We start from the raw sequence: 72,089 nt of genomic DNA on the forward strand, positions 1-72,089 counted from the left end.
TGAAAACCATATAAAATGTGTCAATCTAATCAAATTTCACAATAATTTTGGCAAAATTGCCCACTACAATATTGGCACCATCAATAATTTTTTGGATAAAAAAGGTGGTCTTCTGGTACCTCATTTGGAATATATTTTTATTCACTATTTAATGATAAATTTCTTAAAATCAATAGTAGAGACAGAATTATGAAGGATTCGTTTAATATAAGATAAGCTTCATAAACTTATGCATTACATCAATATTTATTTACACATTAGAAGATAATTTTATTATCTCCTTTACTTCTGAAATGTTGGTTATGCTCTTATTACGACCTCAGTCTATATATATTTTCCAAAAAATATATCCATTTGTTCTTGAATACTAATTAATTAATGCATTAATTCAATGCGAAATTAATTTGTTGGTAATTGTATACCTCCATTCAATTACCATTATTTATTACAAAAATATAATTAACAGTTTAATAACAATTTTATTAAAAGTTTATGGTATATTAATTATTATTGACTATGAGACAAAGGGTGTAAATAACGAAATAATGAAAAATCAATTTATGTTATTACAATAGTTTAAATAAGATACTATAAAATAAAATATCTAGTATAAAAATATCAATTTTCATAACTTACATGATATGAACTGCAAAAATATGTAAACATAAATAATGATGTTATATGTATTTTATAAAATATATTTTAAATGTAATCAGGCAATTGTATGATATAACTTTTATGTTGATCAACATATTATTAAAACCGTTCAAATAAATTCTTGTAATGATGATAAAGTATCAATTATTAAGCAATTATATTAATTACACTAAATGATTAATGAAGCTAATTGACTACCTAAGAAATTATAAACAGTTATTACTAATTATTTCAATTGAGCGTTTTTGTTTACAATAAAGAACAAGTTCAGTTAACAAAGTCGCAATAACAAAGTATTATGAACACAAGAGAATGACAATACAATAGAATAGTTCCGCCTATGGATCGAAACAAACCTCAGTTAGCCGAATAAATCCACTGACACATTCCAATATCGGACCGCACCGCACTAAAAAAATGTCAATCGCCACCAGTTAATCAAATCACAAAACTGCACACTAATTAACCGAGTTACGGGTACATCGCGTTACCGAAGAAACGACTTCTAGCGCCTCGCGCCGCAGATCCTCGTATTTCTGAAGAAAGAGGAATCACGTCGGAGTGACTGTGTGTGTGTTTCTGCATAACGGATAAGATGTGCCTGGCAAACCGGAGAAGGGATCAGGTTGCGTTTTCGGATTTACTTTCATCTCTTGGTGTCTTGTGGACGCTTTATTTTACGATGAAGTCACGCATCGGACACTTGTACTTGCGTCCTACTTATGGCACTTCGTATTATTTTCGTTCCTGCTATTAGATTGGCGGGTTGGGCCGCTAATTGGATCTGCTTGTCGATTAGAAATTAAGCTTGCAGCTAAGAAAACGGGCGAACCGATTTACGTTTTTGTGTTGGTCAGATGCTGATGTTTGGCTTATTGCACTGAAATGAATTCGAATTTACTTTTGGTACCGAATTAAAAGCTGAATACGCTCATTTCTTAATTGTATCGATAGTACCAAAAGAAAAAACACTAAACTTAAAAGAGTATACACAACAAAATTCCAAAAATACAATTTTCAAACTTAAAATTTCTACAATGTTTTCTTAGACATATAATTAAACTAAAACAAACAAACCTTAATACAATTTTGCTTTATATTTTTGCATTATTTCTTCTTACAATTCTTCTCATTAAAATTATTAACACCTTACAGCTTTTATAACTACTAAAATTCATTTTAATTATTCTTTTCTATAATTAAATAAACGAATGAAACGATATATACTGTATTAACCATAATTGTAGCAATTTATTAAAAAAATATATTAAAAATATGAGTAGTCTATCTTATTTTTCTCTTTAAAAAATTGCGTATTTTTTATTTTTCAATGAGCAAAATTATATCAACCTTTTACTTTATTATCTGGCATTGCTGTCTGTGAATTTAAATCTCAACGAATTTTATATACTGGCGGTTTTTTGCTGTAATTATACAAAGTATGAGTGAAATAAGAAGGGGTGACTAAGAGTTTACGACTAAATATGTCAATCGTTTCACATTATTAAGTTAATTAGAGAAAGTGACCGAAACAAATGGTCTGATTTGGAAAAACTTGGACTGTGTGAAGATCGTTAGTGGATAGGGTTCGTCTGACTCCAGATATACATGAAAAACCCTGGTTTCTATTAAAAATGCGAAAGCCGAATTTTGAATTGCTTAGGATTACATTCATTAGACCACAAAACAAAATTTTATATATTAATAATGATAGTTCTGCTTATGTTAAACATTCTACAGGGATAAAATTTCACATAAAGATTGTTACACAGTGAAAGATGGTGGCGGCTCAACAGTGCTATGGGAATTCTTAAATTCTTCTGGCATAAGCCCCTTGCTTCCATATATTAAAGAAATGATGCTCTTTCTTCAATATATGATACTAAATGTATATCAACATGATCAACATGAATCGCAAACACAAATAAAAAATTGTGACGGATTGGTCACAGGTTCAAAGCATCGATCTTTGTTCTTTCAAAATTAATGTTGTTATATTTATGTCCAGTTCAATTCAGAAAAATATAAGTAAATTATTTTTGTAATTTATTTCACAAATAATTAAACCTATTTATAACATTAATTAACAGACAGATAATTAAAAAACGGTAAATTAATAATTAAAAGAGATAAACGAACGAAAATTGTTATGTAACGTATTTCTCAAATAATTAAATCATTTTACTGTACCAAGTAAAAATAAATAATTAAACAAATTTATTGGATAAATTAATTTATTTTCACGACGATTACAGCAAAAATAAAATTTATGGTGACCATTGGTTTTTCATGTAATTATAAAATGATTTAAACATTCAATAATAATACAATTATACCCACACAAATAATACCATAATAAATGTGTAATGAACGCGACTCAAATGAATGAGAACAATAATGAATAAATAGCGTTTTGCGGTTATACTAAGGAGATGAAACCGATTTCAATAAATTAATTCAAGACTAACCATCCCGTATAAAACTAGATAATATATCAATGACATGACAGGTTCTTAGAAGGAGATACACGGGATCACTTTCTAATCTCTCTTGATTTGCTGTGAAAAAAATCCGATTTAATGCTGCGGCACTAATGGAAACTGTTTAGTTAATTTGCGCTGTGACAAATATGGGTTAAAAATTCTATAGACTTGAGAAATTGTCTATCCGTGATTGAAATATCAGATGTTTGATGATTGATAAATTATTCATGTTAATTTTTAAGTATTTAGGCAATATTTGACACTAAAGTAAATTTAATTTTAATTCAACAAATGTATAAATAAGTTTTCAATCAATTATAATTTATAGTATAATCGTTTATCGGTAAATAGAACGTTAAATTTATATAATAAAAAATTGTCCCTCCATGTGATAGTAACTTTCCAAAAACAGTTTTATTATTATGTTATAATAATGTTTAACGTACTTAAATCAAAAAACGGTATGTACATTTTATAACAATTTGTGAATGATTTAAAATACGAGCAATCAAATCTTACATAACATTCCAATTTAAATCCAAACATTTAGAAGAATGATGGTAAAGCGAGGTAGTTGCAGAGTTAACAAATGCCATTGACATTGAGTTCGTAAAGTGGGTCGAGTGGTAAGTGGGCCGCGCAGAAATCTTTCAAGATATTAATGCTCATTAAAAAATTAACTTTGGTTAATGAGCTTACGACCACTTAATTTTATATATTATGAACAACTGGATCATTATTCAAAACAACGTCCGTTCGATGCGTTTGTGTAAGGAAATAACAAGGAATATGAATGTCTGTATTCGTAGCGGTTAATACTGATAAAAACTTAATTAGTCTCTTATGTTATGATTGTCGTCGGGCAAAAATTTGGTTGACTTCTTTCCCCATGTTGTTCTAGGGCCTGGTTTTGATTTCAATTGCTTGTTTAAGCCAATATACCACTTAGGATAAGTTGCTGATTCGTAGCAGGTGTATGAACCAGCAAAACTTTCTATAAATTTAGTTCCTGGATTATTGACATCTTCCTATAAAAATTGAAGATGTATTATTTCTAATCAAAATAAAGAGTGCGTCTAGATTAAAAGCATTACCTCTCCATATAATTGTCCTTCTTCACCAAAGCAAATGTATTTACCTTTTAGTCTCACCTCGCTTTCATTATCAGCGAAAGAACATATTAAATCAGCTAAAATAAATGAATGAATTAACTAGTTGTACTTTTACCAATCAAATGTATAAACTTACTGTCGGAGTCATTTAACTCATCAGTTCCTTCTATTATTCCATTCTCTCTTACGGCTAAATGAAAACCTCTTTCACAATACAATTTAAATTCGTTCCCAAACGGACCCATCGTCAACTAAAACTGAATCGTGTACAATAGATATATGGGAACTATATATATTTAAGATAATAACATGAGTGTTTATAATCTTAAAATAGATAGGTAGGAATTTTGAATATATTTATACCGAAATAATTTTTAGATTAACATGTAATGTAATGTTAGTGATGAACAACCACCACCGCAAATTCACTGTAACTAAATTAAAAAATCTAATTTCACTATTATAATAAATAGCTATGACCAGTTATTTGTATTTTAATTAATTTATAAAAGTTGTCGTAGTGATTCATTGACAAAATATTTAAATGTTGATAACGGATAATATTTGAATTTCGATAGATCATGGAAACTATAATCTATAATTTAAAAACATAAGTATATGTAAAAAAGTCAAATTTTTATTTAACTAGGTGTGGGGTTAGTGATGAACAACCGCCACCGAAAGCTCACTGGCCTCCAGCTTCATCGAGTCGATCTCATTATGTACATATACCATCTAGACCAGGATGGACCCAATGGAAAATGCAGCTTTATTCCAAGACCGAGTATCATCTAGCTGTTTATCCGGACGGAAGAGTTTTTGGAACGAAAGATGATACGGATTTGCACAGTAAGAATTATAACTGTTTATCAATTAAATGTACATGCATTTATTTTCTTTTTAGCTTTTTTGGAATTGATGCCCGGAGGTGGCACGTCTTTGGTCAAAATAAAAGGCTTGTTATCAAATATGTACGTGGGGATGAATCATAAAGGAAAATTATATGCCGAGGTAAACTAGTCAATAATATATAATGATTAACCATTTTATAAAAAGTTAACTTTAACATTTTAACAATTCGTTCGTTTTTAGCCAGATCCTTTAAGTGATAATATAATATTCATAGAGGATTTTCAAGGGCTCTATACAACGTATAAATCAAAGAAGTTTGAAAAAAGAGGTTGGTATATTGGAATCAAGAAAAATGGAAAGTTTAAAAGGGGGAGAAAAACTAAGGCGGGCCAAAAAGCTATCAAGTTCATACCCAGGAGGAAACGATTTGAATAAAAATTTATACAAATGCCACGTTGTGAAAATATATCTAAAATATACCGATCCTTTAGCAATATATTTTTTTATTATTTAATTCAAGTAACTTCTAGTCAATTATAGTACAAATATAATTATAGTGGTTTTATGTTTGTTAATTTCAAAAGTGTGTACCTTAACAATAATAGTATTAAACGACAATAAAAATGAATATTGGATTCATTCCTTTTACCACTACTTGCAGTATTCACTTATTTTATGTTATGTACAAACTAATGCAGCTAATTTATGTTAATTTTGAATAAAATGTTGTTTTATATGAACTAATATTTTTTGTACCGTTTTGTATATAATAAAATATTTTAGAAATAGTAACTGTGGTTTTATTGATCGTTTATTGATTAAAGTTCCGAATTATGTTAATCTAATAATAATTTCGGTATAAATATATTCAAAATTCCTACCAATCTATTTTAAGATTATAAACACTCATGTTATTATCTTAAATATATATAGTTCCCATATATCTATTGTACACGATTCAGTTTTAGTTGACGATGGGTCCGTTTGGGAACGAATTTAAATTGTACTGTGAAAGAGGTTTTCATTTAGCCGTAAGAGAGAATGGAATAATAGAAGGAACTGATGAGTTAAATGACTCCGACAGTAAGTTTATACATTTGATTGGTAAAAGTACAACTAGTTAATTCATTCATTTATTTTAGCTGATTTAATATGTTCTTTCGCTGATAATGAAAGCGAGGTGAGACTAAAAGGTAAATACATTTGCTTTGGTGAAGAAGGACAATTATATGGAGAGGTAATGCTTTTAATCTAGACGCACTCTTTATTTTGATTAGAAATAATACATCTTCAATTTTTATAGGAAGATGTCAATAATCCAGGAACTAAATTTATAGAAAGTTTTGCTGGTTCATACACCTGCTACGAATCAGCAACTTATCCTAAGTGGTATATTGGCTTAAACAAGCAATTGAAATCAAAACCAGGCCCTAGAACAACATGGGGAAAGAAGTCAACCAAATTTTTGCCCGACGACAATCATAACATAAGAGACTAATTAAGTTTTTATCAGTATTAACCGCTACGAATACAGACATTCATATTCCTTGTTATTTTCTTACACAAACGCAACGCATTAATATATAAAATTAAGTGGTCGTAAGCTCATTAACCAAAGTTAATTTTTTAATGAGCATTAATATCTTGAAAGATTTCTGCGCGGCCCACTTACCACTCGACCCACTTTACGAACTCAATGTCAATGGCATTTGTTAACTCTGCAACTACCTCGCTTTACCATCATTCTTCTAAATGTTTGGATTTAAATTGGAATGTTATGTAAGATTTGATTGCTCGTATTTTAAATCATTCACAAATTGTTATAAAATGTACATACCGTTTTTTGATTTAAGTACGTTAAACATTATTATAACATAATAATAAAACTGTTTTTGGAAAGTTACTATCACATGGAGGGACAATTTTTTATTATATAAATTTAACGTTCTATTTACCGATAAACGATTATACTATAAATTATAATTGATTGAAAACTTATTTATACATTTGTTGAATTAAAATTAAATTTACTTTAGTGTCAAATATTGCCTAAATACTTAAAAATTAACATGAATAATTTATCAATCATCAAACATCTGATATTTCAATCACGGATAGACAATTTCTCAAGTCTATAGAATTTTTAACCCATATTTGTCACAGCGCAAATTAACTAAACAGTTTCCATTAGTGCCGCAGCATTAAATCGGATTTTTTTCACAGCAAATCAAGAGAGATTAGAAAGTGATCCCGTGTATCTCCTTCTAAGAACCTGTCATGTCATTGATATATTATCTAGTTTTATACGGGATGGTTAGTCTTGAATTAATTTATTGAAATCGGTTTCATCTCCTTAGTATAACCGCAAAACGCTATTTATTCATTATTGTTCTCATTCATTTGAGTCGCGTTCATTACACATTTATTATGGTATTATTTGTGTGGGTATAATTGTATTATTATTGAATGTTTAAATCATTTTATAATTACATGAAAAACCAATGGTCACCATAAATTTTATTTTTGCTGTAATCGTCGTGAAAATAAATTAATTTATCCAATAAATTTGTTTAATTATTTATTTTTACTTGGTACAGTAAAATGATTTAATTATTTGAGAAATACGTTACATAACAATTTTCGTTCGTTTATCTCTTTTAATTATTAATTTACCGTTTTTTAATTATCTGTCTGTTAATTAATGTTATAAATAGGTTTAATTATTTGTGAAATAAATTACAAAAATAATTTACTTATATTTTTCTGAATTGAACTGGACATAAATATAACAACATTAATTTTGAAAGAACAAAGATCGATGCTTTGAACCTGTGACCAATCCGTCACAATTTTTTATTTGTGTTTGCGATTCATGTTGATCATGTTGATATACATTTAGTATCATATATTGAAGAAAGAGCATCATTTCTTTAATATATGGAAGCAAGGGGCTTATGCCAGAAGAATTTAAGAATTCCCATAGCACTGTTGAGCCGCCACCATCTTTCACTGTGTAACAATCTTTATGTGAAATTTTATCCCTGTAGAATGTTTAACATAAGCAGAACTATCATTATTAATATATAAAATTTTGTTTTGTGGTCTAATGAATGTAATCCTAAGCAATTCAAAATTCGGCTTTCGCATTTTTAATAGAAACCAGGGTTTTTCATGTATATCTGGAGTCAGACGAACCCTATCCACTAACGATCTTCACACAGTCCAAGTTTTTCCAAATCAGACCATTTGTTTCGGTCACTTTCTCTAATTAACTTAATAATGTGAAACGATTGACATATTTAGTCGTAAACTCTTAGTCACCCCTTCTTATTTCACTCATACTTTGTATAATTACAGCAAAAAACCGCCAGTATATAAAATTCGTTGAGATTTAAATTCACAGACAGCAATGCCAGATAATAAAGTAAAAGGTTGATATAATTTTGCTCATTGAAAAATAAAAAATACGCAATTTTTTAAAGAGAAAAATAAGATAGACTACTCATATTTTTAATATATTTTTTTAATAAATTGCTACAATTATGGTTAATACAGTATATATCGTTTCATTCGTTTATTTAATTATAGAAAAGAATAATTAAAATGAATTTTAGTAGTTATAAAAGCTGTAAGGTGTTAATAATTTTAATGAGAAGAATTGTAAGAAGAAATAATGCAAAAATATAAAGCAAAATTGTATTAAGGTTTGTTTGTTTTAGTTTAATTATATGTCTAAGAAAACATTGTAGAAATTTTAAGTTTGTAAATTGTATTTTTGGAATTTTGTTGTGTATACTCTTTTAAATTTAGTGTTTTTTCTTTTGGTACTATCGATACAATTAAAAAATGAGCGTATTCAGCTTTTAATTCTGTGCCAAAAGTAAATTCGAATTCATTTCAGTGCAATAAGCCAAACATCAGCATCTGACCAACACAATAGGAAGTGCCATAAGTAGGACGCAAGTACAAGTGTCCGATGCGTGGACTTGTGTCTTCGTGAAAGATTTCATCGTAAAATAAAGCGTCCACAAGACACCAAGAGATGAAAGTAAATCCGAAAACGCAACCTGATCCCTTCTCCGGTTTGCCAGGCACATCTTATCCGTTATGCAGAAACACACACACAGTCACTCCGACGTGATTCCTCTTTCTTCAGAAACACGAGGATCTGCGGCGCGAGGCGCTAGAAGTCGTTTCTTTGGTAACGCGATGTACCCGCAACTCGGTTAATTAGTGTGCTGTGATTTGATTAACTGGTGGCGATTGACATTTTTTTAGTGCGGTGCGGTCCGATATTGGAATGTGTCAGTGGATTTATTCGGCTAACTAAAGTTTGTTTCGATCCATAGGCGGAACTATTCTATTGTATTGTCATTCTCTTGTGTTCATAATACTTTGTTATTGCGACTTTGTTAACTGAACTTGTTCTTTATTTTAAACAAAAACGCTCAATTGAAATAATTAGTAATAACTGTTTATAATTTCTTAGGTAGTCAATTAGCTTCATTAATCATTTAGTGTAATTAATATAATTGCTTAATAATTGATACTTTATCATCATTACACGAATTTATTTGAACGGTTTTAATAATATGTTGATCAACATAAAAGTCATATCATACAATTGCCTGATTACATTTAAAATATATTTTATAAAATACATATAACATTATGTTGAGGTTCATTATTTATGTTTACATATTTTTGCAGTTCATATCATGTAAGTTATGAAAATTGATATTTTTATACTAGATATTTTATTTTATTGTATCTTATTTAAACTATTGTAATAACATAAATTGATTGTTCATTATTTCGTTATTTACATCCTTTGTCTCATAGTCAATAATAAATAATATATCATAAACTTTTAATAAAATTGTTATTAAACTGTTAATTATATTTTTGTAATAAATAATGGTAATTGAATGGAGGTATACAATTACCAACAAATTAATTTCGCATTGAATTAATGCATTAATTAATTAGTATTCAAGAACAAATGGATATATTTTTTGGAAAATATATATAGACTGAGGTCGTAATAAGAGCATAACCAACATTTCAGAAGTAAAGGAGATAATAAAATTATCTTCTAATGTGTAAATAAATATTGATGTAATGCATAAGTTTATGAAGCTTATCTTATATTAAACGAATCCTTCATAATTCTGTCTCTACTATTGATTTTAAGAAATTTATCATTAAATAGTGAATAAAAATATATTCCAAATGAGGTACCAGAAGACCACCTTTTTTATCCAAAAAATTATTGATGGTGCCAATATTGTAGTGGGCAATTTTGCCAAAATTATTGTGAAATTTGATTAGATTGACAACATTTTATATGGTTTTCATTTGAGATAGATATCTTGTTTCATTCAAATAAGGGAACGATCTCAGTGTACTAACAACAACAAAATACTCCTACGTATCATAATTATATTTTTATTTATTTTATCTTATTTATAAGGAGAAGTAAAAATGTTCAAATCATAAATAATATAAAAATTATGTCATTAATCATAAATTTTAATAAAATCGTAAAATGTGTTTTAAATATTTCAATTTTCTTTACTTATGAAACAGAATTTTGCGTTTTATATATTCATAAAATTATATTTTAATCTGTTATTAAAGAATGTTTTTGAAACAGGTTAAAATTTATCAAACAATATACGAAAAATAAATCTCCAATAATCTTTTCAGTTTAACTACAAATTTATTTATTGCAATTGAAATATATTGTTTATATTTTAGATATGTTTAAAATTTAAATCATTTAAATTATCAAAACTCATATTGGCATACTGCATATTTTTTGTCGTATATTCATAACAAACATAATAATAAATGGAAAAATTCAACGCATAAATAATATAATTCAGTAATTTGTACATTGTATAATTTGAATCATATATTTTTTATGTATTAATTATCTCAGACTACATAAATCATAAATTGTAAGAAAATTGTAAGAAAATTGTTATTAAAATATTTATTATATTTTTGTAGTAAATAATAGGTAATATGTTGTTTAATTTTATGGGAAAATTAAATTACCAACAAACTAATTTCACATTGAATTAAAGATTTATTCAAGCACAGATGATTTATAATCAAAAAAAACCCATTTACTTAACGATTGTTTATTTATGTTTAAACCTATTTGCACAACAAAAAGCGTTATTTGTAAATACATCAATAGCGATTTTTGCAATTTCGTTACATACCAAGACGACTAATTTCAATTTCTAATCAGTTTGAAGATGGCAATACTGGTAAATCAATCATGTGGTGTCAAGACTTGTTAACACGAGGTATATGGATCAATGACATGGTTTTTCATTCACTTAAACTTTTACCATTTTTATACACATGTCGAAGACTAGAAATTTTCTTGTTCAAATTTCTTCAAACATCGATTTCAACACGCCTACTTGATGTTTTTGTACACATGTTATTATTTTTGGCTTTAGGGGAAATCGTCCTGTCGAACCTGCAACTTTCGCCGATAAAAAATAAGCAACTTTGTAAACACAGTTTTGCATCGATTAATGAAAATGTCGATATACATAATTTTTTGTCGGTAGCCGATGCGAAATAAATCAAATTAACGTCGGTGACTTTTTTCTGCTTTCCCGATTGATCGGAGAAAGCGAATTTTTCTCCGTGAATGCGACTCGTTCTTCATACTTTGTCCTTGATATGGTGTATGTTGTTGATGTAAACTTGCACTGTTTATTTTTACAACCTCAATTAACGAAGGAGCAACAAAAATGTAAACATTCTAATTCTTAGTTTTTAGTGATAGTATTTTCACATAACTGTTCCCATTCGTAACCGTAAAACTGGGAGTTAAACAGGTTAGATACGAAATCATCAATTGATACTTGTTATACAAATAATCCAAATAAAATTTTAATTTGAATTTAATGATTTATTAAAAATTGGGTCACAATTGATGATTTGTCGATTTGTGTTTTAAAAACAATGAAGAAAAGACGATTTAACCATTTTTAGCAATGGTTTCATTTAAGTCTTTTGAATAATTCAAACGGCCTTAACGGGAATTTATTAAACTTAAATTCATGCATACCTGTAATTATAACTGATTTTAGCGTTACTGATTAGCTACACGACTATTTTAAAAATTTAAAAATGTTTTTTAATTTAACAAAACAAATAATTGAAAACAATTTTATAGTAAAAATTTTAATTACGCTTTTCTACGTAAATTCAATTGTTATATACAAAGGGGTTATAACAAAAAATACTAATATAAAATTGCTTTTTAATTAAAAGTTAGGCTAATGTTACATATTTATTTTTATGTTAATTTATTTTCATAAAATGGTGTCGTGTTTATCTACGATTATTAACACGAAATTTCCTTAAAGAAACAGTTATGTATTCAAGGAACAAAAACTACTTATTTACATTAAACTAATAATGAAATAAATAATAATTAAATTAATAAAGCCAGTACCGATAAAATTGCATGCTGATGTCTAACTGTAAGTAATCTATTATTTTTCAGTTATTGTTAAGACACTGGAACAAATATTACTACCGTGTATTAATTTCATCAAATTAAAACCAATTAATACTTATAATGGTTGAAATATTATGAACCGAATATCTTTCGATCAAAACCACTTTCCCATCAAATACGAATTTCTCCTCTCACATTTGTAACAATTATATTTTACTTTTTGTTACAAGACGTTACGTCATAATTAATTGAAACAACAATTAATAAATTGGGTTTTAGTCAATAAGAAATAATGGATGTGTTCTCTTATAAGAATAACTATTGTTTATGATTGACATTTAACAGATACAATCCATTTGTATAATTTAATTACTGTTCATACTTTCTACATTCAATTGTACATCTTTCTTATCTGACTATACATATGTTGAGCAATGATCCTAAATCTCTCACAAACTTATAGTCACAGGAAACATTTGCGAATGACAAAATCGTAAATCAAATAATTTTTCGGTTATAATGCAATTAGTTTCGATAACCGTAAAAAATTACGAATCCTGTTATAATTTATTTACTCCATAATTTACGTCAGGAACCTACAGGAACGTCACAAATGTTTAGACGCACAATATAAACAATTTTCATCGGTTAATTAAAGAAATTTTATATATACACTGAAAAAAGTGCGGTACCGTAATCCATTAACGATTTTAATTTAAATTCCGCAATGAATTAATGTTGTCAAACTAAAAAAACGCTCGTTTACGCCTTGAAGATTAATAGATATGAAACGAATGATATTTAATAATTTGGAATTGAAGGAATTTGTTTATTGAATATTGGCGTTAAATGATCATAAGATTAAGATTTATCTTTTAATTTGTGGTGTCATTAATTATTATAATAGTAAACTACAGTATTGTTCATAACATCTGGAATTTCTTAATTATCGATATTTTGAAAATTTGTACGGTAATATCAATATTATTAATCTTCTAAAATATAACAGATATATTGTATACTATAATGATTAGGTATTTTATCCACTCTGTATTGCAAACCCAGAGTTATATGAAATTTAAATTTTTTGGTTTGCTATACTCAGTACTATTTCCTAGAGACAACGAAAAATCACTCAATGTGAGGATAAAAAAATTGTGCGTATTGCTGAGGTCTTCCCATTCTTATTATCGGCCTATATTTCGGCTATTATGAACCAATCTGGACCATCTGGGATCTCTACTAGGCCTATACGTTGAAAACTTGTGGACTCTGACTTAAAAAGTTGTAGGACAGCAAAGAAACCACTTTTACGAAAGGGAAACATCGCAGCCAGACTATAATTTGCTAAAAGCACATGGGTGGACAGTTAACGACTGGAAAAGAATTATTTGGAGCATGTTAAATATGGAGTGCTTGTATGGGGGTGATTTTCTTCGTACGACGTTGGTCCAATTCACCGTATAGAGGGTGTAGTGGATCGATACATTTATAGAGACATCCTTAATATTGTTTTGAAGTCGTATTTGTTTGAAAAATGCCTATAAGACACACATATTTTTGATATGACAACGGCACAAAGCCCCGACTTTAACCTAATTGAGGATCAGTAGGAAATTCTTGAATTCAAATTTAGGGGCCGATTTATTTGAAAAATTATGTGATGGTTGGTATTCAATGGAACAGAGCCAAATTAAATGAATTCATGCACAAAGGGTACCACAAAAATATTAATATGACTAAAATTATTAACAATTTCAATATTCACCAGTACGTTTTGAAATAATTTTTTCAAAAATTCCATATATTATGATCAATACTGTAGTTCAAGCAATGAAATAAATTTTTATACATTTTTTCTAATAATTTTAGAAAATTTTTACTATTTACGTGTTAATGTTTAAATTATTGTGTGTTAATGAATAATTCTTTAAATATTGTGATAAATAACATATGTAAAGTATGTATTAATCAAATTATGCGTGTTTAAGGTAATGAAATGTTGATAATATGTTAATAAAGTTTATATTTTCGATTTAAACAACTTTGGTCTAAAATTTAAAATTGATGTTATTTCTGACTACATACTTGAAAGACGACAAAAATAATTCTAAATTTAAAACGTTTAATATATTAATTATCAGAAACTTTTTTAATTAATTGAAAGCAGTAATTATTTAATTAAATTCTATTTTTGCCTGAGTAGCGTCAATTGGGGTTTATAAAATATATTCATTTAACTTAATTTGCTCATTAGAAGTGGTTCCAATTTATAATTAATAGTGTGTGTCCTAATTAAAATTCAATAAACTGAAACATTTTCTTAAGTATTTTATACATGTCAGCTCATCCATGATTAATCAATTATATACATTTAATACGTATAATACTAAATTTTTTGATTTAATTGTATTAGTAAAGATTTTAATGATTAGAAATCACCTTAAACGCCGGACAGTACAGAGAAAGTCTATAGAACTCAGCTTATGACCAGATGACGTATATTCAACTGAAACTATGTCAGTGTGCTGAAATTGAACTTTTTTTATTAATTTCCTTGGGATTTTGGCCACTTTAAAACACAATTAACACGAAACATGTATGCGATTATGGAATCGTGAAGGTTATGAAACCATTTTGAGAACTGCTGTTTTATGGTTTACTGCATAATTAAATATTATATGGTTTTAATAACCGCAGGAAATTATTAAATTTCACTGTAGAAAACTTAAAAAACTAAAGCAAAAAGTCCACTTTATAATTACAATGCAATTATCTTGCAGTTCAGGTCAAACAATTCCCGAAAAAAACTAGAGAATAGTAAGAAATTATGCAAATAAACTATTGAAATGCTTGCAATTATTTGTATTTCATAAAGATGAGAATAATTTGAGTGGTATGAGGTACCATTATTGTCAAGTATCCATTTACATTTCCCCATGTACCAAATGGTACCTACTCATCACATTCTTATGCGTTAAATCTCATTATGCACGTAAAATACGGTAAAAAGTAATGCACTTAAATTCTAAGTTTGGAAGCCAACTGTCAATGTAATAAATTATATTTTATTGTTGCATGGCACTGTTTTAAGTTTTTTAACTATCCTATTAATGTTCGTACTAAAGGCGTTGATTGATTGTCTCCTTTTTCAGACAGTTGTAAATTCGAAGAAGATGCAGGAACACTAAATCAATTTATGAGCTAGTGTGAATTTTCTTGTACGTGCTTTCTATTATCTATGCGAGATAAAAATAACAGTAACAAATAAAGTTTTGATTCTATGGATAGGAAACTATAATAAATGTGACAGTGTCTAGTCACAAGTAAAATAACAATTAAATCATCAGTTAATGAGGCTTGTTAAAATCTTTGAAAGCGTGTAACTATTAATCTGTTATTCCAAAAGTTTCTCACCTTCCTTTTTAGTTTTCTAACAGGTTACGTGATGAATTTGTTTCAGTTGTTACTTTAGAACACCTGGTATACTATAATTAATTCTAAAAGAACTAAATAATGGTTCAGACTGCATAAATTACACGTGTGTGAATTATTCCCTTGTCTATACCTTACACACAAAAATATCGAAATTCCAGCTTCCGGTGGACTGATGCATTATTAAAATTGACTCAGTTGTTCTATCATTGTCGTCGTGTAAATATAAAAATGTGAGATATATCCGTGTGTGTGTTTTTTTTACCAGTATTTTTGCATGTGTATGTTCATCGAACGCGGTCGCCCTATCGGATAAGCGAGGACAGAAATGCAATGTTCAAACAACGCGACAGTTACAAGAGTGCAAAGAAAAAAACAGTATTAAAGCCCGACTGGTTGAAGGAATGGACGATTAGCAATGGCTGGGTGCACAATCGATCTCATCTATTAACACTAGGAAGCAACACAGAAGATGAAGTAATTGTAATGGAAGATAAGAATACAACAATTCAGTACTGGAGTGACGTATCGGACAGTACCAGTAATTCTTCCGTGTCTTTACAGGACATTGATGAGTTGATTTTGAGTGAGGAGAACATTGGGGACGTGAGTGATGGTGGTTTAAAAGTTGTCAATCAGCCAGAAGCCAATTACTTGAAGATAGTAGACATATCGGAGAACTACAGAACAAACTTTCCAGAAACAAAGTGCGCGTACCAAGACGATTTACAACTGCCCGAGATATATCAAGAAAGATTACTACTAAATGAATCCAAGTGGTGGATATTACAGTTCTGGAAATACTTAAAGTCGAAATCCAAGCCGACACACAGTGCAAATTACAAGTTCACCATCAACAAACTGTACGATAAAAACTACGTGCGGCCAAATGATGCGAAGTCGCGCAGACGATTTTCTACAATCGGTCAGAATATTACTCTCTACAACACGTTGAATTCAAAAACTAATTTGCACGGGGACACGATATACGAGTGTTCCGAGAATTCGAGGAGTGTCAGGAACAATTCGTGGGATTATGTGTATCATAATCCTGTTTACATCAAGTCAGATTACTGTTTTCAAAGTAACCATCAGAGGAATTTCAAAAGGAATTTGAATTACAGTTTGAAACTGCTCGGTAAAGAGTACAAAAGTGAGAGCGAAAAATATATAATTAAACACATAAAAGTTAGGATTATGTTGAGCATGAGGATTGCGAAGATACAGAAACTAAGGAACGGTGTTGTCAAGTACAGTTTTTTTACCAGGGGGAGGAACCGTAAGTTACAAAAGGCGCCGATGGTTGAGATCACAAAATTAATTGTTTATAACATTTATATTCGGTTAAAAAAAGTGAAATATGTAGTTAATTGTACAAATTTAAAACTTGCTACTATATTACCAGCTACCATCTGTTTGTGTGCCAAGATTAATAAAAAAACGTGATTAACAATTACGTAAAATAATGAAAAATATTATTTTGTAACCAAAAATGTTTTGGGTACTGTGTCGTTGTGACATGTTTTGGTACAAATTACCAGATATTAAATAAATTAAGTCTAATTATAATATTCTAACAAATCCTTTATTATAAAGGCCATCGTTGGATTCTTCTTTGGAATTACATAAAGTCTGAGCATTTCAATTTTTTAATGCATAATCAGAGAAAACACCACGATTAACATTTTTAACCATGGTCATCAAAACGGAAGTCGAAATCACCATGTTTCCGCGCACAGAGGTTACTGAGTTTCTATTTCGTCATTAAACCAAGGCAGAACCATCAGATAATGCACCTCCAAAATCAAAAAGAAGGTTTGATAGAAATTCATACAAGACCTGTAGTTTTAATTAAAGCATCTTTAGAAATCACAAAAGCGGTGGAATTCCATGATTATGGCGATGTTGAATAAGTCAAATTAAATACTCTCTTATCATGTTCACAGCCAAAGACGAGACAACGTGCAATAAACTAGTGGCTAGGTCGTTGATGTTATATTTTTCTTGCTTTCTAGAAAGGTGGGGATCCATCTATAAATACAATAAAGCAAGGAGATCAACACGTACAACGTCGAGGTGTTAGCTTCTAATTTTATCTCATTTATTGTTGCGGGTCTCGACTTTAAATTGGATTAACGGTTATCTACATCGCAACCGGCTTATTTAAGTTACAGGCGGAACAATAATAACAAATGATGCAATTCCTTCCAGTTTTTGGTCCTCAAATAGTCATATTTTGTACCACAAATCAATACGTTTAATATTAAAAATGGTACTATTTACATAAAGTAGTGTCTTTTACTTAAGTATACTAAACTCGAAGATAAAAACAAGGAATTCCATAAACTCATTCCGTACTGAATACAAGCAATTAATTCTGAAAGCAGTCCATCATCTTTTATGTATTCAACAATTGTATAACAATATTTACTTCGTGCATTATTAATGCTTTGTCCATATTAATTATGAAACATACAATGTTCAGATGGAGTCGCTAATTAAGAGTTTTGATATCTCTATTAATTATTGAATTATTCATTATTAGTTACGTCCCGTTTGGTTTAATTTTTCCAATGAAACGGCAAAATTGCAACGATGCAGTACAAGTAAGTGACTAATACGGTACTTTTTAGATTTTCTATTGGTCATGTGATACCATATGGTGAACATTAGGATAGACAGTTTCCTAGTTTATAGAATTACCAAATGGAGAGATCAACCAAGCATTTTTAGTATAAATTTACACAATCATCGTCCAAACGTTAGAGAAGCTTGAACGGTATAACTTTAATGGGATATCTAAAGGTGGTTAATAATTCACTTTTGTATTGTTAAATATATTAACTAAATTGGATGATTGTCAAACAATAAAATAAAATTTTAAAATTTGGTATAAGAATATTTCGAAGCTTATAATGGTCATGTTTACGAAAAAAATCAATTAAATTCAAGATTTAACCATAACTATTAAATTTGACAATTGGTTATAAGAGAAGCGAAAGGCAAAAACCGCCAAAATCTACCTACCTAGTTTACTACACCAAACAACACTATAGGTGTATAATGGGTTGCATACATAACTGCATAACTAATATGAGGGAAATACTAAAAACTACTGAAGATATTATATATATATATATATATATATATATATATATATATATATATATATAGCAGTTATGTAATTAAAAATTTGTTACTGGGTTATATTCATAAAACAATTTCAAATGTTTAATTAAGATGAAAATTAATTGTTAATTGGTATACTTATTTAGAAAATCCTTGTACTAAATGTAACGCTTAGAAAGTATTTAATGCACAAATTTTGGCAGTAGTTAACTCATCATAATTTATTAATTTATGTAATAATTAAGAGGATCTACTGCAAAATTTACATCAACATCTCGACCCATTAAAATAAAAAACCGTCCATCCAAACTACATAAATTATAATTAAGTATACAAGTCGTCTGAAAACCGCATGCATATACATAAACCACGGTAAAATTGGATTTCACTTAAAATATACACATGTACTTTTTACTTTCTTTTCGTTGTTAAGTTATGCGAATATAAACCAGATAATTTCGTTTTGGTTTTCGGATGGTTTTAAATTAAATGTGGAGTTAATTTAGTGCAAAGTACTTTCACCCGGTTCGCAAAACCGATTCCAAGTCCAAGAAATTCAACGTCCCGTGAAGGAACGACTGTGAAAATTACAACTTCTTTAAAATAATTGGACTGCTTGGACGTTTTTAGTTCAGTAAACAAAACTACTCGTGTTTACCAAACAGAGTACCAGGATAACGAGTGTTTCAATAAGTGATGCTCCTACTAATGGTGAAACGAGAAATGCCGAATCCATACGTTTATCCAAAAGAGTAAATTAACGAACATAATCAAAAAAAATTTGTGGTAAAACAAACATTAAGGAGTTATTTAATCCCAAACAAACAGTTCGTATTTTATTCATACCTGTGTATAAACTTTAATACATATGCTTAAATTTAGTAATACAAAACATATGTTCATTAATTTATTTATATGTATTTTTCGAAATAATTTATTTTATTAAAATAAATTAAAATCTGGAGCGAAAGTACAATAATAAAGTAAAAAACTGCATAATTTTTGAATTATGATAAACAGATAATGGCTTTCAAGTCTTAAACAAACAAACATATAAACCAATATACTTCCAAAAAAATTTACTTGCATTACCTAGTCAGTCAATATTTTGTATATTTTAGAACTATAAACAAACATATATACATTTAATTAGCATTTACATGTTTCTTGGAATTTTATTCGAATATCATTAAGAAACAGAAATAAAATCATTTTTAATTATCATTAATGCTTATAAACATGACAATTACTTATTTATACAAGATGTACATACATTTTTAGGTATATTAATGTGTTATGTTTTTATTATTGTCATGTTACAGACCAAAATATGGAAATATACATTCAAAATATTGTATTTTTATATACAAGTTTAGTTTATTAAAGTTTATCTGAGATCCGTTTTTTGTATTATCTATCTATCTAATCTATCTATCTCAAAATATATTAGAGTAGAGTATTAAATGGTTACTTAATCTTTGACACTTGTCTTAGTGGTTGTTAAAAATTAATGCACGCATTGTATTTATATAAATGTGTTACAGCTACGGATTATTTTATTAGTAGTAGTTTCGTAAGTAAGTAAAGTAAAGTACCTTTCACCATTTACTTTTTATTCACACTTATTATAAATAGAATATATATATTATATTGTCTCGCCATATATTATGGATTATTCTGCGAATGTTTCAAATAAAATAGGGACTGTTGATAATGTAAAATATTTTAAAACTTTTTCTAGATATTTGTCGTTCTTCGTTGCCTATTTTTATTCCTTCACATATTGGTCTCATCCCCAAATTATTTTACTTATGAACCGACAATATTTGTAACTGAACATGTAATATGTATTCACCTTATATTTATTTTAAAACTTTGTTATAATTTAAATGATTCTCTAGTCTTAAAAATTGTGATAAACTAAACTAAAACAAACAAACAAACATTTAGGTAGGTACACCTGTATATCTAAAAAAAAAACTAAATCTAAACTAAGCAAAAGCATCTTCACGATCAGCCCCAGCCCCATCACCATCTTGTAATGAGGAGAAATTTAAGAAATGAGCTGGTCTGTGAACTTCATGATAAAACTACTTAGGATTGGCCAATTGTAATTCGTACTTCATACTTGGATCGTGACGTACACCTAAAATAAAGGATAAAATGAAAATTAACTTTATGTTCAATATAAATCTTTTTACATGACACTTACCCATGAAATTGTAATTCCATGATCCTTGCGACGGCACCATAAAGAATCCCAGGAATCTGTCCGACAGCAACATCTGAACCTTTTCATAATGGCTGGGCAAATCCCCCTTTGGATTGTTTCCTTTGTCAGTATTTTGTCGGCCCCACTCAAAACCTGAAGGGGTCAACTTGTACGCCGTCAGGGAACATGATCCCGGAGTGAACGAACCGTCTTTTCGCCATCCCATGTGGGATTGTCAGACATCAGCTTGGCGTGTGTGGTAATATCCTGAGGGGAAAGTTGGGGTAATTCATTGGGTTGAGTATGAATCCAACCCAGGGGCTCCATGTCCTTCAAGAACGGATGATTTGGTGGTGCGTTTGGTATGTGCACCGTCTGGTGAGTGCCCCACTGAGATGGCAGCACCAAGCAGCGCAATTCCTTAACTTGAGGATTTTCTGGAGGGCTGACACCGTAGAGGAATGCGCAAATCTACAAAAAAATAATAATGAATGGCTTGGCTTATAATAATTGCAACATAAATCAATCATGGTGACGTTATTCAGATATGCAGTATCCAACTAATGCCTTATTGACCTACGTCAACATCAGAATTAGTTGTCAGCCAACAGTATTGACTGATTTCAAGACCCCTGCGAATTTCATCACAATAACTAACACATCGAACAATAAGTCCCGAGACTAACCCAGATATGGTGCTAGTAGTTCCAAACTAGCCACGTTTCCCTAGAGTACGGACCTTTACATGAAACGTGTGAAAATTTCACGTTGATCGAACCACATACAGCAGAGTTATCGAGGTTAGAGTAAAGTCAGTCACTTTGTAATTTGTTTGAAAAATGGAAAAAAGCGAGTTTCGCGTGTTGATAAAACATTGTTTTTAATGGGTAAGTAAAAACACCGTAGAAGTCCAGCAGTAGATTGAAAAACATTATCCGGTTCCTCTCCATCCAAACCAACGATTTGTCGGTGGTATGGTGAGTAAACGTGGTTGGTACAAACACAAACAATGAGGAACGTTCGGGTAGGCCATTGGTATCCGTTACACCAGAAAATGTGAGTGAAGTGGTAAAAATCAGAATGAAAAATCACAAAGTGAAGGTCTGTGGGATTGCAGAAATGACACAGATATCATCTGGAAGCAATCCTACTTGAAAAATTGAGCATGAAAAAGGTTTTTTCCAAGTGGGTGCCGCGATTGCTTTCAGTGGAACCAAACAGAAAGCCACAAGTCCATGAAAACAAAGGCAAAATTGAACGAGTTGGGCTTTGATTTGCCCCGTATTCACCAGATTTAGCCCCCAGCGACCACTGGCTCTTTGCTGATTTAAAAAAAAATGCTGAGGAAAAAATTTGACTCGAATGAGGAGGTCATTGCCGAAACTGAATCCTATTTTGAAGCAAAGGATAAATCCTTTTATAAACATGGTATAGAAATGTTGGAACGATTGAATCACTCTAAATGGAGATTATATTGATGAATAAAAATGATTTTTGAAAAAAAAAAATATTGCTTTCCTTGTTAGTCTCGGGACTTATTGATCGATGTGTTACTAATTTCAATCTGTATATAAAATACAAATTATACATACTTGTGCCCGAAGATCCGAGATGGTAACAAACTTCTTGAGGACATTCTTCGGTAAAATGTAGGTGTAACCAGTTTCCTTAATGTAGTCGGAGCTCACATAAATGTGATTGGTACGTAAATGTAAGTTGGTGGCCGAAATAGCTCTAACTCTCCATTCAGTTTTAGAGCTGAACGTTTGAGTTTCGTAATTACTGGTCGTGCTCGTTATAATTTCGTCACCGTGCTTATTAACTGTCTTTGTAGTTGTTACCGTAAGTTGCGATTGTTCCTTGGTTTGCTTTTCGATTTCGGCGATTTGTTGTCTTTGGGCGGAGGGTGCGCTGATTTCCATACCAAGAATGATATCTCGAATTTCCGACTGTGTAAGGGAGGCCACATTGACGCTAAAATTATCAAAACATTGTAACATCAACAAATATAAAATGCCATAAATACATACTTATTTTTCTTTCCATAATAGTCCAAAATTAAATCCTTAAGTTGGACTTCAACTTAATCCATTCATCATCAGATAAAGTGGGCCAAATATGGTGTGGCTCAGTAATGGTGGTCTTGTCCGGTTTTAAAATTACTTTGGTCCATTCAATATTCACATGCAGAAATCGTCTTCAACCAATCGTCATAAATATTGAAAAGCACCATTTGAGGTTCAGTAGCTTTCAATATCAAATCGCCAAACTTCTCGATTTTCAGACAAGCTTGGAACGGCAGTTGCAACTCGGATTCTTTGATGACGATGTTGGGGAAGTCCAAAAGATGCACCTCCAAAGGATCCAACATGCCATTTCTTGTCACAATAATCTGCTTGGGCTGTTCTTCAACAGGTAGAGACCTAATCAACGCAGCAACTTCTTCGGCTGTTTTTCATTTGGATAACTAAAATTTTTATAAATTAAACAGCGTAAAGACCGTAATTATATTTACAATTAATAATGGTCTCTACTGTTCATAAAATAGATAAAATTTTTAACTTACTTGTCCCAGACGTTTCTGACCAGCCCATACTGAGGTATGAATGATTTTCAAGAAGAGCTGTCCAGTATGTGGATTAAAGATAAAAATGGCGCCGTTAATGGGCTTAATTGTTAAATTTCCCTCGAAAGTTTTGTGAATGGTTACACAATAGACGTTGGTGTCATCAACAAACCAAATGATTTGATTCGAGAACAGTTCTCCGTAATTCTGACTCGAAAGATAAGGTTCTGTAGGTTCACTGGAGTACAACTGTAAGGCCTTTCGAATACGTTCACGTAACACATACAAGGCTGGATTAGCCTTCATAATTTTGGCCATGGCCTGTTGGATCAATGGCTTACATCCTGGGAACCAATTACCATAGGCACTGTGCAAATTATATTCCAAATCAATGGCAATCAGCACCCCTGTTGGTGATGGGTATATAGACATGTTATCTGTTGTGTAATCCAAGAATTTGGCTCTGGCATAACGTTCTACGTCGTGTGAATCGTAGTCACCCCATCTGAGTTGAACGTCAATCCAATATTTTTTGGTTCTAGTATTATCCATTGTATCCCTGGGAAAAAATACGGTAAGATAATGTGGGATATTCATTTAAGGAAGGACTTCCTTTGTGTCTGCCAACAAGGAAGGTCTTGAAACATTCCACTTATATGCAGAGAACAGAAGTATATCGGCGCAAGACGAATTCATTTTGTATGATTACCTAGGATGGATAGTTTCTTTTTGCACTGTCTCGATTTCCAGTGCGTCCAGTTCTTGATCAAACACCTGACATAAGTCCATAATAATGGACTCGTGAACCTTTTGCCACAAGTGAGCTCTGAATATTTGGATGAGGGAGATCTTCAGCGTGGGAATTTTACCGTTCATGAAAATACCAGTCAAATCCAGTTGCACCTGGAAACCAACGTAGACGTTGGCTCTGTTGATTGTTGGGGACTACCATAGGTTAAAACGACGGTTAGGAATCTGATTCAAACCGGAACGTTGGGCGTTGGTTAGCTTCTTGTATTTCATCGATTCTTCAAAGCCAGAAGCTTTTTCCCTGAAAAGAGACGACGTGTTATTAATAAAAATATAGAAGTATTCATACATTGATTTAATATTATTGGTTCAGAAAAGCAGTATCCAACTAATGCCTTATTGACCTACGTCAACATCAGAATTAGTTGTCAGCCAACAGTATTGACTGATTTCAGGACCCCTGCGAATATCATTATTTGAATTGGTGAGTTGAATTACTGTCATACTAAAATTTACAAAACTTACCAGAAAAGACCTTCCCATGTGGGGAAATATGTTCCCTTAAACAGGGTGTGTTCCAAAATGCCTTCGACACCGCCCAAAGCTTGAATCATGTCTGTTCTGTAGTTGTTCAAGTTCCACAGTTTACCGTCATGTCTCTGGTGAGTCCACCAGAAGGGATTCTTCTTAAGCACTTGATACTGTCTGAATTCAGTTCTGATCCTCCAGCCTTTGTCGTACGCCAATGTGTGCTTGTCCTTTTGGAATAACGTGTTTATTCTCGGAATACCTCTGTCCCAAGAATCCTTCAAATCTTCTAAAGTCAGTCTTCTATTTTGAGCGTTGGATTCTTGTCGTTTGAGAGCATATTCTGTCCATACTCTCTGCGAATCAATGAACTCCGATTCCCACGGTTGGATGTATCTGTATAAATTGGGAATGAGCTGATCTTCGTCGTGGCTCATACCAGACCTGAAATGGGTGATGCCCACGTCCGTTTGTTTTGACCACCGAAAGTCGAATTGTGGGATTAACACGTGACCCATCGACAACATACCCAATCCACCCAATTCTTTGGGTGTGTAAAACACCACAGGTGGAAATCTGGTGGGCATTTTCGAGTTCAAACCAATCTTAATACGGGCTTGAATTTTGTTTTCGCATTTTACGAGCAGATCTAACAATTCTTGGGTGTTAACAACTGCTTCTCTGAAGTAGGTCATCAGACCAATAAGGGCGGTATTCCATTTGTTAACGATCTGAAACAATTATTTATATGAAAATTAGATACTTGTTCGTAATATACTTGTCTGTATTCAATGTTTGTTGTGGAATATGTACCTTGGTAAACGTGGTGGAACCAGAGGCCATCAAAATTTGACGTACTCTGTTATGGAATCTGGACATTGACTCATCATCAACCTTCAAGAAGCACTGAGCAGTCCTTTCTTTGCTGCCTTCATGCTGCAAATTCCAAACTCCATCCCCATGGGTGACTTCATCGTGTTGAGTGCGACACTAGAAATACAAACACATTAAGAATAATATAGGAAACAAAATTTGTTCAAACTTACTTTTGGCAGAATTCTACATTCAAATCCTGACATATTAAACAAGAGATTAGGATTATCTTTAGAATAGACACTGACAAAGCTGTTTTCCCATTGAATAGTAGTCACTGATCTTGGGAGACGATTTTTGATGTCCCAGAATACAGCCCTACCAAGATTTACATCATGTTTCATAAGACGCATTCTCGCATCTCTGGGCCAGCACTTCTTGTTATTGTATCCCACAATATTTACAATGTTGGGATCAGGATGTTCTGTCAGGTATCTCTGGATGAAATCTTTAGCTTCCTCAGCTGAAAATCTGGAAATAAACGATATTAAAAAAATAAATTGGATGTTATAAAATTTACGTACCTGAAGAACATGTGTATTTTATCAACATATCGACAGTATAATGTAATCGGATGGCACGTTTCTGTTGCGACATCTTGGAACGTCAAGAAATCGTTGGGCATTTGAGGAGCTCCAGCCATTTCACTGGCTCTTTGCAGACCCAGCACCAACAGGTCCAATACTAATCCATAATATTGGCTAATGAACGAGGCAAATTGTAAGCCTCTTATAATGCCGTAACTGTTTGTGTGGTTCATGTCCTTGTAATTGATCACCACGTTGTTCTTGGCCATCATGTAATCAGCGATGTTGTGACCGACGATTAGACGTAACAATCTGTTCAGCAGAGTCAAATCGATTTTTTCGTACAATTTTTCAAATTTAGATTCCAGAAGAACGTTGCATTCGCCTTCGTTGACGTCCCAAACGTCCTGAAGATTGTTAATTCCCTGACACCACTTGTATACAAGCAATGGTGGTGGTTCCGTATCTACCGGTTTAATCCATGGAGGGAACAGTCTTCTTTTGTCAGCTTCATACCACAAATATTGATCTAAATAGGCGTCTGTTATTTTTGCTAGCGGTTCTATATCATATACTGGGATAAGATGGCTGTATAAATCCATGAACTCAATGCCGACTTCCTTAAACGCTCTCTGAGTCAGCAAATGACGCTTAATTCTGGACAATGCCTCGTGAGGATTGTCATAGGCCTGCTCAATCAAACCCAACTCTTCTCTTTGGCTTTGATTCAGCCTAGACTTTACACTGTAGGCTTCCTTTAGTCTTTCAAGAGCCAAAATCAGCAGTTTTGTGTCGTGCTTGTATGATAGGGGAGGGAAAGGAATTGGTGCAAATCTCCTTGATTCTAACCAATGCACTGTAGTGGTATAGATTGCCACAGCTTCTTCAGGAGAAATATATGGTCCATCCTGGTGACATTAAATCGTTAGTGGGGTGCTGAAACAAGTATGTCTATAATTTACCTTTAGATAGTTGTGTTGGCGTTCTTGTTCAGCTTTGAGGTACAATCTTGTAAGTCGTCCCAGATTTTTCTTACACACGGTTTTATCAATAGTGGCTCCCTTTCTTATTCTTTCTCTGTTATAATGGGCGGTGTTAGTCCACCAATCGGCTTTCATTTTAACATAACGTAAAATCATATTTTCAATGGGAATGGATAAGCCAGGTATCTTAAAAATTAAAATCACGTAAAAAAAAAATGAACCTAATTATCAAGAAATTGGTTTCAATTAAGTTAAGTTCAGTAACGCTTATATCCAACATTCCGTTAACAGATCTAAAATCCGTTAGAAAATATTGTCACATCACAAAATAAAACAACCAAAATAAATGATGTCATTAATTAAGCTTACCTTCCAAGGAATGTTGGCCTTCCAACATCTCCAAGCTTCTAACAAGTGTTGCAAAATGGTTCTAGCTTTGTTTTGCTTAATACCTTCAGGCATCATATCCACAATGTCGTGCATTACCGAAGCTCTCAATTCAAGATCAAAGTGCGACTCTACTCTTTGCTTAGTAACAGTTTTAGCAACTCCCTTCGAGTGACGACCTTCGAATTGACGAGGAAGCAAATTGCCAAGCCAACGTTCCAGAAGAGGCGTGATTCCTCTCATAAAGAACAGCCACACCCTCCAACCTGGGGCCCAGAAGCCACAACCTGGACCTTTACCAACAGGTCCTTAAATAAAAGTATATATTCAGAAATCTAATTAACATTTCAAGTGGTTATACTTACAGTGTTGAAACGGTAATACACAAGATGTTTCAAATCTTTGCACATACGAATTTGTCTCTTAAGCTTATATTTGTATCTGTACATTCCAGTCAGTTGACCAACATTAGCAAAAATGTACACGTCCACGTTGTTTAGACGATACTGCACATGGGAATCGATTATTAACTTTGTTAGACGCAAAATTTCACGACACAAGTGAAAAGCTGCAAATTAATTCACATTAATGTTCTGGTAATCATCAAATTAAGGCTGGGAATAATAATTACCATTTCCGAAACGAGACTTCGTTCTCTCCTTGGTTAAAGTCTTGACTGGTTTCAAGTTGAAATTATAATCCAAGTGAAGATAGTTCAAATTTTTTCTGTGAATCGACAGGTTCAACATGTTGTAACCTTATCTACAAACTTGTAGTCCAGCTTCCACCCAATCAAGTGTTGTGGTTTGGAAGAATTTTGTAGATTTGAATGATATAAACAGGTAACGCTTCTTCTGAGGCTTGGGATGCCTCTGTTTTAAGGCATTCAAGACGTGGTACTTCAGCAACTTCTGGTAACTGACACGGACCTTCACAGGTTGTCCAGATGGACAATGTTCCATGTACCAGGTCTTAACCAATGGCACGTCTATGGCTCTCCTACATCTGCCCGAACGAAGATTGAATGGTCTGGGAGCCCACAGAAGGGCAATACCATTGGCGGTATTATCTGTATATAAGGGAGTCTCTTGTAAAAATGGCTGAACAGATTCTGGAAGGATGTACTCCTCATCATCCTCTGGGAGAGGTTCCAAACTTTTTACGACATGTCTATGCGATATTACCACATTCAGGAATATACCACATTCCTAGCACATTCATTTTACGATATAAAATGAACATAAAACTTACGTGGATAAATAATTAAAAATTATATAAATAAAACATACCAAGACAGATGAACAAAATGTGGCATGTTGTACAAATACGGGAACGCAATCCTATATTCTGTCCTTATTGGCTGGCGAATTATAATTTCATTAATGTCGTTGAATTCGTTCCAGTCTTCATCGCTGAATAAAATAAAAAATAAATATTAAGTAAAAAGTCAATTACGTCAAATACTCACGCTGGATTCATATCCTGTATCGGTGGTTCAAATTTAGGACCACCAGGAATAGCCATGTTTAATGCTTTAGCTGTGAAGAAGCTTTTGGTGTCAAACAAATAAAAATAATTATTGTCAACCAGATCAGTCTGTAGCTGATTGGCTAGACGATATAAGGTTGCCATCATGGGTAAAGATAAGTTCCATTTTCTATATGTGGGTCCATTAACATATTTTGAACCAACCAAAGGCTTGTGATCATAAAACCACTTTGCAATAGCTGAATCTTCCTCAGCATCCAGTTCAATTTGTATGGCTTCCAGAGGTTCAACATCCAAAACGTTATCAGCATAATCTAGTGGAGGTTCCTCATCATCAAATGGAGGGAATCTCATTCTTTTAAAATGTCTACGATCACGTTTTTCTCTTCTCATCATGATCCACATAGTACTAAAATATTTTAGTAGTTGTTAATAAAGTATTTAATAGAGTGTAGCAAAGCTTACCCCCATTGTGCAATGTAAATTGGTTCCACAACCCAAGGAATTTCATTTACAAAAGTGATAGCTCCTGTGATATGATACAGAACTTTGATATCTCTTATTTGTTCCCAAGGCATGGGCATGTTTTCTAATAACTTCATTACAGCATGGGGCATATATTTCAATGCTCTGAAATAATATAGGAAATTATTTTAATTGATACATTATATTTTATACATGTTCTTTGTCCATTTGTGAAGTTATTCAACAAATTTTTATTACTAATTAATTGTGGGAAGAAATACTTAATTGTTATTATTACTATTAATTGTGGGAAGCAATACTTTTATAAATACATGTACTTCACATGATGAAATTGAATTCTATTAATGGTGACATTATCAGGTCAGGGTATATTGTTATAAAATGTAATAAAATTAGTTGTATAATAAATATTACAGATGTCTTGTGAAAAATATAACATGTAATAAGCAGCTACTTATTGATTTAATTTTTTTCATATTACACATTGGCATTTATTGAAAATGTGGTTAAGGTCCTTAATAGTTTCTTCATATTCACTTATTTATGTTTTATTATATTTATTAAGAAATCATATAATATAAACATAAAAATGTGAAACAACTGTTTGGAAAATAATTTATTTTTAATAATACTACATAAAATTGTGGCAAACTGGTAATATTTATATATTTGTCGGAGGGTTCATGTGAAACGCAAGTAGTACTATGGGTTGCATACTTATAGTACTTGGGTGGAATCAGCGGAAGTGCTAAGCAGGGGATGGTACTCGAACCGAGGATGACGGTAGAGGAGACCTGCGAGGGTGGAGAGTTAAGCTCCGTCAGGGAAGCTGTGTAGAAGTCTTGGCTTGGCTTGGCTTGGCATAACCGTCGGGATCACCGCGTTTCATACGACTCCTAATTGTTTGACTATTAGTTATAATCCTGTGCCTGTTAGTTCAATTACATTGTAAGGACTATTTGCGTGTCATTTAATATTCGAAATGGCCGATAATCCTGACCGCGCTGCGACATATTTTTAATATCTTTGTATTCATTTTGCATATATTACAAGTACTATTAATTTTACTTGCATGAGACTCTGTTATTGTAAATATACATATCTTTAACAACTATTACTTACCCCAAATATACTCTTTTATCATGTCTATATTTTCTGCTGCTCATGTCACCATGGTCCCTAATAATCTTTCTGGTATGTTCAGGTGGCATATCCTCTTTCTGTGCTTCTACAAAACCCAGCTTCCTCTTGTCGGCAAACCGTTTTGATTGAAGTTGATGCCATTTTTGTGCTAATTAAATTTTAACCATTTACTAAAGTTGGGCATGGGCTTGGGCAGCAACAGCCTGTGTCTGTGCATGTGCAGCCGCAATTTGCTGCTGGGTCATCAGCCAGGGGTTGGGCCCCAGGAGATAAGGCGGATAGACATATTTGTCAAAAAAATATTAATAACCGTGAGTGTAAGCTACACACTTTGGAAAGGTTATGTTTTCACCGACAACAATATCACTAAATGCAGCTACCACACAATCGCTCACTGCATTTAATTTACCTTTTCTGTCCTAGTTTTGTAGTTAAACGAATAACATAATGCGTTGTATTAATTTTTAAAACATTTATCAACGTACTTATCATAGAAAACCTCGACGCGACGCGACGCAGCGCTTCGATACCCCACTCCCATGCACTTCTTTTCTGGATTGTTTTTAATTTCATATTCAGGGTATTACCTGGTGACTTTATAGTCACAATTAGGGTATTTACCGGTGTAAACAACTTGTTTACATCAAGTATTTTTTCTTTTTGCACATATTTAATCATATTTTGCATGTTTGTTTTTATAAACATTCACAACTAGGGTATTCACCCGACCACCGAATTCCATAATCAGGGTATTCACCGGCGTAAACAAAATTGTTTACGCCGAGTTTCTCTTACTTTTCGGTACTTTATCGTTACTTTCTGCATGTTTACTTGTTTTTTAGACTAATTAGCATTCATTTACGTTTTTTAGTGGATGACTAATCACCGATTAGTCATCCAATTAATTCTTTTGTTTGTTCGTAAACAATTTGTTTACGGGCAGTTTTTCAGCAACTCCACGCAACTTCCTGGATCTTGGGCAACATGCCCAAGAAAAAGGAAATTATAAGTGCGCAAAGGGACACTATTTCCTGCACTTGAGACCAAAATAGTGACCCAAAACGCACAAATCCAGGCGCTGTTCGCCGAACTTTATTCGGTGAAGAATGCCATCGCCGGCCAACCATCGGCCGGTACCCCGACCACAATCCGGTCATGATGGAAACCCGGTCCGACTATGACCAATTCGACCCCCTCTGGAAGAAAACAAACTGGCTACACTACCAGTTTCTTCTGGAGAAGTCAGACGTTCGCTGTAACGTTTTGAACACCCCCGCTGACATTGATGCGGAAGTTGCCAAACTTTCCGACGACATCACTGCAGCAATCGACCGTGCGACCACGCTCGTACCCGCCCGCCGTGCCCGGTCCAGACTTCCACTGGACACTGTGATCCTTGTAAAAAGGAAAAATCGTTTTCGTAAACGATGGCAGCGTTCCAGGGACCCCGAACTTAAGGCAGAATACAACGCCTTAAATCGACAACTTCAAACTCGGCTGCGTGAAATCAGAAGCGCTTCGTTTCACGATTTCGTAGCCGAGGCGGAATCTAACCCCAAACGAGTGTGTGTCGTAAAGTCCATTCGTGGTGCCCGCACGAGATACCCGCCCATTTTACATAACGGAACCTAACTTACCCTCGTCGCCGACAAAGCCGAAGCATTCGCTGATTCTTTGGAAGCCCAGTGCTCACCCAATCCAAGCGACCCCCAATTCGCGGCTGAACACCGCGACATCTCCGAGACCATCGATGCCATGGTCTTTCCCGTACCGAACCCAAATATCCGTCACACTTCCCCGAATGAAATCTCTGATTTCATTCGTCTCCTTAAAAACCGCAAGAGTCCAGGACCTGATTCGATACCGAATCATGCACTGAAACTCCTCCCAGCCCTCCACATCACTATGTTGACTAAGATAGTGTCACATAGGGACGATAGGACACATAAATAATCCTTAATCATCAACATACGAACATTGCCCCTAGTGCGATTATTGCTTTCGCATAATGTCTTGATTGGCATTGTCAGCACCAATACATTCCGCTGACTTGCCAAGACTCAGCGGTATATCTGGGTCACGCTTTACTGGTGTCAATAAACTATTGTAATGTTTTGTAATATCAGACTTTTACAGCCCATACCGGTGGAAACACCATTCGTAAGAGTAGGGATCGACATATTGGGACCATTTCGAAAGAGCAAAAAAGGAAACACCATAATAATCGTAGCAACGGATTACGCCACAATATGGGCGGAGACACAGGCACTACCGGATGGTAAAGCAAGGAACGTAGCCAAATTTATAATGGAAAAAATTATAACCAGACACGGAGCGCCAAGATATCTTTTAAGCGACAGAGGGACCAATTTTAGGTCAGAACTGGTGAGGGAGGTAGTCAGCAGATTAGGAACGTACAATCAGTACACGACTGCTTACCACCCAAACTGTAATGGACTGACGGAAAGATTGAATAAAACCCTAGCGAATATGTTGTCGATGTATACAAACACACAGCAGACAGACTGGGACGAATACTTACCCCACGTGACATTTGCGTATAACACAGCGATACAGGATACAACAAGGTATTCACCATATATGTTAGTTTATGGCAGAGAAGCAATCCTACCGACCGAAGCGAACCTGATGGAACCCTGCAACTCAACTGATGCGGAACAAATTAGGGAGAAGGCTCTTGCGGTGAGGAGTGAAGCGGTGGAAAATATTAGGAAGAGACAGAACTTTGACAAAGGGAGGTACGACAAGGACCATCGACATGTGGAGTTCTCAATAGGAGATAAAGTTAAAGTTTTCACACCGGTTAGAAAAGTCGGTCGAAGTGAAAAACTACTGCTGAGATGGTTTGGACCTTATTATATTACTAAGAAAGTGTCAGAAGTAGATTACGAGGTTAGGAAAGGTGAGGCTAGTAATGCCAAAAAAGAGGTGATACATGTAAGTAGAATTTTAAACTACCACGACCCATGGACGGCGAAACCGAAAGAAGGGGAAGAGGATAACGGAAAAGAGTAAGTAGAAAACAATAATGGAATATCGCGAGTTAAATACTCTGTACGTTCTAATACCAAAGAACGTGTCGGATAAATATAAATTAATGTAAAGATCGTAAAGAGTATTAGTATTAGTATTAATTAATTAAATAGGTTTTGTTTTAATAATAGTGTATAATAAACAGCAATGTAAAGTCAATCATAAACAACATACTGCGTGAAAAATATTTTGTTCTAGTAAGCAATCCACACTAATCCTAGGGTTCACCATCGTATGGCTATAACACGGAAGCGGAACCAAGCTAATCTAATACACTCACCACAGTACCACAGCTAGTTGAAAGGACAAATCGAGGTGGACAGACCGAGACAGGCCAGGATAGAGTGACTTGGTGTGAAAGTGTAGAAGAACAATTGTTTGCCCGCGCAATCCGGGAAGCCAGGTGGTAACCCACAGGAAGAATTAGTGTGGAAGGACTTATAATCTTGTGATCACGTGATATGGAACTTGTGAACGTAGAATAGAAATTTAAAGTTGGGGGCTAACTTTAGGATGCCGGGGGGACATGTCACATAGGGACGATAGGACACATAAATAATCCTTAATCATCAACATACGAACATTGCCCCTAGTGCGATTATTGCTTTCGCATAATGTCTTGATTGGCATTGTCAGCACCAATACATTCCGCTGACTTGCCAAGACTCAGCGGTATATCTGGGTCACGCTTTACTGGTGTCAATAAACTATTGTAATGTTTTGTAATATCAGACTATAAATAAAAGAGCGACGAAGATCAAGCAACAGAACAGAAGTGTGTGAACTACAACAGAGGTCACGAGTCGCCCGGTGGATACCAGTGAACCCCAAGGGCAGCTCTGAAGATGGTCCCTTATTTATTACTGTAAGTTAAACAATTTGTAATGTGTTTTTTCTATATAAGCTATGAATAAAATTGTATTTATTCTGTACTGGTGTTTATCTGAGCTACTCCCCAACCCCCAATAAGTCACGGGTGTGACAATAGTCAACGCCATCCTTCGCCTCCAACACTTCCCGGCGGCGGCTTGGAAACAAGTCACCGTGATTTCCATCCCCAAGGCTGGCAAACCTGCCAACCTTACACCACCAGTTACCGACCCATCAGTCTCCTGTCCACCTTGAGCAAAGTCACCGAGAGCGTCATACGTTCTCATCAGCTTCTGCGGGTGACCGAGACCATCGCCGACCTTCGTAACCAAGGTAAACATGTATCCATGCTCCTCCTTGACGTCCAACAAGCCTTCGACCGTGTCTGGCACGAAGGCTTGATCCACAAACTTTCCGACATGGAATTTCCTCCATACCTGGTAGGTACGATCCGTTCTTTCCTGTCCGGTCGTTCGTTTCGAACGCGGATCGGTAAGAAACTCTCCACCCCCAAACCCATCACGGCTGGCTGGCGTCCCGCAGGGTTCCCGTCTCTCTCCCGTCTTGTTCTCTATCTCTATTGTTGTGACATGCCCACCCGCCCTAGCGTCGTAAAGGCACTATATGCCGATGACGTCGCCCTCATCAGTTCCAACAGAACGATTCGTTCGTCTGCGGTGCAGATAAGGAACTTTCTCCCCGAACTTCTCTTCTGGTACACACAGTGGAGATTGAACACCAACCCCGTGAAATCTGAGGCCGTTTTCTTTTCGAAACGCCTCAGAAAACCGCCCAAACTCCATATCTATGACCATCAGATAGAATGGAGTCCGTCGGCCAAATATCTGGGAGTAATCCTGGATAGTAAGCTGCCGTTCCGCCCCCAAAAGAAGCTGACCTGAGAGAAAGCCCTGGCAGCTTTCGTAGCTCTCAAACCTTTCTTTCATGCGAAGAAAGTCTCACAAAGCACCAAACTTCGCGTCTTCAACGCGGTGATGCACAGCATATTTACATATGCTTTGCCGATCTGGGGCACGATCAAGCCGTGCCATGTTCGTTCCTTGCAAGGAACTTACATGCGCCTGGTGAGATCTGCCCTGGACGTTCCTTACTATATTCGAAACGCACAAGTCCGCCTCGAATATAATATTCCAACCTTTACGGAAATCAAACACAGATATGCCGTAAATCTCCGGAATTCGCTTCCCGAACACCCCAACCCGGAGATCTCCAGTCTGCACGACATTCTCCCCCGAGGATCCGATAGGTACAAAAGGCCTTGCCTTTTGGCTATCGATCCCGATTTCTATGCGTCCATTGTGACATCTTCCCCAAGTTACCGGTTAGTTCCCTAATAGTACCAAAGTATACCGCGACTTCGGTTCGCTCATTCCGCATGGTTATGATCTTCAGATCGGTGCCCGGAGAGTGGTTTTTAGTCCGTGTGAATCGGACACTTGCCTCCGCCGACCCAGTTTCAGGAGGCGTCTAGCAAGATTTTCCATTCTCTCGTCCCAAAACAAAAAAAAAAAAAAATCACGATTTACCTAAATTTGTTTCATTTATTTTCGTATTTATTTGGACAAATGATCATGATGCAACAATAAATGTACAATTTTAAATCGATATTACAAACAAACACACAATATACAAATACTAAAAATATGTGGGATAAAAGAAAAACCAAGATTAGAATTTTATTTATGATGATTATCATTATTTCAAATAAATCCACCCAAAACAACCAACAATTTCATTATACATATATAGTTTAGTATGTTCAGAGAGAAATTAGTCCTTTTGTTTCTTTTTCCTTGATTGAAACATCCCTCCAATAGTAAGTATAAGATGTAATCAAGTCGCCCATTTTATAATCCTGTGATGTTTCTAACAATAATTTCTTCTTCCTCAAAACAAACACTTCCAACAGTCATGTGGAAATATGTGTTTCCTGATGACCAACTGAACAGTTCCACAAAGTCGTATGTCGCTAAAATGTCCTTAGTAATGGGATGAATAATGTTGAAGCCCTTCTTGTTGATGGCGACAATAATAATTTCGGGATAAGTCGGGTCGGTCGCCTGTTTCACTTCAAAGAAGGTAGAACTGAACGTAGGCCAGTTGTAAATGTGTTTCAAGAATGCCGTTTTCGCGTCGTCTGCACTCAAGTTGTGCAATTACTTTAACTCCGTCAAAATACTCTTCTTCCATTCGGATGCAGTGGCGGCCCTACAGAAAAAAAACAAGTGAGCAGTTAATTACTGCTTAGAAAAGAAATGAAAATTGGGCACAGCACTAACTTGTAAATGTGGGCCGGAATGATTTCTTTGTGATTATGATTGAGGAAAGAAGTCGCGTCACTCTCTTTCAGATCCCGCGCTCTGAGAATGTAGGCGGTCAACAGAATGGCGTCCTGTTTGCTGCATTTGTGGTAACCTTTAAGGTATTTCGGTAGTTCCTGATGGTAATGGAATATGTGATCGGCGTTGGGACTCTTGCCAGGTTGCGCGTTCACCCACAGCTTCTTCATGAAGAACAACTGGTACTGTGCCGTAACATGGCCATCTGTTAACGAAGGTCAGTTAGACACACGCATCCAAAAAAACGTCACATGCACACTTACTGCTCCAACTGGGTTGAACTGATTTCAACCATTTCATGATCTTAACCATGTAATCGTAGAAAAAGTCGGTGTTGGGTACTGAAAACAAACCCTCTGTCGGGGAAGACAACAAACAAACTGAAACCATCCAAATTCTCCAACTGGAGTCGAGAGCCGATCGACCTGCACAACGCTTGAGAAGTAGTCATGGAATCAATTTCGAATGCTTCGTCCGTATCGTCCGGGAAGTAAATGCGGTGGAACGTTTGCAGACTGCGTTGTTGGATGGCCTCCACTTCAATGGTGAACGGCGGCATTTGTCTGAAAACGAAAGCGAATGACGTGTGATTGTACGTAAATGCTGCAAACCATCAACTCACCTCGTTCCGATCTTTTTGGTTTTCTCGATTCTCTTCAAACAATTGATTGGATTGCAAGAACTTGATCAGTTCAGCTTGCAGCGCAGTGCTTGGCACAAACAATCCTGTGATCAGGTACATCAATTCCCAAGCTCGTTCCTCGCTCATCGACAGTCTATTGGACGTCAGTTGCCTCATAATTTGGCAGTACAGTTCATCTTTCAAGATCGTTTCTTCCATTGCCGGACCGAAAATCTCGTCGGTATATTCGGTCGCAGATTTGGGTTTGGGTGCCGGCAAATCTCCCATATATCTGAAATCAGTAAGTACAGATCACGATTCAGTCGACCGTTTTTGTTTTTATTAAAACACACACTTACTTTAGAACAGCGGTGAACATGTTGACTGCTTTCGTGCTCATCTCCACATTCTCGAGAACCTTTTGCAGCAACGGCTGATGGATCGGTTCTCCCGTGTACTTCCACAATTCTTTCTGTGAATCTCTCCTGGCGTTGGTTAAAATGGAAGCTTTCGTGGTCGCCGTTCTTCTACGGTTCGTCCTGAAGTGTTCGGAAGCGTATGCGGATAAGGTGTGTAGACGTAGACGTTGAGCGGTGCTCATTAATAACGATTGGCTCTGTTTGCGCTCGAGAATGCTTTCTTTTTTGTAAGCCGCAAGGATACTCTGATGGGGTTTGTCCATGGTTGGCAGGATGTAAACCTTATCCGTCGGGAAGTCTTCGATTTTACCGTTACACTCTCCGTACCCGTAAGAAGCGTCCATTAAACTTTTGCCTTCCAAACCGTTCTTCAAAACAAACAGATCGCCCTTCTTGAATTCCAAAAACGCTTCGGCATTCGTGGCGTGCTTGTAGTCCTCGATTGCGACGCAATAAACCGATCTCTTTTTCAAGCCATCCAAAGTGTACTGAATGAGTTTGCACAGGTTGTGCGCGTCCGGTGAAAAGAAAACGTATTCGTCTTTGCCAATCGTTTGTATTTTGCACAGCGTTTGTTCCTTATTGTTTTTTTCGTAAGTGACAAACGTCACATCGGCGAAAGACAATTCCATAAGGATCTGTTCGGAATCATCGATGAAATAAATTCCGGTCCAATTTACCGCAATGATGACATTCTTCTTTGGCAAATCGGAACCGGAAGTTTGAACTGCGTCGTAAAACATGGAGAACAAAATTGGCCAGGTAACTTTGGCATATTTCACGACCATTTCTTTGGCCTTTGAAGCGCTCTGATTGTTCTTGTAACATTTGAGATTGACGAAGGCTTCGTAGATTTTATTGACCCACCGATCCAATTCGACGTTTGGATTCTTAACGATGTACGACGGCATGTACTCTCCTATTCGTGTTTGTAAGGTTTTCTTCGTGAACGACTGACCGTTCTCCACGTAACATTGGACGGCCAGGAGAAGTGCGACGTCGGCTTCACTGTTACACCTTAATCAAATGAAAAGAAATAAAATTTAATCGATGTTCAATTGAATTCAGTCGTACCTGTATTCTCCCGTTTTTAAGCCACCCACAACCTGGGAATAAATCAAGCTTGTGGCCACTTCATCTTCTGCGGCATTGTGCCACGGCGTAAAGAACTCCTTTCTCCAGAACAATCTCCAGAGCGCCTCCTTCTCCGAATGGCCTTTTTCTCTCGCGTATTGTTCTGCGTCCATAACGTGATCATCTCCGAAACCGATCGAAGAGACTTTGTTGTAAATGGCAATGTAAAGCGAGAATCCGTAAGTGTCTCTCAGTTGGATGGCGGTGGAGATGTGTTGACAGATTTCTTCTGCTGTAGAAGCAGAATCTGCCTCGACATCGTGAACGGTTCCGTCGAGAAGTTTCACGCTTAATTTTATCGGTTGTTTATCTCTGCAGCTTAGCAGTTCCATGTAGGAAGCCGGTTGCGATCTTGCGCCGTGTTCCAAAGTCCTATCGAGACGTCCGATTAAGAAGGACGAATATGCCGGAGGTCCTGAATATATATAGTTACGGAGATAAGGCTGTAAACGTTCCGACGGAGGGAACCAGCCGAGATAGAGAGACAACAACATCCAGCCGCGAGCGTACGATGATTTAATGTTGTTGTTGGTTAATTGTTTCATGATTAAACAGTATATTTCATCTTTGAAAACGAAAGAGAATGATTTTTGAATTGCCTAAATAATTGAAAGAAACAATAAACACATTTAACAATGATGCCAACTAAATAATTACTTGGGAAGCTAGAACATCATCAGGAGTTGGTAGATCGTGCAGAGAATCCTTCAACGGTTTCAACCTGCGCATGTGGCTCACATTTTTGAAGTAGGTTGCGGCGTATTTGCGGAAATTGTATTCCGGATCCGGTTCGATGTTCATTGTCGACGACGCCTCAGATTTTTGTGGCGGTTGTTGTTGTTGTTGTTGCTGCTAGAAAAAACATTTTAGCAGACAGAGTTTATTGTTCTAATTGTATTGTCTTACCGGAAATTGCATACCATAAGAAGGATCGATGGGGGAGGACGGATATTGCGATAAGAAACTGAACGGCCTTTAATTTCGCGTCGTAATAACGGTTCAGATCCAACAGTCTCTTCTGCATGGCACTTTCGGCTTCCACTCTATAATTTTTAATTACGGCTCGTTTCAATTCGATTTCATCCAGTTTCCTTTGAGCCACTATACTATAAATTTGACCGAAGGCAGAAGTCCGTACTCGTGAGTGTGGTGTCCGGACCTAATGAGGGCTTGCAACCTATGGAAACCGTTGCGAATTTTCAAGAACCTGCTCCTGTATCCCCTGGCCCTGAAATATTTCTGCATAACAATCGCGGCTTCCCTCAATTGTTTGTATCTCTTCCTGCAAAGCCATCCGCGAATCGACTTCTGCAACACCAACACGTATCTATCGAGGATTTTGGTGCGTGACACAAAAACTCCAAGTCTTGATGTTTGAGGAAAATTTTCGTATGTCCTAATTGATTGATCCTGATTGTCCTGAAAGACTTGGGTGCATATTTTTGCGGTGTACTCTTTAGTATCGCCTTTCGTCGACGGTTGGATTCCTTTCGCGAGATATCGGAATCTATCGACGAATTCTTTGTAAATAAACCTGATCGGATAGCCGGCCTGACGGATTTTCGTCGTTTCCATCATTCCGGAGTATCGACGCTGTCGACAACACAAGTTCCTATCGAACACCTGAAATTGTAAATAAATAGCTTTTAGTGAAAAGTTATTAAGACAGCACATAACCTAATTAATTACTTGTGGCTTTTTGTCTTCGTTTGGTTTGATACATCTAACAAAGTAAGGATGACAACTGCTCAATCCCTTCATCAACTGATCCAGGGACGTTTTGAATTGAAACGATAAGGTGACCATTCTTTTATTCGATTCCGCCTTAAAATCGCTCTCGAAGATCTGTTTCAACATTACATTTGAACTTGTAGAGATGATCGTTTTCAAATCGTGGCTGAACGAGTCGCGATTCTTCTCCAAAAAACCTACAACATGGGACATGGATAAAGAAAGAAAATAGGAGTGTTTTGATGAAATCATCCACCTGGGATATCATAGAAAACTGGACCGACAAAATGTTTAATTAATTCCAAAAGCGGAAGTCACGTCTGACTTGGGCTTCAGGTAGTTTGGATTTTTTGAATGTTGTCCGTGCAATTTGCTCAACAAAGAGAAATCTGTGCCGTTCGGAAACTTGGACTCCTCATCGATAAGGGCCAGAATGTTTAAAGACTTGATCGCGATCATGTCCAAACACGATTGATTGTCGATGAATTCGAATATTCTTGTTCCAATTTGAAAATATGTTGCACGAAGAATTGCTGCAAGTTCTCGTTGGCATAATTAATGCACAGCTGTTCGAAACTGTTGACGCTGAAGTTTTCAAAGCCGAATATATCCAAAACTTCAATTTTCTTATAAGGAGTCTGTTTCAAAGAGATCGCCTTGTTAATTTTATCGACCATCATGACGAACATTTTCCCGTAGATTCCCTTGACGAATGCATTCTTGGACTCCTGAAACATAAACAACGTGAGTGTGACAGTGTCGGCGAATAAAGGCAAACGCAACCCATTTACTTGAGCCTGTTCCTTTGAAAGTAGTGACGTGACTCTGTCACCGTGGACTCCGATAGTTTTGGTGGTCAAAGCCTTCCCCAAATCGAATTTGTTCGTTCCCAACAATTTAGCGATCTTGTCCAGTGTAAATGTTGGAGGTTTCGGTTTCGGTAAAGTTGAGAACCTTCATGACCGATTGGATGTCGTTGAATTCCTGTTCTTCGTTGCAACCGTCGCACGCTATCGTTCCACCTCCCGTTAAGTACGAATAGTTTTTCGCTTCCGTCAAATCGAGTCGTTTCAATTCTTCTTTGCTCAAACCCGCCAACATGCTGTAGAAGATGTGGTAATTCCGTTCGCCGTCGTTCTGCGAAACAATTCGACTCTTCTCCAACAAATACTGTTCTATCTTTGCCCCGATCGATGACTCCATCTCGGTTGAAACCGATGTCGATATATTTTCCTGAAATACAATAATAATAATAATAAATTCGTCGTTTCCCACTTTCTAGGAAATCAGTTAGTTACCGAAACGGGATGAATTATCATTGCGTACGGTTTTCGCGTTTCCGAATGCTTCCATAATCGGATTGGCATCCAAAATTTGTTGTTCCATCCAAGAATGTTGACCGCTGGTAGAAGCCAAATACTGCAGAGGAAGTTTCGTCGATTCCGTCTTGCCTGCACCATTTTCACCACTACACCGAACGAATTTTATTGTTCCATTTGTTTTTAATTTCAATTTTCAACATTTTACCTGATGACGTTCGTTCTCTTCATATCGTTCTAACTGTTGTCCCCAATTGCGAAAATGTGTGGAGGCAGCTCGTCCAATCTTCGGCGTTCGTGTATATCGGCAACATCTCGTACGGATTTATCGCCACCAACAAAGATCCAGTGTACGTCTGAAACAACAACAGCAGCAAACAAATTGAATCGACTCGAATTAGAATGATCCCCTCATCGTCTTACGTAAATGTGCTTCTCCTTATATCGTTTGTGCAAGTTTCTCAGGATCGCGTACTCCTGCAAATCGCCAAGATTGATCATGTCGTCGACTCCTTTGATCGAACTGACATGCATGTTCTTGATGATCTGCTGATTCGATACGTAGACCTCGTTTCCATCGTCGTCCACGATTTTAACGCGAACCTGTTCGATGGCCACTATCTTTCCCCCGAAAGGGATGACGAATTCACCTTGCTTCACATGATCAGCCCACATATGATCGCCCTGTTTATAAATAAAATAAATAGATTTGTTATTTTCTTCTCATTCAATTATTATGTAAACGCTCTATTTATTACTCTCAAAATGAGAATTGGTAGGAATTGACTGAATCTAATTTACCAACCACTTCAATATTCCTCTATTTTACATTTCTAGTTTAATCACATAGGTTGGTTTACACCAAATGTTACAAAAGATAAGATTGGAATGACAAATTCCTTTTGAAAAATCACCTCCTTCCTAGTTTTCTTCTAATTTTTCTAAACATTATAAAATACATAAGTTTTGCTTACCACAACAAGACCTTTTTGGGCCATTTTTTGTTATTTTTTTTAGCCTTCCACCATAAATAGAATTAGACAACTGCAATATTGGAACACTCACATAAAACTGATTGCTTAAATGTTATCTGATATCACACAAACCTTTAATCATTATAGATTTTTTAGATATTTATTATAATTGATGACACTTATCTTATCATCTGACTTGTTAAGATTAGTGCATAATTTACATTCGTATATGATTTCTTATGAACTATTTTTCCTGAACCATTAGAATTAAATAATTATTTATACTATTTACCTTTTATTCTTTATTAACCATTTTCTGTTTCTTCATGAACGTGATTAAACATTTCAACATTTTGATATTTCATTCCGCCAAGTAATAGTAGCAGTAATTTCGTGCGACGTTAATATTTTTGTTTCACTCTCATTTTTGTAGGTAGATATTTTATCTAAAACACATACGATTTGAAAATACTCGAGAAAAAAACAAAATATTTTTTTGGTTAAAAACACAAATTTAAAATGTTGTCGTATGCGCGCGCATATATGAATGGGAATTGTTCATTTGAACTTTTTATTTGAAAAACTTGAATTTGCTTTTTGATTTAGTTAAACGAATAAATTTTGATTAATTCTGAATAAAGAAATGTATCAAATTTCAATTAAATTTCGTATTTATATATTTAAATTATATATTTTAATTTTGTCGTGATATTATTGAACATTTATCAGGGATACAAACCGGCATTTAAACAAGATCAACTTAACCTAATTTTTATAATTATACGGAAATAAGACGAAACCGAAAATGTCCAAGCCTATAACATTTGTGACGGGAAACGCGAAAAAATTAGAAGAATTGAAATAACTAGTAAGAAAATAGATGTTCCCGAACTTCAAGGGGAATTAAATAATATTTGCGTTAAAAAGGCGACTGAAGCTTATCGAATAGTGCAAGGACCGGTTATTGTAGAAGACACTTGTTTGTGTTTCAACGCACTCAAAGGATTACCAGGTCCGTACATCAAATGGTTTTTGGATAGGTTGGGTCCGGAGGGATTGTACAAATTGTTGGCTGGATTCGAAGATAAATCAGCACCACAAGCTGTTTGTACTATTGCTTATCATCCAGGCGGTGAAGAAGACAAAATAATCTTGTTTCAAGGCAAGATGGAAAAATTGTGGAACCTCGAGGCTCCAGAGATTTTGGTTGGGACCTGTGTTTTTTACCAGATGGCTATGACCAGACCATAGAAAACCTACAGGGGGGGCCAAGCGAATAGGGACGGAGGGGCAACATTGAGTTGGTACTTCTTAGGTTTTCCATGTTATAAACAAGAAACACTACTGGGCACGATCTCGGGATGCAGCGATGTTGCCATTTTGAACGCGGTGTTGCCATTTCTTACAGAATACAGATATCTTTTTGTCCATCTGTCACTTTCTATTTAAAACTTATATTAAATGAGTATAGGTTAGGTTTTTCTGATATATATAAAAATAAAACAATTATATAATTTGTACAATTTTATTATATATTCATGCTAAAAACAAACAAATTAAAAAAATATATATATTCTATATAAATATAATATAATATAAATTTTATAATAATATAATATAATCATCATATCACTTCGACACTCATCCAAACTAAAACTGTAATATAATAATTATAACTAATGTAACTGCTGTAAAAGTAACTTCCTGTATTTTGCAATAACTAAGCAGGAAGCATGATATGAATTAATACCAATGAATCTGTACTTCAAATTCGATTAATGAAAATAAACGAACATATTGACTTTACGGTTTATAAAATAACAAACACAAACAATTAAATTACGTATGTTGGTTATATAAAAAGTTTCTTACCAGAAATATATATTCTTAAAGCAAAAACATCATCTGACCATCTTCTATAACCTAAAATCTATCAAGTTATAGCGTCCATGACTCACCATCCTGAAATCTAGTAAATTATTTTCTCTAACTAAAGACACTAGATATTCCCTGCTCATCTCGACAATTTTGGGGATTTTCTATTACCAATTTATAAAATCAAATATTAAAATCCCTAACTCATCCCGTTGATGTGATAAACGTCACAAATGACAACAGGTGTGTGTTGTCACTGGTGCGATTAGTTTTCTTTATTTTTCGTTTTGTGCGTACCCATGGAAATTCCAATTTAACCGAACATGCATAAATTTTTAGTAGTTGTTGTTTATATTTCAATGGTTCATCGTCTAGTAAGCGGTGAACAATACAGGAAAACCATTCTAGAAGAACCGAATTGCGCGGTGAAGTGAGAACGTTTTGCAATAATTTCGCCGAAAAAGATGATTTACCCAATTTGGAGTGTTTATTGTCTGTGGATCCCGGTAAATTGTCGATTTTGAATGAATTATGTTTGAAAACAATTTGGAATCATACCAGAAATTTGATCAGCAATGAGAGGGTGAAAGAAACCCTCATGCCCTTTTGCAGGACCGATATCGACAAGCTGAACTGCAACATTGATGAAAAAGGCACATATTTAAAATGTCTGACCAACAGCAAAGATGACATACAAAGTCCAGATTGTATTAATATGATCATCAGATTGGAAAATGTCGCTTTTCAGGACTACAAATGGATCACGAATTTTCCGCAACACTGTGAGAGTGACATATCAAAGTTCCAGTGCGGCACAATTGACGAAAATAGTTGGGGATAGTTCAAAACTTTGGCATGTCTACAGACAAATGTGGACAATATAAGGGACGAGTGTAATATAGAGGTGTTCAGGTTGTCTGAAATGCAATCTGATGACAGACATAAAAATGGACAGACAGTTGTATTTAAATTGTGCAGAGGATCATATAAGATATTGTTCTCGGTTGCGAACGGGAAGCGGAAGGGTTTTGCAGTGCCTGATGCAGCAGGATCCGGAAAAGTTGTTGCAAAAGTGCAAACAGCATTTATTGCGCAGACAAAAACTCACTGCACAAGACTACAAGATCAGCAAGGGACTCAAATATTGTTATGTTTGGAGAATCGCGTGAGGAACGGTACGAAGATTCAGTCGGACTGCGAGGCGGAACTGTTGGATCATAGGAAAATGCTGATGGAGGACTACAGGTTGTCGCCCGAAATTGTCAACGGGTGCAAGACGGAGATCGGTCAGCATTGCAAAGGATTGGAGCTCTATAAATAAATAAAAAAAATCAAAACTCACCATATAAAACCGTAGTATTACGAATTTCTCCTGGTATGCACGCAAATGCAATTTGCGCTTGACCATCACTAAAGTCCTCAATACAAAAACTAAGTGGTGGATATATATGCTTAACATCTTTAGCGGGAGGAGATTCAATCGTTTCCAATGATCCGTCACTTAATATTATATATTCTTCGTAAGGTATTATTAAATGTGGACATTCTTTACTGTAAATATGATGAAAAGTTGAAGAAATATTATCCTTTATATTCAATAAAGTAAAAGCCGAGTCTCGTTCTTTTGCGCAAGTGGAATTTGATATAAACTCGTCTTTGTTACAACACTTCATAATACATGTTTTCAGGTTACATACACATCCATAAAGGGTGCCGTTATGAAAAAATCTATGGGCACGAGTGACACTTCATCATATTTCTTATAATCACCATTATTTAGTTTGTGACTTTCGTTTAGATTTGTTGTTAAATGTAACGGGCAAGGGTTTTCTGCTAAAGTAAGGGTAAATAAAATTGTTAAGAAATATATACACATCTTGTCATTAGCACTTCATTAAAATAACTGTGTAATGAAAAGACTATGTAGTACACAATAATAAAATAGGATGTGGTTTTAAATTAGACTCACGCAATGACTGATGATATATACACACACATTTATATATATATATATATATATATATATATATATATATATGTCGTAGCGCGGTCAAGATTATCGGCCATTTCGAATATTAAATAACACGCAAATAGTCCTTACAATGTAATTGAACTAACAGGCACAGGATTATAACTAATAGTCAAACAATTAGGAGTCGTATGAAACGCGGTGATCCCGACGGTTATGCAAAGCCAAGCCAAGACTTCTACACAGCTTCCCTGACGGAGCTTAACTGTCCGCCCTCGCAGGTCTCCTCTACCGTCACCCTCGGTTCGAGTACCATCCCCTGCTTAGCACTTCCGCTGATTCCACCCAAGTACTATAAGTATGCAACCCATAGTACTACTTGCGTTTCACATGAACCCCCCGACATATATATATATATATATATATATATATATATATATATATGTTTTATTAGAATGTAGAAAAAATTACGTTCAATAATAACCTGTGTTTGGAATGACTTTACCCCAGAATTTAACTGAGTAAATCCCTAAATGAAATCAGACACCCTTTAGAGCAAAAGGTGATGAGACTTTATATTAGGAATGAAAATTCTACCTTGTCCCTATATTAAGTTGCAATTTAAAATTAAGTATTGTTTCCTATACAGTAGGAAAAGCGTTTGTCCCGTCTGAATTTATGCATCAAGCATGACAGAGACAGTACAAGTATGTCCCATGGCGGGAGACTTGCTGTCTCTATTGCACATGATGTCTCTTTCAGAATTCAGATGGATCAAACTCTTTTTGTACTGTATATGGTATGTTATGGTGAAGTCAATATTTAGTTTTCTATTATGATCAATTTCCGATAAACCAATTATATGAGATTATATAAATAATACGTGAAAAATAAATTGCCCAAATTCTGCACATATTGTTCCAATATATTCAATACAATTAAGTAAAATATAAAATTTTGAAATAAAAGCTTTGTTTTTTTTGTTTTTGGTCTAGAGAGTGGAAAATCTTAATAGACGCACTCCTGAACGGAATTCGGAGGCAAGTGTCCGATTCTCACTGACAAAAAACCACTCTCCATCGGGGACCAGCTCTAAAAGCTATAACCCAGAAGGGCAGATGGGAACTTATTTATTCAGGCAGCCAAGTAGTCAGGTACTTTTTATAGACTTCTACACAGAACACTCAGAACCTCTAGGTATAATTCTGAATACTGAATTCCGAAATCACCGAAGATCACTCGATAGTCAGTTTTAGTAATGTACAAGTGCTTCACAAGGTGGCGCCAGCTTTCATTATTATCCTTGAATACAGTGGGGGTATCATATCGTAATGATATTATCGTTCATTAATAAGGAAGTGGTTACATCTGAGAAATTGCGTTTGCTTTAATCGTTGCCTCATCAGAGTAATTTGAAATAAAGGTAAAACTTGAAAGCGTTTGTATGGAAAATAATGATTTCTAAATTATAAATTTTAAATTTTACGGTAATACTTTTGGAAGACCTCAAAAGTGTAGACCCAGACATGTTTGCTGTAAAAGACCATACAGACCACACATTCCTGCTCCAAACCCAAGTGCAAACTTAAGAGGACAATGCGGTACCAGACATTCGCAGGGCATCAATGACCGCATCAAGAATCCAGTCTATGTTGACGGAGACAGTGAATTTTGAGAATACCCATGGCAAGTTGCAATCTTAAAGAAAGATCCAAAGAAAGCGTGTACGTTTGTGGTGGTACACTGGTCGACTCCCTTCACATCATTACTGCGGCTCACTGCGTTAAAAGGTAAGATGATTAAATTGTGGATTAATTAATTAATTAATTTGATTTTTAATGAAAATAATTTCCACAGTTACACCCCTCATGACTTGAGAGTTCGTCTTGGTGAATGGGACGTAAACCACGATGTGGAATTCTATCCGTACATCGAAAGAGATGTTTCGCTGGTTCAGGTCCATCCTGAATTCTACGCTGGAACGCTTTACAATGACTTGGCTGTTCTACGAATGGACAAACCGGTAGACTGGACCAAACACCCACACATCAGCCCTGCCTGTTTGCCAAATCCACACGACGACTACACCACAGGCACAAGATGTTGGACCACCGGCTGGGGAAAAGATGCCTTTGGAGACTTTGGCAAATACCAAAACATTCTTAAGGAGGTCGACGTGCCAATTATTAATCACGGCATTTGTGAGAGACAAATGAAACAAACCAGATTGGGATACGACTTCCAACTGCACCCAGGATTTATTTGCGCCGGTGGCGAAGAAGGCGAAGATGCTTGCAAAGGAGACGGAGGTGGTCCGATGGTTTGTGAACGTGGAGGTACCTGGCAAGTTGTTGGTGTTGTCAGTTGGGCTATTGGCTGTGGTCAACCAAGCGTTCCTGGAGTGTACGTTAAAGTTGCTCACTATCTCGACTGGATCAGGCAAATCACTCAGTGATATTAGATAGTTTGTGATTGTCGCGATTATTAGGAGTACTTAATTTATGTATAGATTTAGGTTTTAACTTATTTTTGTACAGTTATTATAGGATACTGATGTGATAGAGCCAATTTTATGTAAATTATTTGCTTATGTTTTATTTATATTCAACTACGTTACAATAAATTATTAATTTAGTAATTTAGTTTAGTTAATGAGCTAAATCAATTCTTAAATTCAGAAAAATTCCTCAAACGAATTTACTTTTACAAAAAGGAAAAAATAAATGATACTTAAAACATATAATAATACAATTAATTATAATAATAATTTAATAGCTATTAATAATATAAAAGTAGAATTTACTTTTTATTTTTAGTTTTTTTATGAAGAATATTTGGTTCAATTATATAAGAACAAAAAATATGTTTATATATAAAATCAAATGTCAATATTTAGTAAAAAAATTTTTATTTGCAAAATGTAACGGAGCAATATAACAAGGAAACGGCATACTGCATTTCCAAAATGAGCAACTGTTTAACTGTTTTTGAGAAATTTACACTCACTGAAATCACAGATTATATACCGTACGAAAAATGCTCTTCGTGTCTGGATGTTGTAAGAGATGGATGCACGACAAAGAGAGAAAAGTTTTGCCCGGTAGTAAGAATCCCTACTCTCAGAGACAATGCGCCGTGCTGGTGCGCGCCGGCGCACAATGTAAATTAATCTTTGCGAATGCATTTAGTAACTCTCCGTATGCGTAGGGATGTAGTTCGAGTTCTTCGGATGCTCCATTTAAATTCCCTAACTTTGTATAATTTTCAATCTGTAAAATGAAATATTTTTTGAGGGTATATCAAAAACAAAAATAAGTATTCTAAAAATAAACTACTTTTTTCAAAATAAAAATGTATCCCAAAAATTAAATAAAATATACTAAAAACAACGTCTGCGGAGACGAACCGCATGCTAAACGCAGCAAAACCAAATGATCCACTCCAGTCAGTTCGGCCCGCCCACATAATAGCATGTATATCTTTCCTTTTTGTTTACAAAGGGGTATTGATGTTCCGTCTCAATATGCGAGTAGACACGCTCATCATTTTTGATACGGTATACTGAAATCAGTGTTTAAATATTTTTACCCGTAATTCTTTTATCTCACTTACCCTCATTCTCGTATGAGCTGTAACAGAGATAGTACGCAATCATTGTATTGTATCATTGTGACGTCATCAGATTAATTTGTATCTCTACCTAGCGCGGTAAATTGAGTTTGCCTGTCTGCCATATTCTACGCTCTGAGCACGAGGTAGAAGAAGAAGAAGAGTTTTGTTTGGCGATTTAGGGACTCTCATTTTACATCTTTGCTTAGCTTTGATGCGGCAGAAGTACCAGGGGGGCCAAGCGAATAGGAACGGAGGGGCAACAGCCGGTGATAGACGTTCGGAACCGTCGAAAAGGCACGACCTTTATGTCTGGGGTTGTAGAGATTTTTAATGTTTAATTTTAAAAATTGGTCATGGAAATTCCCCAAAAATTTCCGAGATGTATAGGGATTTTAGTGATTTTAGTTAGAGGAAATAATTTACTAGATTTTAGAATGGCGAAAATTCAGTAGTTTTTAGGTTAGAGAAGTATATAGTCTTTAAAGAGAGCGTGGTCGGGAAATGTTAGTACTTTGAGAAAGTATATTTCTGGTAAGAATCTTTTTATATTCCACTATATGTAATTTAATTGTTTGTATTTGTTATTGTATATTATTTTACATAGCTTGTTAGAATGCTGTTTATTTAAATTGTTCAGTCATTGAATTTAATGTAAAATTTTTCTTAATTCATTTTATTCTTGCTGGTTAGTTATTATTTTTGCCAAATTTCATAAAGTTCTTATACAGCAGTTGTAATAATTACATTACGGTTTTAGGTTAGATGACCTCTTGAAAAGATGTGTCTTTAAGGAACCCCAGTGCAAAAAATACTTTTGAGGAATATATATAATATTAATATAATATAATAAATTTTATAATGGATTTTTATCAGCAATTTCTAGTTTTTGGTTATAATAGTAAATATTGTAGTTATTCTAAATGTTCTAACAAAAATCTTATTAATGTTAAAAATTTCTATTTTAAGATTAAGTCTTTTTCCTGTTCTACTACACATTTTTACAGTTCTTTCTACTTCTATTAATAATGTTCAAGTATCCAAAATTCCTAGTTCTAGCTTTTGCCCTATTCTTTCAAATCATTCATATGGTAAATCTGTATCTTCCGTCTGTGTTAAAACTACAATTAGTAACAATAATGCTGAGAAGAATTCTTTGTTGTATAAAATGCATCGAAATACTATTTCTAAAATTTAAAAATTAAAAGCTTAAATTAAGATTCGAAAACATTTGTTCTGATTTAAATCTGGTTATATAGTATGTATATTTATGTATAATGTATAATTGAAAATTTTAAATGACAGGTTTCCCGCCCTAAAAAAGTGACAGATAAACAAAAAATATCTAATATGTAAGAAAAGGCAACACTGCATTCAAAATGGCAACATGGCTACATCCCGAAATCGTGCCCAGTCATGTTTCTTGTTTATAACATTGAGTTGGTACTTCTTATGTTTTCTATATAGGTTTTCTATGGTCGCGACCATAGAAAACCTAAGTACAAACCCAATGTTATAAAAGAGAAACATTACTGAGCTCAAGGCTAAGTGGCGGATTGCCAATTGTAAGAATACGCGATGTTGCCATTTATTTTTATTACATATACCTTTTTTAAATAATCTTAAAAGAGCGGGAAATTGTATAATATTCAATTTTGTTTATAGGTTCCGTTCTATACTATAGAAAAATAAAACAATTATATAATTAATATGATCTTTATTATACTTACATAATGAAAAAACAGAAAATAAAAAATACATATTATAACATACTTAAAAAGAATAATAACTGATACATACTCAAAAAGAGCAAAATGTTACAAAAAATAAAAATATGGAAGTGAAAAATAATTTCACAGTCATAAAACGATACAACAACTCTAGAATACTAAAAGAGATTTGTTTGGAGTTGATATTAAAAAATTATTCAAACTGTAATTGTAATTAAATATGAATAAGAATATTTTTTATTAATCTAATCGGGAAGTGAAGTTTGTTAAGAAAATCCCATTGTAGAATAGAATAGAATATATGTAAAATTATTATCACAGTAAAATTTTTACTAATAAGAACTCAAGCATAATTTTATCAAAGTTCTGACCAAACCTGAAAATTATATTGTATTAATAACAAATATTAAAAAATGATAAATTAGATAAAACCAAAAACAAGAACTAAATAAATAAATTTCGGGACATTGAATGTGATGAACAATTAAAAAACAAAAATAAATGACATTGCTATTCATAAAATAATATACACTAACAAATGCAAAGATAAATATACATACATAGGTAATGTTGTGTTTGCGGTTGATAAGTATGAACCTATGCAGAACGTACGTCGCTATCTGACCGCTTTACTTCTAATTTGCGGGCGGTGTTGCCAATTTGTGTTATAAGTCGTATTTGGAGAAATTATAATTTATTTTTATTTGACATTATATCATACCTTTGTTGTGGCAAATAATACGAAAGTAATAAAACGAAACAATAAATACGGAATTAAAATTTATTGTAAGAGAGGATATTGTTGTCTAATGCACTTAAGTATGGCATTGAAATGGTCCCCGTTTCGGAATTTATTTCTCCAAATAAATTCATGCATATATGAGAGAAATAAATCTTCTGTAGTTCCAAATTGGTGACGAAGTTTCCTTTCGCATCGCATCCACATGTTCTCAACATTTTGAGTATGAACCATATTATTTTCAAGATGAACGAAATTTTGCTGGTGGATATTTTCAAAAAAAAAAAAAAAAAGAAATGGAAACCTAATGTAACCTAACCTGACCTATTTTTTTTCAGAAAGTTCATCAAAAATAGAATATAAAAAAATTGTCAATAATGTAATTTGTCAATTTTTGTTGAATTTTTGAAAATTTTGTAATTTTTATTAAATTTAATATAGACAATTTTTTTTTGTTGAACTTTCTGAAAAAAATATAGGTCAGGTTAGGTTATATTAGGTTTTTATTTATTTTTTTTTTTTTGAATATATTCTATTTTTGTTGAAATTATTGAGAAAAATAGGCACACAGTATAAAAAAAATGGTTCATAAAAATTTCAATGAAAAATCTCATTAGTCAACATTTTTCAACTTAAAATTGAATTTTCTATAAGAAAATCTTAATTTTTTACTTGTTGAAAAGATACTCTTCGGCGCGAGTACAATATTTTGAAAAAAATAATAGGAAGAATGTCTTTCTTTCTATTTTTTACAGCCAAAATTAGAAGCTGCGAGTCTAAACAATTAACAAAAGTTTTAAATGAAACATAAATGTAAAGCTAAACATTACATATAATCTCCAATTTTAAATTATTATTATTATACCCAAATAATTAAACATACAATAAGTATTTAATTATTTAGGTATTATTAAAAAATGCTGTGATTAAAGAAAAACTAGTTAGAAATTTTATATAGAATTTGGTACTTCATTTGAGACTTCAATTACCTCAAAAAAATAACTTGATTAAAATTTAAGAACGAAATAACAATGCTGAAAATAATCAAATAATAATAAGTACATTTTAATAGAATAGACATATAAAAATACCATTAACAAATAAAACTATGTAAAAATACAAATACATAAAACGAGGCACAAGACACAAAAGCGCAAAGACTAATAAGAAAATAATGAAACGAAATGTGCATGGCAACACAGCGTATGAAGCTCACGCCGGTTGTCGGTGACGTACGTTGGGGATATACCCATACTTATCAACAGCAAACACAACATTACCCATACATACAAATGACATAAATTAATTAAAGGGTACTTACAACATAAATTGTTTCAAAAACAATTTGTAATGAATTTATTCTTTTTTCTATAACCTATATACTACTAAGAAAGCACGCCGTGAATCTGGGGAAATATTACTGTCAATTTTAGAAATTTCCAAATGTAAATACTAAAATCTCCAGTTTTTCATGTTTCTACCAGATGACAGAGGTTGACCTTTGACCCCACTTTCGTCTCAGAATCGTGCATTTCCACCGCGGCCGCACGAGTATGATCGGCTGCTACCCACTCGTCCCTATTCACTTGGACCCCCATGGTCGCGACCAGTGTGGCCATTCAGCAAACCGTACCCCTCTCTGAACTTGATATTTTCGTGAGACACGTTCGGCACCTTTGGACTCGGCACGGATCGGTTTCTGAATCGGAACGCAACTTCTTGGACCCACATGTTTATAATACATTCATTAGCAACGAAGTAAACAAGCGTTTTGTCTGTTTCTTGTAGCGTTACACAAACTTGAATATATTGAACTCGATGCGAATCTTCAACATTGTTGTTGATATGTAATTTGATTTAATATATAATTCGTGATATTCACAGTCGTTCTTGTTAAAAGCAGTTTCGTAATGTAATCCCTTTATTGATCAGGCCTATCAGACTGTGACGAATTGTTTGAATTGTTCTTAATAAAAACTATGTTTTAAGAAAGTAAAAAAAAACATAAAACATTCGTTAATTTATACATAAATTATCTATTCTACCTTACTAAAGGTTAATTTACTTCGATGATAAATTATAATTCATTGATGCAAAGAACGGATTGTCAGTAATTTCAATAACGTTCGTTAATTTATATATACATATTTATTTTATGGAAATTATACAAGGTTGTTTATTACTAACAATATTAATTAAAAGTAAAACACAATAATATTACTATGTAGCTTAATATTAGGATTAAAACTAAGTCTTACATGATTTAATTAATTTAATAATACAACTACCTATCTTAAACCTTAGAACTAGCAAAACAAATGTAAAATTAAATATTTATTATAAGTTTGTACACAAATGTAGTATTCGGAATATTTATATTACAATACCAAACACATTCTCCATGAAGATTGACACAATTTTTTATGTGAACCAATTTTCAAAGCACTTTGCCTTTCAAAACAAGCGTTTAAAAGCTTGCTAAATTAAGGGCTATTAGTTTTTATATGTCTTTTAATCGCAGACAGATTTATCACTTTGTATGACTTGTCACAAACTTTGCAACGATAAAGATATTTATTGTTTGGATCTTCCTCAATGCAAGATCCGACAAATTTTAGCCAAGTTTTCTTAAATTCTACCATTTTAATAATCTGTGAAACAAAATAAAAATAAATTAAAAACGTAACAAATACCGAGATATTAATATATTTAAACACATTTTACTAATTTGGATTTCTTTTTAAAAACAAACATTTTTCTGTTTTGTCGATCAATCAATAAATTCATAGTTTAAATATATTAATTATTTATAAAATCTTATCTCTACACCAATTCCCCTATTTAATAAATAATATAACACTTCAAGGTTCAAGTTATAAAATGATTCTTTATTAAAACAGTCAAATAATTATATTTAATTATATTGTCTGGTTCAAATTAATTTAAAATTTTCGTTCTCGACTTTACGTTACGCGGGTGCCATTCATTTAATGATGAGTCGGGCACGGACTGCCACAGTTCCAACAATCCCTAGCTCTTTAGAACAACTTGCAGAGTTCTTGCGAATGGAACGGTAAGTTATCTATATAAAATAATTTTTTTATGGTACGTTTTCTTTTCATATTCAATATATTCATATATTATTATAATTATATCTATTAATAAAATATGTATCCTTATATTAATATAATAATTTTTTGTCACCTATTTTGTTCTTTTTTTATTCCATAACTTACTTTAGGAGAATTCTAATTCAAAATAATTAGTTATTATTAAACGAAATGAAATAATTTTTTTTTTCATGACAGGAATTTAATGAATATCTCGTAACATTTTTATTTATAATTTGATTTTAACAATAATTGTTTGATTATTTAAAAAAAATCAAACCAATTTATTACTATGGATGTTATTTAGTTTTAGTCGATTTGCGACGGAGGCCGTTCCACAAAGGAGGCCAGTATTTCGGGGGCTACTGGGGCAACCAGGAGCGTCCATGGTTGTATTTTGCTCTCCCACTGTTGTCGAGGAAATTCGACGATTGGGAGAAGTAAATCTGCACATGGACGGCACTTTTAGTGTTGTCCCACACATTGGGGATGCCCACCAACTATTCATCATTCACCTGAGGTACCGGAGAACGATATTCCCGATGCTGTATGTTTTAATGGAGAAGCGCGATAGGGCAGCATACAATATCATACTAAGGTACCACAAGGAGGAGGTGTTTAAAAGAGAAATAGTTGTTGGTAGCATTATGGCCGACTATGAAAGGGCGCTGCGCTTGGCTATTATGGACACATATCCGGGGACGAGGATTGTGAGCTGTTGGTTCCACTATGCCAAGGCAGTGTACTTGAGAGGTCGGCAACTGGGGCTTGTTGGGCACTCTCACAAGGGGTACGTATGGCAATGGTACTACCCCTTCTCCCTCAAGATAATTTTATGGCTGGTATTGAGGAAGTGGAGGCATGAATGGCGTCCAAGGACAGAAACAAATGATTGCCGCATTTGTCACCTACCTAAGACGCCAGTGGACCAGGGCAAATGTTTCGGTATTTGGCGAAGAGGATGATTGGGAGGAAACATCCTAACATTTGGGTATATGTTACTCATTTTTTAAACATGGAGAACGCAAAGGCAAGCGACTTGGTGCAAATGACGCGGGGCCTCCAAGAGCCAAATACCCCCAGGGCGCGCTACACACGACTTATTAGAATGATAGGTATATAAACTCTCATCTCTTTTATCACAAAATATTAATATAATATTTTTTTGCAGAAAACGCACAAAGACTATTACTGGAAGAACAGGACATAGGTTTATTCCTTCGCCGTCTAATCCATCTCGTCGATGGCTTAGAATTGGTAATAAACCCGGATATTGCGGTATATGATGATGACCCAATATTCAGGCGCCTGTTCCTCATGTGATACCGCAAATGGCAGGCGTAAGACTAGAAGAAGAGGTGAATGGTGAGGCAGCCGCAGTGGCTGTTGCACATGTTCCTGAAGTGGCCCCGGAGGTTTTGAGGCTGGAACCACCACCTTTTCACTATTTTGCGCCTGTCAAACCACCACCGTTGGAAAGTTTTTCACCCATAGTGGCTGTTTCGCGTGCCCCTGGCATATACTGACCGAATGTGAACAACAAAGATATTCAAATGTATAATAAGATATATAAGTCACGAAAGCCTTAACCTTTACATTAAATATTGATATTTTTAAAACTTTCAGTGTTCTTTTAGATTATTCATATTGAAAATCTCTCTCAATTTTGTTCTGATCTAAATCTGGTTATAAGAATATTTGCTCTCGCTCACTCATTTTTCTCTACATTTGACTCTGAAAAGTCATCTTCATCAAAACTGAATTTACTTCTGGTATTAATAAATTATATTTTAAACTCTCAACATCTGTTTCTAGTGAACTAAATGATAAGAGCCACCTAATTTGAAAAAAATTATGGCATACAACTTCTCTTACGGTACAGTTCCCATAAGAAATTTAAACTTAATAATTATGGATATACAGGGGTCTACCACGAACCCGAGTGAGATATCTCACCCGGTGAGTTAACTCACTTCTGAAATCAACGTGGCAACAGCGCATTTCGTGTTTATATTTGGTAAATTTTAGGGGAATTCAAATTTTAGGTTAATTTATATTTACAAATTTAAAATTTGACATCCAAACAAAATTCATACAAGTGCAAAAAATAATGTTTAATTAACTTGAAATGGTTAAAGAAAGGTTTGTGTATATTTTAATCATTAAAATATACTACTATATAATACTATTAATTTGTTTATTAGGTGTGCAAGTTTGAAATGTTTTTCTATCAAGAATCCGTACATAAAACATATTGAAGCAAAAGATAATCGCAAACAACTGCTTTGTTGGTAGGACTCCCCGCTACAATACAACATATTCATTTAGTTCTTTATGAATTAATAAGATATTTTTTTTCGTGGTAAACATGACGAATGTTGAGCCAAATAAACAGCATTTGTGGTCTGTGATATTTTTTTTGTTTAATCAAAGAGAAAGGCATAGGAAAGTGATTAAATACTTATCGAGACTTACGGCAATCGTGCTGTAACCATTAAGTGGCGATTTCAATGTTATTGTCAAAAAATACGAAAATCGACCAAAGAAGTTTCAAAATGAATTACAAGTATTATTGGACAAATATGATATACAAATACAACAAATGATGGTGGAGGAGTTGAATGTTTCTCGGTAAACCATTTCACACAAACTGAAGGAATAACGAAAAACTACGTGACATGATGCTTTTACGCCATAACGAAAAGATATCACAATCAAAAATTAATATATTTTGAAATTTTCAAAGGTAAAAAATAATGGGTAATGGGTAACGCCATCAACATTGAGTGCGAGATCGGATAGGTTTGGGTAGATGAAGATGTAATGTGTGCGGTGGGATCCTAAAGTACTAGTGAACTACGTCCGTTCCCGACAACAAATGATCAATGGAGTTCAATGGAAGATGATGTTCTTGTTTGGAATGGTACCCATAAATTTCTTGAGAGATGAGCTAAATATATAGAAAAAGAGCGCCGATACTTTGATTAAAATCCAATCTTGTCATTGTTCTCTCGTCCCAATCCAATGTATGTGCCCAAATACATTTTCAATGCAATTTAATTTTCCAGGATGTATGGTGACATTTGAAATATCTAGAGTTGTCCCACATATCTGCAATTTTGTCAATAATTGATGATGTCTTTAATAAGTAAGCATAATTATTGATGGATTGATATCTTTTCAATTCGTACAAATGCTACATGTGTGCAAACAGTACGTTTTGTGATTTCTGGGAAATTATATTTTTCAGAAAAAACAAGAATATATACATTATAATGTTGTACTTACAATTAAGTTTTACTATTTATCTTTTTTCTATAAATTTTTAACCCTTCAACATTTTGAAGATATCCTTCTTATCTTGAGTGTTAATAACTTAAGCTGATGTATCTATCACATCAATGTATTTTTTACTTTTTGAAGCAATTACTAATGGGAAACTTATAAACTAATTACATATGATATCTACTTGAAAACTAACTGAGGTATAAAAACACAAAGCTGCAAGTAGCTACAATTTTCAAATTATATATTAACAAATGAAGCATAAAATTAAATTTACCTTACACAGGTAAACATTTGGTGTTGAGCTAAGGATTTATAAATAGATGGAATATTTCAACAATATATGAAAGATATCTATTAGTACCCCACACAACTTAATAAACTCTACCTCACTTAATTATATGATATATTGTACAGTATAAATTAAATTTTATTCGTTAAGGTTTGACAATCTTAATTGAAAACACAATCAAATCATTTGTTTTATTAATACCTAATAAACAACGGAATTATTTTATATCAAATATTTTTTATTGCTACTGACGTAACACGGTCATAATAGATCAAAAAAATATATAATATCAACAAAACATTCAACTTGAACTCACGACAAATTAACCTAAATTTAAAACTTTATATATTCCTAATTGATGTAAATAAATACAATAATGTCTTTAAAACACTCAAGGTATCAATGTATATCAAGAAATCCACATAATCCGAACTCACGCAAAATGTGACAAATCTCACTCACTCAACACCAACCGTGTAAAGTCACCGGTTTTGGGTGAGATATCTCACCTGTAATACAAGTCACCGGCATTGTAAAAGGCGTTTGGACACCCCTACAAGAATAACGTCATTCGAACCGAATAAAATATCTCATAGATTTTCGTAGAAGTTCTCCTGGACTTTTTTTATTACCAAGTAATAACTTATTAATACAATGATTCAATTATTTTTATTATTTTGGACTTTATAGTGGAGAAAATATTGTAAACAAAGACGAAATGCGCTGTTGCCACATTGATGTCATAAGTGAGTTAACTCACCGGGTGAGATATCTCACTCGGGTTCGTGGTAGACCCCACAGTATCAAAAATGATGAACGTGTCTACTCGCGTATTGAGACGGAACATCAATACCCCTTTGTAAACAAAAAAGAAAGATATACATGCAATTATGTGGACGGGCCGGACTGACTGGAGGGGATCATTTGGTTTTGCTGCGTTTAGCATGCGGTTCGTCTCCGCAGACGAGTCGGTGTCTTTGAACACTTTATTTAATTGTTTTTAGTTTTTTTTACTTATGCATTTATTTATTTTATTTAATTTTTGGGATACATTTTTATTTTGAAAAAAGAACTTTATTTTTAGAATACTCATTTTTGTTTTTAATATCGCATATGGAGAGTTACTAAATGCATTCGCAAAGATTAATTTATATTGTGCGCAAGCGCGCACTAGCACGGCGCATTTTCTCTGAGAGTGGGGATTCCTACTACCGGGCAAAATTTTTCTCTCTTTGTCGTGCATCCATCTCTTACAACATCTAGACACGAACAGCATTTTTCGCACAGTATAAGCTTAAACGTAAGAGATACTGTTTGCGACCAAGATAGCAAAAATAAATCTGTTTTAATAGTATAATTCTTTATATTATCAAAGTTCCCCTTCTGAAACATATTTTATAATTAATAATCGTCGCATTTATATAATTTTCGATGCTTCGCACATTAGACAGTAATCTTGCAAAATTTGAACATATTATTTAAGCTTTTGTTCTAGATAAATAATCCAATATTAACTTTAGGACGTGGCCTAAACTCACTAATCAACATTTTAATTTTAAAAATTCTTATATTCATATGAAAGTTTCGTACACAGCTCATCAATCTTCCTAATGATGCATTTTATACTGCTGAATTTGTACACATAATGAACTTTGTTTCTTTAAATCACATGTTCAAACTAAATATTAAAATAAAACTATAGGTAATGGAAACTGAAGATTATGAAGTCAGACAGTCTATTCCAGAAAAACACATATAATCGAGATGAAGCCAAAGAGTACAACAAAACTCGGAGTCCTGTCTAACCTACAAGATGAATCTCCAGAATAATACTATTGGTTACGTTTGTGTATGTGTTATTCTTGTCGTTGTCGTCATAATTTTCGTTGATCTCACACAACAGAGTACGTCACCGTGATCCAGGCAATGAATGCAACAAAAAAACGAACAACATGAATATAGCTTCACCTAATCTCCAATGTGAGTCCCCAAAATCATCGCAGTCGCCGTCGTCATTTTCTTTGTAATCGACAGACTACTTAACGTACGTAAGTCTTTGTACACCCTTCATTGTGCGCGATGATGTTCATAGTAAAAAACGGAGTCACATCTAATCGTCAAGAAGAGGAATCTCCAAATAATTGGATTGGAGTTTGTTTTAATTTTGACATTCATTCGTTCATTCATCTTAATATTGTTAATGTCAATGTTAATAAAAAGAGAGGAACAAACACAACGTCGCACAACGTCTAACCGGCGAAAAGAATTCCCAAGCAAAGGCCCGAGTCTTAACAGATCGCAACGTGGAAACTGATCTACCACCAGGGAACGTAGATCGTGCACAGACATTTCCGAGTACCAACATGGAAACGTTGGCCTTGTGAAACTATATAAAACTAACTAAATCCTGTCGTCGACCGATGGCCCCACTCGGTATATAAGGTAAATCCCAACAACTCATCTGTCCCTCACCATTCACTCGCGCTTGGCTACAGCGGTAATAGAAAACGGGTGTTTTAAACGGTAAAAACGTTTGGAAAAGTGACAATTTTTGCTAAATGTAGTGTAAACAGTGATGCTGGTCAGTGGTGTAAATAAATGCGATAGATTTTTACAGTGAAACGGACCAAAAACCGTAATTTAAATCAGTTAGGTGTGGTAATCGATACGCGGGCAGCGAGCGTCGGGTGTGGTGCGTGACCGCAAACAGTAGCCGATAGGAGTGAGAGAGACAGCGATGTCTGGTGTCGAGGCGGACTGGAATCCGCGTAGGAATGGGTGCGCGGTGAGCGGTGACTGATACGCGACTAAAAAGAGTGCCTAGACGTGAAGGGTAAACAAGGGTGGAATGGAGAATTAGGGGTAAGTACCCAATTTCTTTGAAGTGTATTAGTTAGAACTGAATAGGATTGAATCGCAAAATACAATACAAAACAGTTAAAAACTTTGTGTAGTGCGGAAAATTTGAATAAGACAAATTTTGTGTATGAAACGGAAAAACAATAAGCGAAAATGAACGGGAAAGAATCGGAAGTGGTTGACATTGCATGGGAAACGGGATATGACACGGATATAGTAGTGGGAGGGAGCACAAGGGAAGTGCAAAATGAAGAAAGGGAAGAGGAAACAGAAGAGGAAGAAAAGGAAGAAAGGGTGGAGGATTCCCTGGAGGAAATAACAGGATTAGGGAGGAAAATAGAAAGAGCTGTAACACGGAAATCGGGTACGAAGATACAATTTAACATCTCGGAACAGACAACTGTTTTGAGAGCAGTGAAGGAAATCGAGGAACGAGCGGCACAAATGGCATATAGGATGGGAAAATTAGAAGGTAGAATGGAAGGAAGAATTGAAATGGTGGCGATGATGAATAGATGGTGGAAAGACAGAATGGAAAATGAAAAAGAAGAAAATAAGAAAAGTGAAAGGAGCAACAAGAAACAAACAGGCAAAGAACAATACGGGGAAAACAACGTAATTGAGGCAGCAATGAAGGAAAAAACGAAAAAAACTTATGCAGAAAGGGTAAAGACAATGAGAAGAAGGGAGGATAAAGGTAAAGGGGAGACAGAAAGAGAGGAAGCATGGGTGATACCAAGATGAATAAAGAAAAAAGAAAAGAAACAGTGATTAAAATGAAAGACGCACAGAGCAGGAAGGAAGTGGAGAAGAAAATAGAGGAAATGAAGTTACACAGAATGAGAGTACAATCGGTACAAATATTAAAAGGAAACAGAGTACTTATTAAAAGTAGATCCAAAGAGGAAAATGACGAAATAAGAAAGAACTTAGAAAAAGGAGAAAACAGGGTTTTTGAAATAGAAAAAGAAAATAAAACCAAAACTGGAGATACAGGGCGTCAGGAAAGGGACGAGTGAGGAAAGCATGATGGAAGTAATTGAAAGAGCTGTGGGAAAGAAAGTCAGAATGGAAGAAGTAAAAATAGTCGGAAGATACAACTGCCGGAATTTAATCAGGGAAAATATTATATTCAGCATAGAGGGAGAAATTTTTAGGAAACTAATGAAAGAAGAAAAGGTAGAAATAGAGGGGAAAGGTGTTTTGTAAAGGAGAACTTTAGCACCGAAATCTGCTACAGATGTTGTAGGTTTGGACACATCGCAAAACACTATAGGCAAGAGTGGGAAAGAGTTTGCTATAGATGCGCTGGAAAGCATGAGGGAAGGGAGTGTAACAATGAGATTTGGGCATGCACAAATTGCAAATTTCAAGGTCTAGAATATGAGGGACATGGAGCGTTAGATAGGGTATGTGAGTCGCTGCGGCGGAGGATTAGGTGCAGCAAGAGACTGATCGAATATGGAGACTAGCATTAAATTCGTTATGCTAAATGCGGGGAGAGGGAGGGAGGCGACGGATTTGTTCGCAAGGAAACTGGAAAAGGAGAAGATAGACATAGGTATTTTGAAGGAAATATACCACGGAAAGTTAAATATAAAAGGATACAAAACATATAGGGTGGAGAATGGAAAAGTAGCGATATTTGTGAAGAAAGAAAGGGGGGAGGTACGAACTCACGAAAAATGGGCCAGTAAGAACGGGATTATGATTAAGCTGGAAAGAAAAAAGGAAGAAAATAATATTTGGTTGCTAAATTTATACGATGAACCAGGAAAGAATGCAAATGAAATAAAAAGAGTTTGGGACAAGGAAGTAAAGAAAATAGTAAAGAGAAAAGGTATAAAAATTATAGCTGGGGATTTTAACGCGAGGAGCCCAAGTTGGGGGGACCAGGTTTATAACGGAAGGGGGAGAAGATTGGAAGAGTGGATTAACGAAAATGGATATCAGATAGCAGAGGATGCAAGTGGTATACCAACCTTCAGAAACGCGATGGGAAGGAGTTGGCCGGATATAGTAATGATTAAAGGGGAGGAAATACAGGATTACAGTTTCGGAAGAAGAGACACTTAGTGATCACATGTACTTAGAATGGAAGATAAGATGTGAAAGGGAGGAAAGGGGAAACAGTAAAATTTGGGATATAAAGAGGGCAAATTGGAGAGCGTTTAGAGAAGAGATAAGAAAGTGGAGAGATGATGTGGGTGAGGAAATTGGGGAGAGGGCCAGGAAAATGCAGAAATGCGTAAGGAAGGCATGCAAAAAGGCGATGAGAATGAAAGATAGGAATGGACCGAGTCAGGACTGGTGGAATGAGGAATTGGAATAAAGCAGAGCGAGAACAAGGAAAAAGGCGAAGCTGGTGTGGTTGCCGAAAGAAAGTGGAGGAGCCCGGCCAATATCGCTGCTGCCGGCTTTAGGGAGGGTATTGGATAAGCTCATAAACAACAGAATAATTTATGAATTGGAAAAAAAATGAGAGCCTGAGCAGAGAGCAGTATGGTTTCAGGGAAGGAAAGAATACAACGGAAGCGGTGGGGAGTTTGGTGGAGTGCATGAAGGAAGAAAGGGAAGATGGAAATCATATCATGGTGGTCATGCTAAACCTGGAAAATGCTTTCAACATGGCAAAGAGAGGATTGATAATAGAGGAATTGAAAAGAGCAAGGGTGAGCAAAGAAATGAGTGGGATGGCAGAAGACTTTTTGAAGGAAAGATGCATAATAGGCACATATGGGGAATACAAAATGGAAAAGGGTTGTCCTCAAGGATCGAGTTTGGGACCAACATTATGGATTGTACTTATGGAAAGCTGGTTTAGAGAGGTGGGAAGGATAGTAGAACAGAGGAATTGTAAGATTCAAGCGTACGCAGACGATCAGATAATAATGATAACGGGTAGAAATATCAGGGAGATTCAAGGAAAGTGGAAGACAATTGAGAGAGCGTGCAACCAATGGGCGGAAGAAAAGGGATTAAAGTATAATCCTGAAAAAACAGAGTGTCTGTGGGTAACAAAAAGACATGGAGTGAGAGTGCCGAGAATAGAGATGGGAGGGAGGAAACTAGAAATGAAAAAAGAAATAAAATATTTGGGCATATGGATTGATGAGAAATTAAACTATAAAGCACACATAAGAAGCATAAAAAACAAGAACGTCGTAACAGCTGGGAAAATTTTCGGAATGGCGAGAAGGAAGTGGGGAGAGAAGAGAGAAGTTCTGAAGAAAATTTATGAAAGAGCCATCGTTCCAGTTATACTGTACGGAGCGGAAATATGGGGAGATACAACAAAGAAAAAGAAGATAAGAAAGAGTATAAATGGAATAGAAAGGCCGTACTTGAAGGTAATAACAGGAGCGTACAACACGGCTCCCACAACAGCTCTAAGAGTAATAGCGGGGTGTCCTCCATTAGCAATAAGAGCAAGAATAGCAAATGAAATGGCAGTGAGCGAACGGGCAACAAGCGGTTTTTGTAGTGATTTTGGCGGTTATAAAGAGATATTTAGTTAGAAGTTTCAGTGAAAAGTGAGTACAAGGCTTATGTGATGTGCTGAGGTGAAAAATAGGTGAAAATATATTGTGAAAGTACAAGAAAAGTGCATCTTAACATTGGGCACATCGCAAAACTCTGAAAAGAAGAATGGGAAAGGACTTGTTATAAATGAGCTGGAAAACACGAAGGAAGGGATTGTAGTAAGGAGGATAGGGCATGCACGAATTGCAAATTTTACGGTTTGGAATATAAGGGTCGTGGAGCGTTGGATAGTCGCTGCAACGGAGGCTTAGAAGCAGCAAGAGATAGATTGACTATGGAAACGAACATTAAATTCGTTATGTTAAATGCGGGGAGAGGAAGGGAGGCGACAGATTTGTTCGCAAGCTTAAAAGGGTTAAAAACGGACAAAAAAGCGACACAGGTACTTCCGGGGCACGGAAACATGCGAGCTTATCTTAAGAGGTTCAAACTCAAAGAAACGGATGGAATGTGTGGTTGTGGAAAACAAGTAAAATTACTCTGCACAAAATTAACAATCCTACCCACATATTTCTGACAAAATATTGCATAAATCAAACTCAAACTTAAATCAAAATCAAAGAAAACCTGAATTGGATTTCAGCTGACGAAACTATAGACAGTTGTAGACGTTATATAGCGAATTTGATGGTCGGAACATTAAAACTGAAGCCCTCATCTTTCTATTTGGTGACCTACAAAGTATTGGAAAAGACAAATCATTCTACGATGACCAGATTTGTAAATGAGAGTATTAAAACAATATTTCCTGAATCAGCTGCAGAGGAAAGAGTATTAATATGTCAGATGCTGCTCCCTATATGATCAAGGCAGCCAAGGCCCTTACGTGCTTTACTCACTGAGTACATCGACTTGCTGAAGAAGTACGATCCACGTTTGGGAATGTAAATAAACTAATTAGTTTTTCTTGAAGCAACTGTTCATAATAAAACCTCCAAAGAAAAATTACCAAATTTGTCACTCCCTCTGAACCAGTAATAACTCCATGGAGAACGTGTATCAAAGCAATGCTGTTTTACAATAAATATTTCGAGGCTAGTAAAGGTGTAGTAAATGACTTTGACAATACCGAGTCAATAGTCGTTTATCAATCTAAAGAAATATTTAAAGATTCTATAATGAAAAACATGGCCATGATTCGCACTCATTTTTCTTACATACCAGTATTAAAAATCTTGAAATTCGCAATTTGGAATATCCAAACAAATAATAAAATTCCCCAAATGAATTCTACGTTGCCGCATAACTTATTTGAAAACATATTGAACAATAACACAGGTTCTGAAAGTTTGAGTCAAATTGATCGTTTCATTAAAGGGACGGCAGAACTTTTAAGAAACTATAAGTTTTTGCCCAGTTACCTCGGTGGATGTGGGGTGAACCATTTACAAAAATATTCTAAATAATCGAAGACACAATTTTACCACTAAGCATTTGAATAATACTCGACTGTTCACGTTTAATAATGTTACTCTGCTTATTATTGCCTATCAAAGGATAATTTACTAATAGTATGCTGAATTTGAAAGAAGAAAAAATGAAAATTTACTTTTTTTTTATTTTGGGTTCCCAAAATTTATCATTTAATTTCGCATATTTCAAATATTTTTCATGCATATTTGCATGCATAAAACCTTTGTTGCATATCATCTGGTCTCTAGTGATTACCAAATATCAATTAGGGATAAAGGTTACATAGTCAATGAGGTCAGATGCTTGGTTGAATCACGTATTGTTACTTGCATAACTAGGGAAAGTAGTCTTAGGTTTAGATCAACAGTTAGTAAGAATTATAATAAAGGTGCCGACGAATGCCACAAAAAGGACAAATACACTATAGAATTAAGAAATCCTGTTTCAGCAGTTGCCAATATATTAATGGGCAATGTCGTGCTTAAGAATTTCATATAATACAAATGGCAAAGAAACTGTTAGTTCTTCCATCAGGACAATTAAAGCCTATACTATAGTAGGAGCAGCAAAAACAATTACACTTTGTTTAGTAAAGGACAGCAAAAACTAATTATGTTCAGTCGGGAATCACTGAAATGGATTCTTATCGTTAAACAAGAACTTAAACGCTAGAATAATAGGTTATACATTAATACTCCACGAGGAAGTAAGAACTCTATACTCCAGAGACGATCGATTAAACACCCCAGTACTAACGTTTCCAAACCGAAATTGAAAAGAGGTATTTCCAAATCATTAATAAACATAGTAAATAGAATAAAAGAGGTAAAATTACTGCACACAAAGAAATAATGAGTGTCGCATGTCAAATCAAAATGGCATTAAAAAGGACCTCCTGAATCCTTGTTATTGTGAATAGAACATATCTTATATCCAACTGACACATAAGAGAACAATCAACCATAACTGTAACGGATAACCTTTAACAATTAAATTCAGCCTTTAGATCCTTGTTATAATTGTCAATTCATCAACTCCAATGTTCAAAGAGCAGCAGGTTATAAACCTTAGTTGAGACAATTGAACATGTACTCAAGTTGATATATACTGTCGAAGGACTAAATTACACTATTACAAATTACATTCTAAATACATAAAAAATTACTTATGAAAGTCAACAACTGGCGCAGCAGCTCGTGCTTATGTTAATATACAAATGAGAATAGACTTTATTAATGTTCTAAGAGTTCGAATCCGAGATCTCTCAATTATTTTGGTGTGCTAGTAGATTGATACAATCAATTGGTTCGAGTGCCTGAAGAAAATAAGACTCGATGAGTGCTTTCCGAATAAATGATCCAAATACCTAAAACAAAAAGATAACAAACGTTAGAAAATATCGTAACTATATACTTATTGATATGTTTCAATTTGCTAAATTATCTTTAAAATTTTAAGTAGTTAACAAATCGTTCTGGGATAGATAAACTTCTTTGCGATTGTGAGAACACGAGTTATTGACAATCTGAAATATCATGACTATAACAATTCAAATTTTCAGTTTTATTTAATATTTTAGAAACTAACAACTTAACTCTTCATAGAAAATGATTAATATACCTTTTTAAATAAATGTACTTGAGAATCTATAGAAATGTTTAAAAATTATTTTAACTTATTGAAAAATATAAATTTATTTTAATTTTCAATTAATAGAAAGAAGATAATGGAATGTTTATGTTTAAAGGTAAAAGTAGGTTAGGTTGATATTCACTATAAAAATTTTAAATTCGTTAAATTTTTTTAACACAGTCCGAGAGTAAAAATAAAAATATTCTAAATTAATTGATTATATAAACAAAAATTATCAAATGTCATCAAATTTGGTTTGACACTAGACAAATTTGAAAATTATATTGGGTAATTTGACAATTTTAAACTAAAAGTTACTGAATGAACTTTTTAGAAATATTTTAAATTCAATTATTCCGTCTGAAATAAAAAAAGGTGGACATATTTTGTTGAGTGGAGTTTATAGGGAAAGATATCAAAATGAGGTTTGTGGCAATTAACCTTTTAAAAAATTTACCCCCGAAGCAAATTCTTCTCTAATTAATCTGGAAATAATTATGATAGTTAAAATACCTGTATACTTAATACAATTTCTTGTATTAACTTTTACCAAAACTGTTGCTCTAGTAGTAGTATTTTCAATACTACTAAACTTACAACTTGGAGGAAAGCTTCTTAATTTCTTAGTCCAATGCTAAAGCAAAAAAACAATATTAATTATTTACATAATAGATAAATTAAAGAATATAGTATAATATAATTTATACAGTAATTTATTGAGATCTTATTTAAATGATTAAAAATAATTGCTCATTATACATATTTATACTTACTTAACCATTTTTGAACAGTTAAAATTTGTAATATGGGCTTTAATATGACAAATAACAATTTTAAAATTGTTGGTTGCTTATTGTTATTTAATTTTTTAAAATAATTGTATAATAGTTAATTTAAAAATATTGTAGATTAATACCAATTGTGACAACATTTAAAACAGAAAAGATACCTTGGAGGTAAATTGTGATAACCGATCATATTTAAATAACCAAAATTAGTTGCCCAGCATATATATTTATATTAAACATATGCACAACAATTTTAAATACTTAAAATTTGTGAGATAACTTTAAGTATAAATTTAAAATTTATTAGACTGTATGTCCAACAAGAAAAATTTATATTTTTACTATACAAAACTGAACGGTTGTATCGTCCTTTTAAAAACACAATCGGTGTGATACTATGCAAAATTAGTTTATAGTAAATGTGAGCCTGACCTTTAGTATTTACATTTCTGGTTAATTTCATTTCCTTTCCTCATAAAATAACAGCCCAGTTTAATTTTTCATTTGTCCTAAGGAACTTACAACTTTGTACAACTGGTCGGAAGCTTTTTAGTTTCTTGGTTAAATGCTGAAAACAAAAAAGAGATTAGTTACTCAATTTATTAAAATAATTTTGTATAATAGTTTAATTAAAAATATAGGATAGTATAAGTTATATACCAATTTATTGTGAGTGACAAATATTGAAGATTGACACCAATTGTGATAACATTTAAAACAGAAAAGAAACCTTGGAGGTAACTTGTGATAAATGATCATATTTAAATAACCAAAATTAATTGCCCAGCATACATATTTGTATTAAACATATACACAACAGTTAAAATTAAGTAAGTAAGTTAATCCTTAGCAGATATTAAAGAAAATTTGTATTTTTACAATACAATAAAAACTGAACAGTTGTAATTGGGCTTTCAAAAACACACAATCAGTATGATACTATACAAAATTTGTTTACAGTAAATGTAAGACTGATCTTTTATATTTACATTTATGGTTCATTTTATATCCTTTCATCATAAAATGACATGCCCGTTTAATTTTGCATTATTTCACTTGTCCTAAAGAACTTTCAACTTGATGGGAAGCTTTTTAGTTTTGTGGTTAAATGCTGAAAACAAAAAATTGATATTAGTTATTCAATTTATTAAAATAATTTTATATAGCAGTTATGTGTTAGACTATATGTTCAAGATTTACTACTACATAACTGAACGATTGTAATTATACTTTTAAAAGCACACAATCGGTATCATACAAAGCAAATTTAGTTTACAGTAATTGTAAGACTGACCTTTTATATCTACGTTTCTGATTCATTTCAGTTCCTTTCTTTCTAAAATTTCATGCCAGTGTAACTTCTCATCTTGCGCCGTTGCTAAAATAAAAAATTCAGTATTGGTTATTAAAAGCACCTTATAGTTTATATACATAGTTTATCATGAATAACTGAACAAAGAATAACCAAACAACAATTTTGAACAGTTAAAATTTGTAAGATAAGTATAATAAGAAAATTTAAAATTTATTAGACTGTATGTCCAACATTTATTTATCTATATATTATCCATATATTAAAGAAAAAATTATATTTTTACAATACAAAACTGAACGATTGTAATCGTACTTTTAAAAACACAATCGGTGTGCTACTAT

General features: G+C 34.1%; 3 protein-coding genes, 1 long non-coding RNA gene and 3 pseudogenes across 4 annotated transcripts in view; 4 read left to right on the top strand and 3 right to left on the bottom strand.

Moving 5' to 3' along the window:
- The first annotated feature begins 4,780 nt into the window (after positions 1-4,780).
- Positions 4,781-5,539, top strand: LOC126266030 (fibroblast growth factor 1-like). Its single transcript, XM_049969308.1, has 3 exons — positions 4,781-5,101; positions 5,157-5,263; positions 5,345-5,539. The coding sequence occupies exons 1-3, from the start codon at positions 5,014-5,016 to the stop codon at positions 5,537-5,539; spliced, it is 390 nt and encodes a 129-aa protein (XP_049825265.1). The 5' UTR covers positions 4,781-5,013.
- Positions 5,540-21,118: 15,579 nt separating this feature from the next.
- On the bottom strand, positions 21,119-31,402 carry LOC109607908 (pre-mRNA-processing-splicing factor 8-like; annotated as a pseudogene).
- A 5,312-nt stretch (positions 31,403-36,714) lies between these two features.
- Positions 36,715-43,294, bottom strand: LOC126265916 (myosin-VIIa-like; annotated as a pseudogene).
- A 939-nt stretch (positions 43,295-44,233) lies between these two features.
- LOC126265917 (inosine triphosphate pyrophosphatase-like) lies at positions 44,234-44,869 on the top strand (annotated as a pseudogene).
- Positions 44,870-49,116: 4,247 nt separating this feature from the next.
- On the top strand, positions 49,117-49,888 carry LOC126265918 (phenoloxidase-activating factor 2-like). The gene is made up of 2 exons (XM_049968824.1): positions 49,117-49,223; positions 49,291-49,888. The coding sequence occupies exons 1-2, from the start codon at positions 49,117-49,119 to the stop codon at positions 49,886-49,888; spliced, it is 705 nt and encodes a 234-aa protein (XP_049824781.1).
- A 14,630-nt stretch (positions 49,889-64,518) lies between these two features.
- On the top strand, positions 64,519-65,133 carry LOC126265919 (uncharacterized). Its single transcript, XM_049968827.1, has one exon. It carries the CDS (start codon positions 64,519-64,521, stop codon positions 65,131-65,133), a length of 615 nt encoding a protein of 204 aa, XP_049824784.1.
- Positions 65,134-68,734: 3,601 nt separating this feature from the next.
- LOC126266041 (uncharacterized) overlaps positions 68,735-72,089 on the bottom strand; it is a 4,150-nt gene continuing 795 nt past the window's right edge. Inside the window, exons 3-7 of the long non-coding RNA XR_007548514.1 lie at positions 71,728-71,811; positions 71,423-71,544; positions 70,866-71,001; positions 70,159-70,279; positions 68,735-69,379 (exon numbers count right to left, since the gene is read on the bottom strand). This is a non-coding gene — a long non-coding RNA (uncharacterized LOC126266041). The remainder of the gene's footprint in view (positions 69,380-70,158; positions 70,280-70,865; positions 71,002-71,422; positions 71,545-71,727; positions 71,812-72,089) is intronic.

Source organism: Aethina tumida, chromosome 6, assembly GCF_024364675.1.
Source record: "Aethina tumida isolate Nest 87 chromosome 6, icAetTumi1.1, whole genome shotgun sequence".
In the NCBI taxonomy this organism is placed as follows: domain Eukaryota; kingdom Metazoa; phylum Arthropoda; class Insecta; order Coleoptera; family Nitidulidae; genus Aethina; species Aethina tumida.

Bases quoted from the DNA above. Each gene is read 5' to 3' on its own strand.
- LOC126266030 (XM_049969308.1), top strand. From the start codon at position 5,014: ATGCAGCTTTATTCCAAGACCGAGTATCATCTAGCTGTTTATCCGGAC. The intron at 5,102-5,156 runs GTAAGAATTATA...TTTTCTTTTTAG, and splicing joins AGATGATACGGATTTGCACA to CTTTTTTGGAATTGATGCCC. The intron at 5,264-5,344 runs GTAAACTAGTCA...GTTCGTTTTTAG, and splicing joins AAGGAAAATTATATGCCGAG to CCAGATCCTTTAAGTGATAA.
- LOC126265918 (XM_049968824.1), top strand. From the start codon at position 49,117: ATGGCAAGTTGCAATCTTAAAGAAAGATCCAAAGAAAGCGTGTACGTT. The intron at 49,224-49,290 runs GTAAGATGATTA...TAATTTCCACAG, and splicing joins GCGGCTCACTGCGTTAAAAG to TTACACCCCTCATGACTTGA.
- LOC126265919 (XM_049968827.1), top strand. From the start codon at position 64,519: ATGGAGACTAGCATTAAATTCGTTATGCTAAATGCGGGGAGAGGGAGG.